Below are 70389 nucleotides of genomic sequence, written 5' to 3'. Positions count from 1 at the left end.
GGGCAGGGCTGAGCCGACTCCCAGGGTTGGTCAAAGTCATGCTGCGTTCACATCTGGTCCTCTCCAAAAACCGGCGGACATTCAACCCACAGCATCCAGGAGCCTCGCGTGTTTCCCAGACAGGCCTCGCTCTGCGGTTCCAACTCCCACTTCCGTCCATCAGCACCGGCCTTGCATCTGAACTCTAGGCTCATTTTTCAGATACATGAAGATTCCTCAGATGCAGCCTGATGGAACCCCATTGCCGTCCTCTCCCTAAACCTACTGTCATCTATGTCCCTGTCCCTGGCCGTCAAGTTCTGGATATGAGTCTACAACACAGTGCAGGTAGGAGGGCACAGGCAGATTGCAGTGGGGCTGCACCTCAGATAGGTGGTCACGAGGCCTCCTTGGGCGGACTCTCAGGAAGTTGGCAGGAGGCTTGGACGCTACCATTCCTGTCCTCACGCAGTCTCAGCTGCCCATATCGAGGGTCAGGTGGCTCAGTGTCAGCAGGTTGTTAGAACCCGGTTCTCCCACAGGTGAATTGGGAACCCCTCTCTCTAAAGGTCACAGGATGACCAACTCTACCAACGTTTGATTGTAGCCCTCAATCCCCAGACCACACACTTTACCTCTCCAGTCAGGTCATCTCCTGGGCCCTGCATGACCCAGACACACATCTGGTGATGCCCTAAGGGTGGAACTCCACACATGGTGCTCAGGGGCACCTGGGTAAATGATCGCACTACCCCACAGCGAGGTAATGCTACCTATCTGAGCAGCCACACCGCAGGCCCCTCCCCAATTCCTCCAAGGAAACAGGCAGCGTGTCCCCTTGGCTCCACGCTGCCTTGTCTTCGCACGGCCTCTTTTACGCTTTTTGTCTAAGTCCTTCTCAAACCTCTGCTCTTCTGAGGGGTCTGCTCTTCCTGGTCCTTGCTAGAAGGAGGGGATGAGGGGACAGCTGCTGGTCAATATCATCTGTGAGTCCAGCGATGGAGTTGGGCAGTCACAGGTATCTCCCCACCTTCCTATCCTGTTCTGCAACCGCCTCAGTTAACTTCATCAAGCACTTGGTTTATCTTCCTCCTCCAGGGTGAGTTTCCATGGCCAGGTGCTGTTTTCACGCACACTTGGTCCTGAGACTGAGGACGCGGGAACTAGAGAGAGGGTGTCCACAGCAGTGGGACGTCTACTTAGCCGGACAGAGCAGGTGGCGGTGGGCAGGAAGGACAGACAACACCCGGGGAAGGGGCCAGACATCGTCACACTTCTGCCCTATGGGATCAGGTCTGGGCAGTGATCACCAGGGATGGGTTGGAGGCCCACGAGCTCAGGACCAGTGCCGAGGCACTACGCCCATGCTCTGAGCCTCAGTTCCCTCACCCACAAGTGGCAGACTGGTAGCCTCCAAGTGTGGCGGATCAAGGGGAGCGCAGAGCCCCCGGCCACCCCTATGGCTGATGCAGGTGCCACTGTGTCTGTGGAGGCATGAGGCATGTGGCCTGGACACCTTCCTGGGATTTGAGCACAGAGGCTGTATCGCGAGACCGGCAGCGAGGCTGTAGGCTGTGAACTCGTATCCTCAGAGGCCTTGCTGGGTGATGGATTATTCTATGCCTTGATTGCGGCCATGGTTATGCAGACATGCATATTTGTCAAAACTGAAAAACTGTGCCCTTCGTGTGGGTGTGTTTCAGTATATTTATATTATATCTCAATACAGGTGATTCAAAAAGAAAACCAACCTTAAAGCTAAGTCGTTTCCTGGCAGTAAACCTGAAATGCAGAACACAGTGTTCAGGGACATCGAGCACATTTCATGTCACAGTCCACTTCTGCTCCTAGAGATGGGCTGTGCCAGGGAACAAATGAGAGGTGGTATGTGTTCTAAGGACAGAATCATTGTTTCTTTACCTGCACGTTAAAATATTCCGTCTGTCACTTCCCCCCCCACCCCCACACCTGATCCCAATGTCACAGTTGATGCCAATTAGATCAAAACGTCTTGGTATTTTTAAGCCTATCCAGCTAATTGCAGTGGACGGCAGAGCTGAGGACATTCTGTAGCTTCAGCCACCACTTCCTGTGGCTTCATTGGGCTCCAGAGTGCCCAGTGCTATGCAGAGAGCAGAGAGGACAGGAGGAGGGACAGTGTGTGACACAGAGTGGCCCTGAGTAAGTTACAGTCTGGTTCAGGCCTGCACAAGAAGTTAAATTACCACTGAGGAAGGGCCCCTGTCACAACTAGAGGGAACCTGTCACTCACACAGTGCTGCCCCCGAGGTCACACACACACACGTGCGAGGCCACGTATGAGAGCCCTCCTGATTCCTCCCCACGGCTTCTGTCACTGCACACGCAGAGACTCAGAGAGAGGCACACAGCATCCCCAGGTCACACAGCTGGGAGGGGAGCAGAGAGGCTGGGCCCAGAGCCCATACACTTGCCACTTGCTGTCAGGTGGCAGGCTGAGGGCTCCCCAGTCTTCTATTCACCAGAGCCAATCAATTGATAAACTGGTAAGTGCGCCCACTGGGGACAGGGGGCCAGAACCTGAGCTGAAGCAGTAGTGTGTGTGTCGCAGGAAACACAGAAGCCTGCTGCCCCTCAGAAGGGGTCCCACATGGCGAGGGGAAGAACCCAGCTCTGGGAGGGAGTGAGGAGGGCGGCCCAGCCCCCTCCTTCTCCAGGGCAACGCAGGCTGGTAGACAACACCGCGAGGCCTCATTACTGGGCCGCTTGGCTGTTGTCCCTGGGACAATGGTCTCTGGCCCTGGCTTTGTGTGGGGTGGCCAGCTGAAGTTATTAACCCCAGGAGCTGCCTTTGAGGGACATCCAGGGAAAGGGTGAAAGGTCACCAGAGCAGGACAGGGAGCGGAAGTGGGAGGGAGAAGCTACACAAAAGCAGGGGTGAGTCCTTTGCACCCTCTCCTCCTGAGGGAATCCCAAACAGGGAGGGGGTCGAGAGGAAGTTCCTGAGGCTGCTGCAGAGCAGAGAAGACCTGGGATGACTTACCATCCTAAGGCCCCAGAGCTGTGCACGTAACTGGACACAGGCCGCGTATGAGGAGGACTGAGTTTCGGGGGAGGACACAGGCGTTGGCGGCAGAGGCTGGGCCTGAGGCTTCTCATTCAGTCCCCAAATTCCTCAAATAGGCATCTGCTACCCAGGACTCCCTCACCATGCCACCTGCCTGTCTCCTGACCCTCCAAAAATCAAACATGACAAGCCAGAATGTGCCGGCCATGGTGGGAAGGGCTGCCAGGGATGACCCATGGGTCAGGACAGTGGAGATGAGAACACCGTGGCTTCGGCTGCCCAAACCTTAGATAGAACTGGAGAGGTTTTATGGGTCACCTGGTGACAGTTGCCTTTAGCAGGACAGGAAGACTGGTGCCAAGGCAAGCAGAGGACTCTGCAGGACACAGTCCAGCAACGAACAGAAAGGAACTTGGTGCACTGTCCACTCCCTGCCCTGGAGAGAGACTAGGCCTCTGACAGCCAGCTGGAGCCTCCGTCCTTGCCTCAGACTCCCTGGTTTCCTGGGTTCCTTCCCACAGGGGTCCCAGCTTCCAAGATAATGCCAAAGGTAGGAGCCCTTAAGATGCCAGGCCCCAGGGGAGCCAGCTTTGTCCTGCCTCTTGAACAACAGAGAGGCAGAGAGAGCTGTTCCCAGAGCTGCTGCCACCCGCACAGGCCCGCCTCCTGCCTGTCTGCCCCGGAGAAGACACCTGACCAGAACCTGCCACCCCGAGCAGAACCGGAAGGTCCAGAGCTCTGGGTCATGAGGCCCAAGGAGGCTGTGGCTTGTCCAGGATCAGAGGGTCAGGGCCAGGGGGCAGCCAGCCAAATCACAGGAGAAGAGTTCATAGCTCTCTGTAAGTTTGCACATGCAGGTGTTTTGACAGGAAAATATGAATTAGTCCACTCAATGTTTACATTTAAGGTTTTACATTTTTAAAACTGAAAAAGATGTTTCAGTTCCATGATATGTTGCTTAGAGGAGAGAAGAAGCAGAAACCGCCTGTGTGAGGGTTGCATGGGGTGGGAAGCCAGCGGGATCCCGTATCCCATCCAGTCCTCACTTCTTCATCCTAGACTCCTGGCACTAGCCACCCAGCCCTCAGCCAGAACACCTTTCCAGACGCCCTCTTGCGCTCTGCTGATCTCTGCCATCTCTCCCCGCTGCCCCAGTCCTGGGGCTCCTCCTGGCCAGGTGAAGGCTGCCTGGTGCATCAGCAGCCAGCACAATTGACCTTAGAGGGGCCATACCAGCCAGGGGATGGCGTTCACCTCAACAAACTCACAGCGAGCAGATTACACTGGTAGGAACTCTCTCTCTCTCTCTCTCTCTCTCTCTCTCTCTCTCTCTCTCTCTCTCTTTCAATCTCTCTCTCTCGCATGCGTGCACACACCTGCACCACAATGCAACAGATATTACCATTTCCCATGGTCATCCTGCCATCCTACTTGTCTCTCCAAAGCCAAGGACACCAGCTTCCTGCTCTCTGCCCCAAATTCCATCCCTAAAACCCCAAAATACCACAGCTCGGACCCAAAACATGCAGCTTTTGCAAACTGCAGCAGAAAATATGATAGGCATTTGTCTTCGTGCCAACGTGCGCCATTCTTCCACAACCTGACCCCACAGACACAAGTGTCACGGGGTGAACTGCCCATCGTGACAGGTCTCAGTCCAGCGAGTGTCCCAGGCCTGCCTTGGCCCCCTCTTCACTAATGCCCAAGAAGACCAAACTTTCCAGAATCTGGTAACAGGTTAAAATCCAAACCAACAAGGAGGTGGGGAGAGAGGAAAGCAAATGAAATGTTAAAAAAAAAAAAAAAAAATTAAGCAATACTTGCATTCTCATTAGCAGGAACATGTGAGATGAAGCACATTATGTTATTAGGGATTCTCGCGATTCAGTAAACACAGCTGAATAAATTTATAAATATCAGCATTAAGTGAGATTTAACGGGAAGCTGTTTATCTTCTGCCTGCCAAGCAGGAGGTAACACTCTGTATGTGTCACTTGCCAGCCGTGCAGTCTTCCCACCCGGCCCAGGTAAGCTAGGCAGAGCCACCAGCCTCTCCGACACCTTCCTCTGCAGAACCTAGCACTGTAGCCTCCACAGGAGGAAGATAGGCAGCAGGCACAAGGGAATGACGAGGCAGCCACCGGGGCCATGGACACAGGAGCCTGGCATGCACCCCGCTGTGCTACAAACAGGCCACATCTCCTCTTATTGTACCCTTATGTCCTTCTGACACCAGAGCTTATGTGACAATAGACCAATGAGGCCATATGCAGACAGCATCAGTGTCAGAGAATAAGGACACTGAGGCAGAGAGACTTTGTGTACTGGGAGAGGCCTGAACATTGGGAAGTGGGATCCCCACCCCTCTGAGTTGCCTGGACCCTTAGCCATGGGCTCCATAAGTTTATAGCAAAGATTCCAAAGGCATCTCTAGAAGCTGTCAGGCCCCTGTGCCTGGACCTTGGGCCATGCTAGGGCATCTCTCTCTGTCTTTCTCTCTCTCTCTCTCTCTCTCTCTCTCTCTCTCTCTCTCTCTCTCTCTGTCTCTCTCTCTCTCTCTCTCTCTCTTTCTCTCTCTCTCTCTCTAAGCTCTCTCTTACACACACACACACACACACTTAGGAATAAAATAAAATACATAGAAAATAAAATAAAACCTGTGCTCCTGGTCTATCTTGCTGCATGTCCACTGCTACATCAATACAGGGCACAGTGCAGGCCTCAATAAAGAGTCACATGAGTACGTGAGTGACACTGATGTGTCACTGCCCAATGAGGCTTCCTTCAGCTGCCCAATGAGGCTTCCTTCACTGAGAGACCATGGGCCCAACAGAACCCTTAAGAACACATACTTGGGCTGCATGTAAACGAGAGGTCCACACAGGGTTCTATCTCCCATCTTCCCTGTGCCAGGCCCTCAAGGCCCCAAGGGCCCATGCAGGACAACACCCTGAAGGCTTCCTGAGGTACTCTGGGCTGGGCAGCGTTCCCATGGTACTGTGGGCGGGTGTTGCGGGACAAAGTGTGCAGTGAGACCATACCCCCAACATACTACTGAGCTTGGAGAGGTCCCTCAGCCCGTCCCAGGAGCAGCCATCTGAGTCCAATGCTAAAGGGAAGGCAAATAGGCAGTAGCACTGTGGATGGCCCCGTGTCTCAGAAGGCTGCTTGGCGATGAATGGGGGCAGGTCACCCCGCAGCCCACCCCAGCCTGGGTCCTGAGCATCAGCAGCACCACGCTCTCTGCCATGCATGGGCAGCAGAGTGACAGGGAAGCGGCCTCACTGCTGGTCCACAGACCCTTGAGGGCAGGTGTGCTGGGTTTTATGGTGTGATGAGCACCAGCCAGTTTCATCACCTGTCCTGAATCCCCCCACATTTACGGGAGGCTAGCTATGTGTGGGGCATTCCATCAGAGGCTGTGAAAGAAACACAGAAAAAGGGTAAGTTATATACCCCAACGCGAACAGCCGGAGAGACAGGAGGGCCCGGGCCTCGCAGGGTCTGAAACCACCTAGACTTCTAAGGTGCCTGCTCCCCACACAGTTGCCGTTGTTGCTGTAAGCATCTCAGCACCAGAAGCAGGTGCAGCTCCACAGCCTGCGTCCAATGGCAGGGAGAATATTCAGGCAGTGTTATGAGTCAAATTGTGTCCCCCAAGAAGACATATCGAAGTCCTGACCCCTAGTACCTGTGAATGTGACCTTATTTAGAAATAAGATCTTTACAGGTGTAATAGCTAGATAAGGTCATAGGCTGGGCCTTTAAGCCAGCAGGACTGATGTCTGTGTAAGAGACAGGACAGTGCCATGTGCAGACATGGCCACCTGAAGAGTAGAGAAAGCCTGGAGCGATGTCACAAGCCAAGGGTCATCTGGCGTGACCAGAAGCTGAATGACACAAAGGAAGGTCCTCCTTCAGAAGCTTCCAAGGGAGGGCTGCCCACCGACTCCTTGATTTCAGACCTCTGGCCTCCAGAACCATGAGAACCATGAGATGGTAAGCTTCCGCTGTCCTGAGCCACCCAGTTTGTGGCACTTTGTCATGACAGCCCTGGGAAAGTAATGTAGGCAGTAAGTTTAACTTTATAAGATGTTTTTCATAAAGAGATGGAATTAAACACTTCTGGTTAAGGGGATGTTGTTTCACTTGAGTCTGTTTATAGACTAAGAAACAGGACTGCACGGTAGACAGGGAGAAGCTGGGGATTCGGAACGATGGAAGAATTTGTGCGTGAATTGCTGACCATGAAGAGTTGTTAATAATCAGGGCGTAGGCAGAAAGAGAACTCAAGTGGCAGAACAGGCCTCAGAAGGAGAGGTCGCTTCGATCCCATAGAAAGCAAGCTTGCGGCAAGGATGGAAGTGCTGGCACCTCGGGTGGGGAAAGGTGCACTCCAAGGGCAGTGGAGGCGGGGGAAAGTGAGGGCAAGGCGGGCAAGAGGAAGCACAGCAATGGGGCGCATGCCGTGCTGCTGTCACTCATGAGAGCGCGTGCCCGCCGCATGGGCCTCACGCCTCAGTCTTCCCTGAAGGGCGTGCTGGCAGCCCCCTCCAGTCTCTCACCTCCTACCCGTCAGGGTTTCTCCACAGCGAGCAGACACCGCACTCCGGGTGCTTCATCCGGTCTTCTCTTTGTCCAGCAAATGCCAGAGCTCACAGGTGGTCAGGTCTAGAGGTGGGAGATGGGCACCCAATGAGAGCGGGGCTCTGAGAAAGCACCCAGAGTATGTATCTGCTCAACCAGGGAAAAGGGCTAATGGATGAGCGGAGATGCAGAGCCGTTTCTGAAACAAAAGCTGAGGGAGTCGCCATAGAACCCTTACTAATGTTAAAGGAGGCAGAGCCCAAGCAAACAGCAGGAAGGGATTGGGGGGTGGGGCGCGGCAAACCCCAAAGCCTCAGGGACTGGGAGTCGGAAGTCAGCAAAGACCAGTGTAGCCAGCCTGTCATGTCCTGGTTGGATGAGGGCAACCTAGAGTTTCAGAGCTGGACCTTGGAAGTCTGACCATTCTCATTAGAGACAAGCAGCAAGCTCTGGGGCGGGTTAGCAGTGAGCAGCTCCCATGAGTTTGCAAGGCCGGCGAGTGGAGAGCCCTTCCTTGTAACTGGAGCTTGTGGTTTGTGTGCGTGTGTTTGGGGGGCAGTGTAAACATAAGGGTTCAACCTCATCTTTTTGGTTATGCTGCCCCCCACTCCCCGCCCCCAAGGAAGCAGTCATGAATGCAAAGCAGACCTCCTCCCCCTGGTGGCACTTACCTGAACTACGTCAGCATCCAGCCAACGACTGTCTTGGGCCACAGAGGGACTGCCCAGGCCTCCTCACGGGCCCAGACCAGCTTCTCTTTGGGGCTGGTCTCTTCCTTTGCCCAAGTCCTCAGGGACTCACAATTTGCTTCCCCCTCACCGCCCCCACATCCCTCTTGGTGATCCCCACTCTCAGCTCCCTTGCCTGTAAAAGGACATAGAAACCAGGATAAAAGTAACAAGCAAAACCTGAAAAGTTGGCCCAGTGCTGGTCCTGGTCTCCAGTTCTTGGAAGACTGGCTGAAAAGACCACCCTACCCGCTCACGCAAGTGCGACACGCAGGGACTCTCTGGCCTCTCTCGCTGCCACCATTCTTCTTATGACCTCTCCCCCAGGGCGATCTCTCGTTTCAGCCAGAATGTGGGCCAAAGCAGAAGAAGGCATTGACTGGACTCTGAGGACCATCCTGCTGTCCCCAGACCACCGCAGGAGAATCCTCTCTGGGAACTGATCACAGTCACATCTAAAGTGCCAAGAATGAATGACACTCACCAAGCCTCAGTCAGTACTACAAGCACTTTAAAGCTCAAAGAAATCAATTTAGGACAAAAAGGGAGAGAAGAAACGCTTCCTTCAGCTCCAGTGATGAAAACGCCGTTTGAGCAGTCTGCTGACAAACAGCCTTATGGCCAAGAGTGGAGTTTCTCAGAGCAGATAGCGAGTCTAATGCCAGCCATCTATAGCTGTGTGACAGACCCCGCACTTAGCTCTTAGAGACACAGATATTTACCGTCTGACCGAGTCCCCAAGGTTCAGAAACCCAGGAGCACACAACTGCATGGCTCAGACTCTGGGTTTCTCACAAGGTGACAGGCCAGCTGTTAGCCAGGCCTGCAGCCAGCTAAAGGCTCAACTGGGCTGAACGAGCCACATCCTAAGTGTCTCTATCACACAGTGGGTGACTGCAGGGCTCAGGTCCTTGTCACATGAGCTTCTCCATGGGGATGCCTGAGTGTCCTCATGATATGACAGCTGGCCTCCCTCAAGACAAGTGACCCAAGAGTGAGCAGGACAGAAGCTTTGTATTATAATCAAGACTCAGAAGAGGCACATCACTTCTGCCGTACTCCAGCAGTCACACAAACCAACCCTGATAGCATACAGGAGGTGATTACACAGGGCATGGATAACAGGAGGCCAGGGACCATCGGGGACCACCTTTGAGACTGACTACATTTTAGGTGGTAAACTGAATGGAATTCGTCTCTCCAATTCGTGAACTCATCAAATCTCTCCTCTAATCAAGTCATGCTGACTCGGATGTGTTAAAACACAAATGTTTTTCCTGGGAAGAATGCAATGATATCAATCTACCACTTATTTGCAAACACTTGGCCACCGGATGGAGGGCGATCCCTGGGAAAGCCTGGGAGATTTAGAGTCTTGTCCAAACGGTCTTCGCCAAACCCTGGTCTCTGAATCAGAGGGTCTGGGCCCAAACTTGGGCCCCAACACTCAGCAGTTAGGCAACCTTGGGTGTGTTATAGAGCCCATCTGAGCCTTGCTTTGCTCATCCGTGAAACAGACCAACACTAACTGCATCGATTGCTCATGAGGATGATAAGATGTGATGCCACCTAACAGCGCGCCTCGCTGGTGTTCGTGGTGGCCACTACCTGTACCTCCCCCCGATTCTGCAGAGCACCCACAGCAAGGGAGATGGAGAAGGAAGGGCACACCCCACTCTGGGCTTATGGCTGAGTAAATGCTAATGACAGACTTCTACCTTCTGCATCACCGCTGGCAGCCAAGGGCATAAGCGCCTACGAACACACACAGCACAAGTCCCAAGCTCACCCACCTTTCCTGGGCCAACATTAGTGTCAACTAACTGTCTGGGCTCCCAAAGGTCCCAGTTCCAGAGACTTCACATAATCAGTGAAGGGCACGAGGCCTGCTTGCCTCTGGGGTTTTGCCGGACATCAGGTAACTCTGGTGTTGCCTCCCAGGAAGACTGCAGGACACAGCCAGCAAGTAAGGGATCTGAAGCCCTTTCAAGCCGAGTCCATGTCTCTTCCCCGCTGTTCTGAGCCCACCCATCATTTGCCCATTCACCCTTTACTGGCTGTCCACTCTGCCTCAGGTGCTGTGTGGAGGGACCGACAATGACCTTAACACCCACCACAGGGTGCCCGTCCTCTAGTCTACCACTGAGCAGAGGTAGAGGAACAATGTCTGCACCTCCTCTTCCCATCTGTGAGACTGGGGCTGTTGACTCTGGCCTCGAGACATCACGGTAGCTGGGCAGGTGGGTATCGGCCTGACAGCAGCAGAAAATTAGCAGGCTGAGAGAAGTCATGGAGAAAACTCCACGTCTGCTAAAAAAGCCAGACCCATGAGGTCCAGGTGCCTCTGGGGTCAGAAGCAAAGACCCCAAGCAGAAGCCTGTGTCTTAGCTTCCTGCCAAAGCGTGAGCATCTGGAAGGGGAGGGGTCCGGTCTCCCTGAGGTGGACACTTCCTCTTCTGCTGAGTGGGACATGGCCTGGCAGGCCAGCCTGCCTGCGTTAGGCCAGCCTGCCTGCGTTAGGCCATGCATCTGACCTTGGTGAATCTGCCTGATTTTTCTAAGCATCAGAACACTAACAAGGAAGGGTCTGCCATGACTGGCAGTTGTGTCCTCCCTTCCTTTGAACCCCAGGGCCCATCAGGTGAATTTTTGCTGCCTTTGAAGTTCTTTGTGGACTCTTCCACAGTTTCTTTCGTCAGGCCTTAGTTTCTTGGACGCAGGAGTCGTGACTCCTGAAATACCACAGGAACTCAGTCCAGTGTCCAGCAAACACTGGTCATCGGAAAACACCAGCTTCCTCACAGATCAGGGGCGCATGGACCCACGGAGAGGAGGCTGTAAGCCTCCTCCCAGAACTGGGTGGGGTTGCGCCAGGCTGGCCAAAGGTCTGGACACAGGCAGCTCTCGTGCAGTGTGGGGCAGGGGGCACATGGATGGACAGGGCATGGAGACGTGGGAACCATAACACAGGACAAGTAACAATGCAGGGGGGTAGGGACGGGATGGGGATGGGGCCAGGGACATAGGCGGGGATTGGGGATGCATGAGGGGGGGACGCAGGGATGAGGACTCGCAGGGACAAGGACGGGCGGGGGTGGCCAGGGATGTGGAGTGAAAGGCAAGACTCAGCGGGGCTGTCCCGGGATACACCACGACGATGCTAGGCTATACTCCTGGTTCGCTGTGCAGCACAAAGGAAAGGACCCCATATAAATGAAGGCTAAACGCCTTTAATTACAGAGAGGCACCTGGAGACCCGATGGGAGAAGAGAGTTGGAGGAGGTTGGCAACTGCTTACTGAAGGGGACAGCTTGCTGGGCTAGGGTCGTTCTTTCCTCTGGCCCCACTCCTTTCTGACAGCACCCCCACCCCACCCCACCCATGCAAAGGAGGAATGGTCCAGCCCCACCCTGCTGGGGAGAGGCAGGCACTGGGAGAAGAGAGGGCCCCTCTGTGCTTTGCAACAGTTCTGACAGAGCCAGGCTGTTCCAGGGCCAGACCAGGAATCCACGCTGGTGGAAGCAATTGGCCCCACATGACCGGGCAAGTAACAAATAACTGGGCTCTCGAGTCCCAAGCAGGAGTGAGGCCCAGGATAACACCTACAGGAGACTTTTAGAGTCCACACCACTTCATCTTATCATCATCACCCCTAAAATTTGTGGAGCCCTTAGCAAGCCCTTCGCCCTGGGCTGTACCTACGCCTTTCATCCAATCACCAGCAGCTCTCGAAATGACCTCCACCTCAGGGGAGGCACCTAAGGCTCCACAGTGACATCTTGTGCAGCTGCAGTAAGTGACAGAGCAGAGCCTCCAGGACCATCCACCTCCAAAGTTCATTCCTCAGCGCTGAGAGCACCCAGGGTGGGGCACGGTGGGAATGGGGTGCATGCAGCACATGGAGCTGGTGCTCCACGGTTGTAATGGCCCTCCTTGCCCGACTTACCTTCACATGGTAGAGTGGGGGGCAGGGGGAGTTTCCCCTGGAGGATGACTCTGGAGAGAAAAATATGGGACTCAGAAATCTCCTGCTGGGCCCCAAGGGCCAGGCTCTGGTCAGGGCCTCTGGGTGCCTGGGCCCCGGCCTCTGGACCAGCTTCATCCCTGCAGGTAAGGTGGAGAAGTGTGAGTGCTCTTCCCGGTCTCCTGCCTCTTCGTGGAAAGGTGTGCTGAGGGCTGCCTAGAGCTGAACTGGGGTATCTGAATGTAAGGAGCCCTCAGGCCCCAGGGGGCCCTGCTTGACCTCAGTCTTCTGACTCATTCACTTCTCGCTCACGCTCACCCCCCAGACACCCAAGAACCTGGCTGTGCACCCAGCTAGGGAGTACCCCTCACTCACCTGCCTATTGAAGTCTAGATTGCCATGGCCACCTCATCACACCGTCTTTCTTAGAGCCACCTATAGTGACAAAATAAGCAGCCGAACAGAGTGGGATCCCACACGGTCATGTGGCATGAGACCCGGCAGCGAGCTTTCCCTGAGGGATGGCAGGTGCAAAGCACTGTGGACCTCTCACTCCTAGAAGGACAGTGACAAACGCTCTCTTGCTCTGCGGGACCCTGTTTCAAGTAAGATCACCTTCACTCAGGTATGACAGACTTGGGCACCCTCACTTTGTAGATGAGGACATGAACACCGAGAAGGAGGATGGCCCAAGCCTGGGTAGGTCTCCCTGCCGGCTCAGCCTGAAGGCACCTCCCCCACCATGCTCTCTGGGTCCCTTGGAGTTCAGTGGCCACCCTCTTGCCAAGTGGCCTGCGAAGGGTCAGCTCTGTACAGGAAGGCCCCTCGGGCTTGCAACAGGAGGAAAACCTTCAGATTTCTAAAGAATCCAGTCAGCAGTGCACAGTCTCCCCAGCCCAAAGCGAAGTGTGGAGGACAATGCTACGTGCCCAGGTGTCACCAAAAGTCAAAGGGCAGTGGTCTTGTCAGTATCTGCTGCTCCTCAGGGGGCTCACTGCCTCCTTCCACCACCTCCTTCTCCCTCAGTCTCAGAGCAACCCCTCCTCCAGGGCTACCAAAACAGCACACTCCCAGTCAGGGTCCCACAAAGGTCTGGCAGTGATGGAGTGGGGCTTGGCTTGGCAAGGGGACCTGCATGTTTAGCACAGTGACCTGATTGTGTGGCTTGCTCCAACCCAGCAGTGTTCAAATGGTCACATGTCCCCTGGCAATAGGTGCTGTGACCTTTGCCCAGAGTTCTGGAGCCTTCCGTGGCAGGGCTAAGTGCCAAAGAGGAGTGTGGTCTGGCTGCCTCCCTCTGCCCCAGGGTCTAGGGGACCTCTCCCCGTTCCCCAGGCAGAGTCTGAGCCCATCCCACCCAGATTCAGCTCAGGGGATGGTCAGCTGCCCGGAACCAGGAAATGCCAGGCCGGCACCATCCCCCCATAAAAGTAAAGGCTACTGAGTTTCTGCTTTGACCACCGGCCACCAAGGACCAGTGAGAGGCATGCATGACCCAGGCTGTGTCTTGTTAAGTGCTGCCTGCCAGGGCCTGGATGCATGTCGTCACAGTGAAATCACCGCATTGTCCCCGCCCTCACATTCCTTCCATCAAACATCACACCAGCGTGAAGGTGTGCCTAGCGCCTCCTGTGTGCCAGGCACTGGTCTAGGCACAGAGTTCTCAGAAGTGAGCAAAACTGCCCCTTACGTGCCTGGGGGAGGCAGGAGGTAAACAAGTAAGTGACACAGCATGTCAGAAGGAGGAGAGAAGCAAGCCAAGTAGCAGGAAGACCGTCTCAACCAGGACTGAAGGTTTGCTGAGAAGGTGAGTGGGCCGAGGCTTAGAGCTGAGGGCCTGCACAGAGCTAATAGAAGGGAGCAGCACAAGTGCATGAAGTGAGCCTGGGGACAGGACAGAGGCGGGTGTGGCTGCAGCAGGATGGAGAAAGGCCAGGTTAGGGGAGGTAGGTGGGAAGGGAGGTGCAGGTGCCTGTGGAGTGGGTCTTGGAGGCCAGTAAGAGAACGTGCCCTGCCCTCTGAGGGTGCCAGGCCGAGAGTGAACTGGGGTGTGCGAGAATCTGTGGCCTCTCTAATACACACGACAACGCCATGCTACACAGAGTGCAGTGCTGTATGACACAGCGGGCACAGCAGCCGTTTGTGGTGACACCAGCACTGACAGCATCTGCTCTGCTCACTGTGAAGAGCTTCGAAGTGCTGTCATAGACGGAGTTCACAGGAGCCAGCCCAGCGAGACTGAGAAGGAAGCTGTCCCTGAGCACGCTGCATGGAAAGGGAGAAACACGACGTGAAGAGACTGAGTGGGGACCACCCCCTGCACAGGGTGCTGTGTACCTGCCACACACTCCTCGTTTATAGAAGCAGGGACACCAAGGCCCAGGCGAGCTGAGTGACCTCCCCCTGGTCCCAAGCCCGGGACCTGACCTCCTGACGCTCAACTGAGGTCCCTCCAGGTCCTGCACAGGCAGACATGCCTTCATCCTGTTCAGCACATCTCTGTCACTCAGCTTCAGAGGTGTGTCCATGTCCAGACTGGGGCGAGATTTGAAACCCAAACCCTGAGCATCTTTAGGCCCAGCCCCTCCAGCCCATCAGCTCCTTTGCTCAGTCTGGGTCCTGGACCAGCCCCTCATCCTGTCAGAAATGTCTCCTGGGCCATGGAGAAAAGAGCTAGGTCAGCCTGCAGTAGCTACAGTTTGGGGCACCAAGCCAGGAGTCCTCCAGAAGACACAGGAAGAGCAAGCAGGGCCCCACTTACATGGGCTCTGGTCTCCACCGGCTACAGCTTTTCACCACCAGCCCAGGACGACAGTGCGAGTCCATGGCTGACTCTGGCAACAGTTCCATCATCCCATCCCCATGGTCTCCTCTCTCCATCCACAGCGTGCCCATCGGTCCTCAGGGAATTGTGGGAACAGGCCTCTGCAGCTGCAACCCATTCTCCACACTGCACCCAGGAAGGGGTCTGGCTGTTCCTTCCTGCTGATAAAATCCCTTCACACGCACCCCTTGCTTTTAGGATGAAGTCTAAATTCCTTAACTTGCCTACAAGGACATTGGGCTCTAACCAGTCCCACAGCCCACCCCCACCACACCTGTGTGTGCACGCACACCCAGGGACACGCACCCCTTAGCCACACTTCACTTCCCACCACCATGAGATCAGTCCCCTAAACGTGCCTGACATCCCCGGCCACTGAGCCTTCACATGTGGCCTTCCCAGCCCCTGCAAGAACATTCCACCTCACTCCCCATCCCTCAGCCCTCCTTTGTCAGCAGCCTCCACCTCTTCCTCTCATCTCTGCTTCGAGGTCCCTTCTAAACAGCCCAGACTGCGAGTTGCCTTGCTCTTGTAACCTCTTCAAGGCCCTGTCTGCTCCACGAGGACCTGGTTCTTATGTGGGTCATCACTGTGCCCCCATGTCCTAGCACTGAGTAGCTGCTCAGTGAGTACTCACACAAGAAGATATGGGGCAAGGAAGAGGGTGGGGGAGGGCTCTCCCTGTGAGGGGACCCTGGTGCCATGTTTACATTATAATTGACCCAAACTCATCATCCCTCACATTGCTCCATTTCTTAACAGTTTAAAAACTATTTTCACACCACCCTGCTGTGTGAGTATTATATGCCTCTTTTTAACCAATATGAGAAACCTGAGAATCAGAGTGAGTGACTTTCCCAAAACCATGCAGCTCAAGGTCGGGCTGTGTCATCCACCCAGGGCTCTCTGACACTTGGTTCACAGCTTCTCAGGTTCCAGAACCGAGAGATGGGTCCCCAACATGGGGTCCAGCTTTCTCTCAATCCTGGAGAGACCATAACGCTGAACCCCGTGACCCAAGCTGAACTACGCAGGTGGCTTCGGGATCTCGGGGGCTGAGGCCACTCTCTCTTTATTCCCTGGCTGGTATGGGCAGTCAAGGGTGCTCTCGGGGTGAGCAGCATTCCCTAGTCAGGGCACCGACTTCTGTGCACCATGGCCTCTGCTTAGGGGACAAGGGAACCACACCGGCATCCCTCCTTACCTGCCCTACCTGCTCACCTTCAACCTTGAGAGGTGCACTTGAGGGCAGAGGGAAGAGGAGGGCTGCGTGAGCAGTGGGAAGCCCACCCTTCCGTTTACAGGCGCCTACCCCGCGCTCCTACAATTCCAGTTCTCACTTCCATCTTCTCCAGGAAAACGTCAACACATGTGCACAGACAGCTCACTGTGGGACAATTCTGAAAAGAAAAAGAGGAGAGAGAAATATCCATCGAAAAGAGACCAGTACCTGGACATGTCACACTTAAACTCAGACTCTGAGGGAGACGCCGAGGAGACAAGATAGCTCCATGTCCTGGCGTGGAGGGCACGAGAGCAGCCCACAGAGCAAGGCGTCCATGCGGCACAGGGCCAGGGTGCAAAATGCACACCCTGAAGACAAAGTCTGCATTCCCACGAGACGGAGGATGGTCCGAGGAAGAAAGGTTCGCAAGGACAAACATCAAATAACAACAGGCTCTGTCCAGCTAAGGACTGACAGAGGAGGACACTTGCCACCGCCGTGCAAGCTATGTTACGTTATGCAGGTGAGCTGAAAGTAAGTAAATACAACCAGAAGAAAACAGAGAAGACTGGCTTCCCAGCGAACCAGAAAGTGGCAGTTGGGTCAGACATTGCCTGGGAGGCTAAGTGCCCATCCGCCCTCCCGGGACAGGTGTCACACTGAGCCCACCTTCCAGAGCCCCAGACTTCCTCCACAGGCCAGTAGTGGCCCCCTTTTCTAGTTTGTGTTCTCATTTGTCCCCGTGGCTGTCTTGGGGCTCTCGCTACACCCTCTGTGCCCCGGAAACACACAAGTGGCAGACAGAACTCTGGCTCAGCATTTAGATCTCGACTCTGCTGTCAACGGGGTGACTCAGAGCAGCCTCTATATCCCTGTTGCCTCAAAATTTGCCTGGATGTCCTGGGAAATAAATAGGGTTACTCGAGAAGTGCTCAACAGTGGCTGGAGGGTAGTGAGACTTAGTGACAAGGGACAAGGCTGCTGTTACTGGGAGGAAGCACCACACCAAGAGTCTCCCTCACACAGGGGTGCACACCACCCAGGAAGGGGCCCAGAAACAGAAGCAGGCTGCAAAGCAATGACACCCCCCACCCCCGCCCGAGGCTGCTCCAGATGCAGGGAGGCAGGGAGGAGGGTCTGTAGCAGAATGCAAGACACCCAACTAGGAGCGGAACGGAGTTCTGGGGACGCTGTGCCCAGATGCCCAGACTTCCTTCCAGGGAGGCGGCCCGTCCACTCACCAGCCCCCAGGGTCCTGGCACTGTCTTCAGGGCCATGGGCTCAGCTGAGGGTTGGGAGGGCCCCGCTCGGTGCCTTCTGCCAACAGCAGGGACCGCTGGTATCCCAAGGCCACAGAGAGCAAAGTTAGTCCTGTGTCTGCTGGACCCCTGGGCCTGGTTTTTTACCTTGGCACCTTCCTGTCAGGAAGGCAGCCCACCTGGGCATGCGAGGGCCCTAGGAGGGTTCCTGGGTCCTGACCCCAGCTGCTCTGGGTTAGACACTGGGGCCTGGCACTAGGACGGCATTCCTGCCAAGTGATCTGCTCCCCTCTCCTGGGGCAGGAAAGTTTTCTAGTCACAGGGCCTGACCTCACCCTAGCAACTCCCTGGGTTCCAGAACCTTCTTCCTGAAGGCAGTGGGTGAGAGCTGGAGAGAGAGGAACCAGGCTGGGGAGAGCAGAAGTCTCAATATCCACAGCAAGGCCAGAGTCACCAGTGATCAGTAGGACACCAAGTCATCCGCCCACCAGCCAAGAACCTTGTGTGTGGGGCACTTACTTTCCTGAGGCTTTGTTTTCTCACCTGCAAAATAGGCTGCAAAAGGGCCCAGCTTAATATTTGTAACTTGAAAAACTCTTATTATTAGGAAGAAGCTGTCCTGTGTTAGCTCTCTCCAACAGCCCTCCCTCTTCTTGTCACCTTCCTCTCTGCCCCCAGCAAGGCTCCACCAAGGGGCTGCAGGCAGGCAGGGAGACACCCTCCAACCCGAAACCAACTGGGCAAACGCCACCAGTGGCTTTTTCCAAACTACTTTCCCCAACCAGTGGGCCTTCCCTCTCACCTGCCAGGACCTGTGTTTCTATTTCTGGGTTTTGAAAGCCTGAGGGGAGGGGAGGAGCACAGGGCAATTAATGATTGATTCTCTGGCACAGCCACCAGGAGGCCCCGGGGCAGGCAGTGGCCATTTCCTGGGGTGGGGACAGGGTAGAAGCCCTGAGTGGTTGCGACACACCTGGGCAGTCTGTGAGGGGAGGGTGCACCCTGACCAATTCTGCCTCTGCAGACTTCCCGGGGCCCCCTCTGCCCTCGCTCTGGGTCCCACAAAGATACCCCTGCATCCTGCGGCCCCCACATCCACCCTACACTCATGGCCCTTTCCTGCCAACAGGAAGTTGCCTGTCCATCACCCAGGGGCTCAGGTGGCTGCTTGAAAAGCTCACAGTGCTTGGGGACAGGATTAAAGGAACCGACCTCTGCAGCAGAATTTCCGAGGAGTTTGACTCTGCCCTCATGGAAGCCCTGCCCTGCCTTTGTTGTCTGATAATTAACTTTGTGCAGAGCTGCCCTTTCAAAGGCTTTCACATCCACAATTCTATTCTCCTCACAACAAAGCTAGGAAGGGCCACCCCTCCCCACGCCCCACCTGCACCCATATCCCACAGAAGGGGAAACTGAGGTTCCAGGAAAGGACAGCACCCACTCTCTTAGCCCACAGAACTGCTTACCTCCTACCTGGAACAGGAGCGGCCGTTTCCTTCCCAAAGGTGCTCTTTAATCCTAGGAGTTGTGGGAGGTGGCAGGGACCTTCCCCCAAGCCTAGTCCCTCCTGGGGCACATGGCAAGGGGGAGAGGCCTGTGGACCAGCTGGAGTTCAAGGAGCCAAGCAGCCTGAGCCCAGGGGTGGGCTTCAGCTGCACAACTAAACACCTGCCAGTGGTCAGTGTGGACTCTGAGCTGCTGGAAAAGACCCCAAGCCACCAGCTTCCCAGCTTCCTCAGCTTGGCCTTGTTTGCCCAGGACGGTTGGGTTCCAGCACCCAAAACTCCACCCCAGAAAAAGGATGCCCTCAGCCTTGTCCCTGACCAGCCCTACCCCCAGCTCAGGGGGTTTCAACTGGGTCCTGGGAAGAAAGATCATCTTTGGAAAGTTCAGCAGATCAACCTAAAATTTAAAAAATCACAGAATACTCACCAGTCTTAGGTAGAGATGTATATTAAATGCCTGAGATGTATGTTAAATCTGAAAGAATACTCATTTCCACAAAGAAACGCTCAGATCTGTGGCCAGATCGGTGCAATTTTTAAAGGCAAGCCAGAGGTATTTTCTCTTCTCTATTTATTTTCATACTGGAAACTAATTAATTTTTTTGGAAAAACACTGAGTTAAAAAATAAATTGTAACTGGGCTTAAACCACAGGTTGCCTGTTGATAATGGCATGAAAGGCTGGCGGGCATCACATCCGAAAAGGGCTGGGGAGGAAGGGGCTCTAAATTTCCCATTGAGCTTACAGTCGGCTCTTAGTCATGACACTAAATTCATTTCAAATTTTCAAGTTACATCAGGGAAGGCTGGAGATTTTTATACTTAACTAAGAGGATCACAGATTTTTTTTTTTTTAAGTTGGAGAAAAAGCCATGATAAAAGGCATTTTGAAATAAACATAAATATATAATTCAACCTCTTTCATTTTGCTGAGGAGGATGCTGGCTCCAAGGGGTGGGGGTCTGTTAACAAATTTTCTTGGCCTTGGGACCCCAAGCCTGCTTCCCACTGACACCGGAATGCAGGCCCAGGCCGGAACAGGAGACCAGCTCTGTGTCCCCCCGCCCTCCCACCCCAGGCCTGAGGGCCCCTTGGCTCCAGAACTTCCCTGCAGAGCCACCAACTGGCCATCTATCTGCTGTGTCACCTGCAGTCTGGGCAAGGGGTGTTCTCAAAGTGCATGGAGGTGTTTTTTGCACACTAGGTTTTCATGTTAAAATGACTTTTAAAAAAATAAGCTCACAAATGTGTCAGGCACATTTTGATGACTTGCCCTTTTGTCCTTTGAGAACTTTTACCAAAATGGGGAGGGGGCAGGGGCTCGTTTTGTGAGCGGGAGACAGCATTGGCAAGAATGGGTGCGTGGCTTTCATAGCTGATGGTTCCTCAGCCCCGTCGAGTGCCCCTCTGAGGTCTGCAGAACTGCTAGGTGAGGGCTGTGGTCCCTGGAGGGAGGGCAGCCTTTCTCAGGCCCAACAGCCCACAGCCCCTCAGGTGATGATGACCCTTATGCTGAGGTCGCTTCACCTGCACACCTCGGAGCTTCTCTCTGGGGTCTGATCAGAGAGGGGGAGTGTCTGCAAATCTGGAAACCACCGAGCAATTGTAAATAACAATTTTAGAGAAACATTTAAAACAATAAAGCAGCTACGGTTTGTTTAGAGACATTCACAAATGCCGAGGATCCACTGGCAGACATACATACTCTTAGCTCTTTTCCCAAAATGAATAATTTCTGCTCAGTTCAAAAACAAGAGTCTAGGGGCAGGGTGGGGGTGGAGGGGAGGAAGTAGATTAACCTGAGAGTTAAAATATTTTTTTAACTAAGAAACATTGTGTGTATTCTCACACACATACACACAGACACACACATCCCTGAACAACCCCAGTATCCTCTGTCCCTTCCCTTTCCACTCACTCCAGCACCTCTGGCCTCTAGTCCAGAGCAGCACACTGTCCTCTCAGCTATAACCCTGAATCCAGGAACCTGGTCTGAAATTGAGGGGATAACTGGGCCTTGCCCTGTACACACAGTCTGCCTCGTACCTTGCTTCCCTCCTGTAAAGAGAGGCAGCTTTGCCACCACTAAGGGCTCCCCAGTCCCACAGAGGAGACCCTCTTACCCACACCCCGACCCCCACATCCTCGAGGCTGTGACCCCTGCAGACAAGGCGGAGGCCAGTTCAGCCCTGTCCCTTTCCAGCCTTCCACGTTGAGGTCCAATGTAGGTCCTCTCTGCCAGTCTTCTGAACTCTCTTCCCAAGTTCGAAATCCTCAAGGAGCAACAAGGAGAGCTGGTGCTGTGTGTATTGGGAGAGAGGGGTCCTGTGCAATGTCATCAGCCTAGTGTGGAGAGTGTGGCCCTTGTCGGGTGATGAGGACAGAGTGGGCTTAGAAGCTGTTCGGGGTGGTGACAAGGTGGGACCTTCGGCCTACAGCTCTGCCAGCAGCCTCTACCTTAAGAGATAGGCATGAAAACAAAAGTCCCTCTGGTAAAAAGAAAGGCCGCTTGCCGAGGGGCAGACCAGGAGTGAGGAGGTGAGGGTGTCATATAGAGACCATGCTTCTCACTTCTGGTAGCAGGGACCCTCATCCCCATGCTCTGAGGCAGTGTCTCCCACCCCCCAACTGTGTCCAGGCCTGCTCAGTTAGGGCTCACTGCCTTCCTCTCTTCTCCCCGCTGGAAACAGAAGCTCCAGCGAATGTTTCTAACTCCTGAGTCCACTCAGCCATGTCCCCCTTGCAAAATCCTCCCCTTCCCACACCCCCCTGCACCAAACCAGCCAATCCGCAGGCTGCGAGCCTCTCCAGACCCTTGTCTCAGGGCCCTGGCGGGATAAAACCGGTCTGTGATGCCGGGTGGATGGGAACAAACTTGGGACGGAGAAGAGACGTAGGCCCAGGGCACCCTCTCAGAGGACCTAGGGCACTGAGGGCCTGCAGCCGTGGGCCAGGTATGCCACCCAGGGGCTGGCTGCAGCAGACTCGGGGAGCGGGGTGACTCCAGAAGGGAGAGGGTCCCAGGAAGCTATCTCCCCACCAAGTTAAACTAGATGAGGCTAGGATGGCAGAGGAAAAGGGCACCAGGGCTGGAGTTGGGGCTTCGTCAGCAGACCGCAAGTCCTGGACCCTCCGGACCTACATATGTGTGCTCAGCCAGGTTCAGATTGGCCACACTTTGCGAAAACCCTCTGACTCCTGCCATGCCATGAAAGCCAGGGGGACAGGGCCTGGGAAGAGCACTAAGGCAGCAGTCATGCGTCTCATGCCCCTTCCTCTGGGTCTGCAGGGCAGCAGCGCGGAGGGCGCGGAGGGGACCTGCGTGAGAACGCCCTGAGCCCCAGCGGGCCGCGAGTGATCCTGGCGATGCCTCACAACTCCATCAGATCCGGTAAGGATGCGCGTGGCCGGACCGAGACCTGCGTCGCCGCGCGTCCGTGCGTGCGCTGCTTGGGTCGGCGAGGCTGGGGGCGTGCGCGCTGGGCTCGCGGGACCCCCCTGCGTGGGGACGCAGCTGGGGAGCCTCGGGCCTGGCTCTCCGCCGCGACCGCCTCGCCGCTCTCTGGTCCTGAGGTCCCCGGCAACCGGCGGAGCCGCCTCCCCAGGCCTTGGTGTCTGTGGGCCACATGGAGCGGTGAGAGGCTTTCTGTGGGGTCAGAAGGGGGCATTCGCGCCCGGCCGCGGCTTTCATGGCCGGGGGAAGCGGGCATCCTGCGCGCTCAGGCCCTGGGCCGCGCCCTGCTGGGCTTGCAGCTCCCCTGCCCCGACCTCTGAGCCCTCAGCCGGGTGCGCTCAGCTCTCGCCCTCCCGTAGTTCCCCGGGAGGGACAGTGCGCCCCGCGCACTTCTCAAACCAAAGGGAAAGGAGTCATTGGTCCGGGCCTGGGAGGCTTGAGTGCGCTCGGTAGCTCCGACCCCTCCTAGCTGAACCTGGGCAGGCGGGGAGTCACGCGGGGGGTCATCCAGCCTGCGAAGACTGCCTGAGGGGCCGAAACCCCTCCCCGCTGGCGCTGGGACTCAGAGCCTTCAGAAGTGTTTGGGGTCCTGGCTGTGGGCGCCTGCTCTCTCCATCTCCTGACCCAGGCCGGGGATGGGGATGGGGTCTGTGTTGGGAAGGAGCCCCAGGGTCCGGCCGATGGGAGCGCTGGGTACAGCTACCGGCGCGCAGCCAGTGTGGACAGCCAGCAGAGGCGCGGCCCGGCCGCGGTGATAGATGGAGCTGGGCCGGCGAGGGGAAGGCGATTTATGAGGCCAGGGCGCAGTGCTATCGATTGAGGCCGGCAAAGTGAGAGGAAATCAATATCTTAGATGAATTCTCGCCAAACATGAAGTCCACTCGGCAAACCGGACATTTGTTATAATAAGGAGGGTCGGGCCGACGCGGCAAGCTGCTGAGATCTCTATTCCGCCAGAGCGCCGCGGTCCAGCTTCGCGCGCAGCTTCGGGTCCGGGGGCGGAGGCGCCACAGTGAGGGGCGCGGGGAGCCCGAGGCGCCAGAGGGTTTGCTCCGGGGCTGAGACGGGCTCAGCAGTCCGCCCCCGACTGCTGGCCCTCTGAGGGCGCGGGGTGGGAACCTTGCGGCCCTTCGCGGAGCCGAGGGACGGAGCGGCGGAGCTGCCCTGCACTCCTTGCCCAGCTGTGCCCGGGCGCCACGGGCGCTCCTGGACCACCGTCTGAGGCCAGGACGAGGGTTTCGCCCGCTCAGTCTGTGGCCAAATCGGGTACAATACCGCCTCAGGAGCAGGGCCGGTCTTCAAGGCCGAGCGCGCTGGGTGCCGGATCTCTACCGGGGCTGGCGGTGCCTTCACTGCAACCCCGGTTGGTCTGTCTCCCCGCTACCTTCCCCTGACCTTTCTAAGGGTAGTAGGAGTGGGTGCTCTCAGGACCCGAATTTACCGCGGTGGACCTGACCCTTTGAGATATAAGCGGAAGTCGCGGTCCCTCCTGCTGGCTTGATTTTGTTTTCTCTACTTATTTTCATTCTAGAAGCGCTCATTATAACAAATGGGAATAAACGAAGGGAAGGATAAAGGACACAATTTATCGTTATTTTTAATCAACAAGAGGCCCAGACTCTGCGTGTTTTCCCGTGGGCTCGGATGCAAACCGCCCTTGGTTTGTGGGGAGCAGTGCACCCCCGCAGCCCAGGACAGAGGCATTTTCAGTCCAGGGGGTCTTTGCCCCTCCCCAAAACAAAGAAAGAAAGGAGGCTGAGCGGAAGGGAGGATGAGACTCTCTCTGGTTTAATTTAATGCTAATGGACAGAAGAGAATCGCCTAGAAGGCAGCTCTGAGGGTTCAAGGCTGCCCCTGTTCCCAGTTAACTTGGTGCTGCTGCCTGTATTCGCACCCTAATCCTTAACCCAGCCCCTCCCGGTTTTGTAATGCCTTTCCTCTCTGAGGTGTTAGCAGCACTTCCATTTCTTAGGGGCTTCGCCTGCAGACCCCACTCCTAGTGTCCTCTGGGGCAGGGAGCAGGCTGTTCGCAGGAGCCGGGTGGGCTGTTTGCAAGACCGAGCTTACTCGGAGTGTTCCCTGCCTCTGCCTGCCGCTGGTCTGCTGCCGGCCCACCAGCGGCTTGCTCTCAGCTGGTCTTGCTCTGCAGAGAGGTCATAACATATACATTTTCTCCATCTTTATTCTGAAGGGATGTGGAGAGCCAATGACGAATTATTCTGGTGTGCGCTGGTTAGCTATGATCTGAGCGGTTTGTAAAACCCACTGAGAATTTTGTAGCATCAGGGGACAGACCTTCTAAAGCAAAAACATGTTTTAAGTATTCAAAGATGCTTGAGGAATGAGAAACGCCACATAAATATGAAAATGTAAACAATACCCTTTCAGTGCAGATGAGTTTAGTAAAGCAAGCAGGGTGTTATTAAAAGTTTGTGCAATAACTTGCCACAAGTCCAGCTCCGGAAAGTCAAAAGTTGGTTATTCAAGTGGTAAAAGGAGACTTCAGATGGCGGGGGGAGAGTGTCTGTAATTTCCCACGTCTGGGAGGTGAGGCCCTGTGCCCCGCTCTGGGTCGCAGAGAGGATGAAAGGGGCCACATGAATTTGCGGCAGGTGCGTTTTCTTCCAGGTTTCTTGCCTAGGTTGAAAATAAGGTCTCTCCGGGATGGTAACCTGTCCAGAGGAAGAGAAAGAGTTATTCGGGTTTCTCAATCCATCTTTGTTTCAAGATGGTCCACCCTCCCCCCTTCTCAGTGCTAGTTAATTAGGAGATAATTTAGCTAGCTTGTGAATTAGTTTTAAGATAAGTATCTTTTCAAGCTTTGTCACTTTAATTGCCCCACTGATTGATAAGAAGTAATTATTTCTAATTGACACTTTTTTGATGTCTATTGGAAGCATTTATTGGGGACTTTTTGGGAGTGGAAGAAAAGTTAATTAATTTTATCCGTCTATACCCAAAACTGACTCTCCCTAATTTTGCTGAAGAGGACAAAGGAAGCGAAGGAACACAGCACAAAAATCAATCTCATGGAATTTTAATTATTAGATATTTTTGTTCAAAAATGAGCATCTCCTAATATATTCATATGACAAAACTCTGTGTTCATGGGCTCAAATCTTGGCTTTTAATGGGGTGCACGGTCTCTAGGTATACACTTCCCATGCATACCCAGGGCTCTCAACTCTTGTAAGCAGACTTCATTTTGGAGGTTACTCTGTTTTGTAACTAATTTTTGTGGAAAGTAAAACTAATAGAACTCAGAATGCCCAGAATAAATGGTATCCCTTTTGTAAAAGCTAACTGTAAGAAAGATTTACTAACAGTCATCCTTGTTCTCTAATTATTGATAGAGTTGGGTATAAAGGTGAAACTTTACTTATGGTGACATGCCTTTTCATACCTAAACTCGGAGTAAACAGTTTAATCATTCACATCCTCCAGAATGAGTTACCAGGAAAGAGAAAGTAGGGGAAGAATACAGAGAAAAAGACGCTGAAAGGAGACAATGTAGGGGTGTCTGGGGCGAAGGTGGCTGGAGAATAAAAATGAAAGAACTTATTTCATAAGCGAAGGTAGCCAGTGCATGGAACTCTGGCCGTTCACTATCAGCACATCGCTCTACTTCAAAACACATCCGTTTGAACGCAATTCCCACCAAGGCCCCCAAGCAATCCCTGACCACCACCAGAACCCCTACTTTTCTGGGCATAAAAGAGGAAAGAAGCAGGCTCTTCGGGAGCCAGCTGGTCTGGAGCTCAGGTGTCTAGATGTCGACATCTTGATTTGTGTCCATGAAACAGGAGCAGGAAACTATGTGCTGAGCTCTGGGGGTTCATAAAAGGATTCGTGTTGTTTATTTTGTCATTAAAGCACCGCCCACCCCTCCCCCCACCCCGGGATCTTCACTCCAGGCTGTGTACCCACAGTCTTTCCACAGATAAACTTGTGACTCGTTGACAGGAAAACATGAGCTCACGAGCCCAGAGTAGAGACACACTCGCACACGCGTGCACGTCTAGAACAAGGGCACAATCAGACAGTGTGCCCACCGGTGGGCTGATCGTGGCCGGTGCCTTTTTAGATCATTTATGTGCAAAGTCTTGCTTGCCTTTAATGGTGTCTCTCCCAGATTACGTGGGGCTGCAAGAATGAGGAAACACTTTAGATAAAGAAATTTAAGACGCACAAACAGCAGATAATATCACATACCAACCTCACTATTAGTGCAAGTGAAAATATATAAATAATGCAAAAAGAAAAATCAGCAAGGGAGAGTTTAGTAATGGAAAATTCCCCTGCAATTAAATGAAACAGTAATTTAGTGGAGATATGCCTGAATGAATTAGCATTTATTAATTGGTTCTCCTAAAAACAATGTGTATGTGTGGCTGGGGGTGTGTGTTTAAAGTATCTATTTTTCATAGGAAAAGTTTCTCAAATATTCATATCGCATTGTGTAGTGATCACACTCTGTTTTGTGAAAAGTCTCAGTTCCCTCCCTGGTAAATTCCACCTGCACACAAACAGCGCAGGGGGTGGGGATGGGGGTTCCCTTAGATGAGATTAAAGCCACCCCTCTCCTCTTGGGACATTTTCAAGTGTGAAACCAGCGGGGGACATGTTGGCAGACTCTGCCATGGTAGGGATACCCAGATGGGGTCTGAGTAGACTCCCTGGTGGCCCATGCCCTCAGGGACACAACTACTGGAGGCAGAGGGGCTGCTTTGCGGCTGCACCCAGCCTGTGCCAGCATTTCGTGGCTGGGCAGCGGCTGCAGTATGTGTTCTCGGGAGGAACTGGCCAGCGTCGCCGTGCACAGACATGCTCTCCATCACCACAGTCAGCTGTATTCAGTCCCCAGCACTTGGAGCTGCCGGGTTTATCAGTCCGGAGGTGCTGAGTTCCCAGATGTGCACAGAAAGCTCTGCCCCTGTGGTTCTGGGTGCATGAGGAGCCAAAGGGTAAAAGAAACGTCTCTCAAGAGGATAAAGCTGATTTTAAAGGGAGAAGGAAGGAGAACGCACCCCGTTCAAGACTGCACCTTGCCTTCGTTTTAGTTGTGACTTGGAGGAAGGCTGAGTCTCAGCCCTCACGACCCCTATTCTCTTCGGAGACAGAACTTGAGGATGTAAACAGAGGAGAATATGCCCCACACTCAGGGCTCTGAGTTCATGCTGGAACACCTTAGCCCAGGTGCTTCTCAAAGGGAGCTGGAAGATGCCTGCCTGGGGATGTGCCCAATGACTCCTCCCAGGAGGGGGACTGGGATTCTTTCTGGGGAAGGGGCACAGACTACCCCAATCCAGTGGACCCTTGTTCCTGACCACTCTCCTGGGCCAGTCCTGGTTTATCTAGCCCAGTGTCAGTGGCCTGGGGTGGAGCCCCTGGGTTGGGATTGAGGGTGGGGATCACCCTTCCTTGTGTATCTGGGGTCACTGCACTTTTAGGTATATCTTTGAGGGTTCATAGCTATTTCCTTGGGGCCAGGGTCGTGGCCCACAGCCCGTCTGGAGTCTGAAAGCCCCTTCAGAATCTCCCCTGGCCAGGTGGCGACATGATGGGAACATCTGTCACACAGGCCACACACCAGGGCAACCTTCACGGGACAGAAGTCAATCACTGAGTCTGGGCTTTGCGGTGACCGCAGCTCTCTCCCCAGGAGTGTCCTTCCCAAGGGGGGCTCCCCCATGAAACTTGGGTCCTGTTTCTGTGTGGATTCCTGAGTACCCTCCCTTAGTCACGAATGCCGCATATGATGACAGATATCACAAAGGCTCCTCACAACCGCTTCAACCCTGCCAGTGCCACCTTTATATCCGGAGAAAGAGCAAGCATGCCTGCACTCATGAGCCCTCAGCCAAGGGATGGTGACTGCTATGCAGGAGGCTGCCTAGGTGTGGGGTCACTAGAGGAGGGACACCGTCGCTGTTCCTCATTCTTGGGACTCCCGAGGCAGGGCTGCTACCTACGCTGGCAGAGAGGAGCGGACCTCTGCACAGAGAGGCTGATCAGCCTGCTGCACCCTTTCCACTGCCCCTGCTCAAAGTCCAGCTCACCACAACCCCTGTGGCATTCCGGACCTGGGGCCAGAGCCCTCGGTGAGAAGGCACAGGCCTGTGCAGACAGGGGACCAGAGTCTCCAGTCCCTCGCTTGTTTTCCTCGTCTGTGTCCCCAGGTCTCCAGCTCAGTAAGAACAGCCCCCTCCAGTGCAGGGCTGAGACTTCTGGGAGAAGTGGTCCCTGACTCACATCGGTCCTAGAGGCCACTGTGAGGAGGACGGACATGAAAGACAGAGAGAGGGCTTTTCTTTGGACACGGTCCCCCAAGGCTGCCATATTCCTGCCTGAACCAAAAAAAGCAGCTCTCGCGGGCACCTTAATGAACCACAGACCACAAAGGGACTTTCTCCTGGGCATCTCGAGGTCACATCTGACCTCCCTGCTGGGCCCAGAGACTGGCCTGTCAGTGGGGCGATGAAATCAGTTTCAGAGTTGCTAGAAGGACCTACCCACGAAGTCAGAGGCCACTGCTGGACCCGTGCCCACCGGAACGCAGGTGCTGGGTCTCAGACCCCCACTGCTCCCTCAGGTCCCTCCACTCAGGTTCAAAGCCCAATCCCACACCCCATCGGGGGCTCTGCCGAGTTTAGCTTGTAACGTTGGCAGCAAAGAGGTTTAATTTTAAGGTCTCACTTTTCTCTGTGGAGAGTGGACTGGTGGCATTTCTCAGAAGAAAATCCTTCATGGTTCAGGCAGAGACTTTGAGGGGAAAAACAGCATTCCTTCCACCTGCTCCCTCCCATCTTCAGCCACAGGCTCGTCGGCTTTGTCTTCCGCACTGCTCTCCTAAGTGGCCTTGGAGTGACCGGAGTACTGAGTGCTGCCTAGACCCTTGGGACACATTGTGGCTGTCAGAGCCGCACAGCAGAGAGGCCAGGGAGCTGGCTGGGTGATGGTCTGAGAATGAAACAGCTTAATCTACTATCATCACGGGAACCACATGTTCGCACAAACTCAGGGCCTCTGTGTGTTCTGATTCCGGGAGGGTGGCACAACTTTTCCTCCAGGGTGCTCTTGGGCTGCGAGGTATCAGGAGGGTGACTTTTGAAGTCACTGTGGAGCAGGGCCTGTGGCAGCCTTCCGTCTCCACAGAGGCAGGAGGGGCTGAGCGTGACCCCGACCTTGCTGATTCTCCCTGTGTGATCTGAGGCCAGTCAGCTGCCTCTCTTGCCTCGAACTTCCTCACCTGTGTGAAATGCCAGGGCCGTGGGGGCTTCCAGGAGGCGCTGACAGTTGGACCAGGATCCTTGCCTGGCAAATGGCAACTGCTCACAAAATTTCTCCTGCTCTAGCAGTGGTCACCAGGGAGACGGTTTTCCCAAATTCACTAAGGCAGACACCCAGATCTTATATTTTCTTAATGTTTCCTGTGAAACATCCTGAGTAACTTGAAACCAAGCCACGAAACTTTGCTCCAGTTGAAACCGAGGACAGACCTTTTAATGTTCCACACACACAAAATCAAAGCGCCTGCCCGGGGCTGTGGGATTAAACAAAAGGACAGGCGGGAGGTGCTGGCCCAGCGCCTGTGGCCATGACCAGGGGCTACCACAGCCCTGCCTGGAAAAACATTCCTTCCTTCATTTCACCAGAAAACCCAGTCGTAGGGGAAGCACCCAGCTGGGCCTGGAACAGGCTGTCAGTGGACTTCCTGTGGGAATCTAGAGCCCTCGTGGGTTTGGGGAGCATCGATCTCGAAGGAGAGATGAGCTGAAGGGGATGCGGCTAAGACAGGAGGATCTGTTCTTGACCAACACAGAACCTCATTCCTATTTTTAAGAAATAAAAATCCACTCATCTTCATTCTTCTCCCCTCCGCCCGCTCAGGTCTTATGTTTTCTAGCTTTGTGTAATGATATCCTGCTTTGGCATGAGAGCAAACCCCAGTTGACATTTAAATCTGTGATTAGCTGAGCAGCGGGTCACCGGCCCCAGCCCTGTTTGGTTCCCCAACACTGAGGTGGCTCTGAGTACTGTCAAACAGAGGTGGCGGGAACGGGTGACCTCTTGACACATCCTCGGTGTCTAGCTATGACTTTGAGTTGGGAACCAGGAGTAGGGGTGAGGCTGGGACAGCTACGGGAGTCAAGCTAGGAGCCAGCTGGATCCAAGCACCAGTGGTTTAATTCAATTTACAGGCCGCCTGCATGTGCAGAGCGCCATGCCAGCGAAGGTGGCAGTCTCTGCCAGTAGTCAAGGTAGATGATGGGTGACACGTTTCTTCAGGGCTGGCAGCTGGGGTCTCATGACTCCCTCTCAAGTGGACCGACCAGCACCAGGAGGGGAAGGAATCAGACCACAGAAGTCAGTGGGGAACAAGGACTGTGAACTAACAACCTGGCTGGCGGGCACACCAAGCCATTTATCTTAGAGTCACCCGGTACACCACGCCGTGAACCACACAGAAACCTCATCCAGCTCACTGCTCCGGACAGGCAGCCGTGAGCCGCAGCCTCAGCCAGTCTCATGGCGGTCCCCGCTGGCTGCGGAGGGCGGTGCCTGGCCAGCTCATGGGAAGTGTGGACAGCTATCGGTGCCAACGTTGTGGGGACATGCCCACCTCTGCCAAATGGAAACGCCTGCTGGACACTTTCACGCTTAAGTCCCAGAGGTTTGCTGATAACAGGATGCCGCTCTGGGCCTCCAGTCTCCTTGACCATATGACAAGGCCTGGGGCTTTCCAGTCTCCATATTCTGTGATGACGTGATAGCATCCATGCCAGGAAGATCCCATGCCTCCATGGCCTCCCTTCCTGGCGGCCACAGAACGTCTGAATCAATGCCTCTAACTGGGTATGGGTACAGCCTGCTGCGTATGGGTACAGCCTGCTGTGAGTAGACCAACTCTCAGGAGCCCGCACTTGCTGTCCTCAGGGCCTGGAAGGTGTCTGTCTCCCTGGAGTATGAGCCAGTAGCGCTTGCGTGGTGCCCCTGCCCACTCCATCCTCGGTCCCCCTCCCTGGAGGTCATTGTCCCCACCGAAGCTTAGGCATAGCCTCCGCGGTTTGAGTGTGTCCATCCCCTTGGATGCCGCTCGCGCCTGCCTTGTCAGGGAGCCGACCTGTCTCCCTTGTTGGCTGGCCCTTCAGGGTCCCACATCCTGGTTTCAAACTCCTTCCAACGGCTTGTACCTGTACGACTACACTAGTAAAGAGACTGGCGGCTCCTGCCCATGCAGGCTTCTGAGGGCCGACTGAACTCACGTTTGAGACACGCCAGGTCGTGGGTTCCCTGCACTCCCTGGCCTCCTCAAGGCTGAGGCCTCCGTGTCCCCCCACCGCTGCCCAAGTTCCCTGCACTTCTCATGACAGCCTGTTCTGCCCTCTGCTGGGGGCACGACCCTTACCTCCGCAGCTCCCTCCTAGACTTCATACTTGAGCACCAGGGAATACGTGCCTCACACTGCACAGCGGCCTCAGGGGATCTCATTACCCTGTGGTCCCCCTGCACCCCAAGCTGGTTGGGCCAGAAGGGACTCCCAGACGAGCACACAGACGCCAGAGCAGCTACAGGCTTTCTATCCGAGTAAGGCTCCATACGAGAGCCAGGGCCATTCCTGACCACCCACCTTCCAGAGCATGGGTGCGGGGCTGAGCCAGGCCTGTCCTGTGCATGGACCTGGGAGCGAGGGGACCTCCGTGCCTGCTGACGTAGACTGGGCAGCCTGTACACAGAGATGCACACACACGCATGCACACGTGCACATACACATGCACACATACTCATGCACACAGAGAAACACCTGCATGCACATGTGCACACACTCATACAGGAAGCACGTGCACACATACACACATGCACATGTGTGTGCAAACACGCACACACAGAGAAGTATATGTATGTACACACATGCACACACACACATGGACAGATGCACAGACACACACAGATTTATGCACATACAGACACGCATGCACACATAGACGCACATGACATGCACATGCACACTCAGATGCACACACATGCATACACACTCACACAGGTGCACACAGATGCACAATGTGTACACACACATTACACACAAACATGATACTCCTCACACATAAGCACACAAGGAAGAAACCTTTACAGTGTGTGTGCGCACGACACCAAACTGCTCGTTACAAACTATGTGGTGTTACCGTGAATGTTTCATGAGAGTGTTTGTGTGACTTTTCATAAAGTGGGGAGCGTAGTGAGCAGAGATACTCATGGGTAAAATGAAACAGTGGTGGCAGGAATAATACTCCGACAAAAGTCCTGTGAGTCACAGATGTTGCTACATAGTGGCCACCACCTCGAGAGCCCACAGATCTGACAGAGTCACACGTATGGCTCCACCACTTGAAGCTGCTGTTCTATGGGCTTCCTTGTGGAACACGGCACATCTCTCAGGTGCCCGGCTCCCAGCCAGGGCGAGGCCAGCTGGTATGAACGTGGGGCTGGCATTGCCTGATGTCCACACAGTGGCTGTAGTGTCCAGTGCTGTGGAATGATGATCCCACACACCTGATCCAGAGATGGCCCAAGCTGCCATCACAGAGAAAGGATACCACCACCTAAGAAGACGCTGTGCCTCTGCTCCCCCTCACTCTTCTTTTGCCCGACAAAACCCCTTCTTTCCAGGCATGTGTGTCGGTCTCTTAAGGCACCCAGTGGTCTTGTGGCATGAGAAGACAAAGGGCCCAGGATCCTGTTACCCAGAGTTCACTCACCCATTACACCTTGTGTTAGCTGCCCGTCCACCCCACTCTCAGCTCCCTGGTGCAAACCCAGAACCAAGACACCTCCCCTTGAAATTGCCTCTGAAATCCTGTCACCCAGAAGAGCCCGCTCCAGCCATCTGTCTTGCCAGCTTGGGCTGCTCCTGCAGAACTCTGCACAATGGGCAGCTTAAATAGCAGGAGCTTTTTCCTCACGGTCTGGAGGCTGGACGTCTGAGGTCAGGGAGTGCCCGGTCAGGACCCCCACCGAGCTGGCAGACGGCTGCCCTGCCATGTCACCATGTCTTCACATGACCTTTTTCTGTGCCTGCACCTGGAGAGGAGTCGCTGTCTCCTCCTCTTCTCGTGTGGGCGCTGACACTCACCGGGACTCACCCTCATGACCCGCTCCAGCCCTGATCGCCTCCTGAAGGCTCCACCTCCACCTGCCTTCGCACTGGGAGTCAGGGCTCCCACCTGCGTGTGGGGCACGAGCATTCAGCCCACAACACCACCCAGAGAACCATGCTTATTCTTCTCCCTATTGGGTGCACAGACTCTGGGGTCCTCTCTCTGAACAGTCCAAATCTCAGCCTTCTGTGTCATGCGACCCCTTCCCCTCCTGGCCAACTTCTCCCCAAGGGCCGCTCAGTGTGGACCCTGTGCCAGGATCACCCCGGTCTCATCATGGCTCCTAATAGACCTCCTGGTGTCCCTCACTCTCAGCCTCTGAGCCCTGGCATGCCCACACCCACCCCAGGGCCCTGCATCACTGCTCACAGCACCAACATCCCATCACCCTAGTTCTTACACTGTGCTGTCACCCAGGAAGGAACCCCTGGACACACAAGCCTTGGGGTCTAACTGCAGATCTCTGCAAAGGGCGTTGTTACCCAAACACTCCGGGCAGCAGGAGAACGTCATGAGCCCTTTGGGATGGCAGGTGTAGTTACAGGCTCCACAAACGGTGCCTCTGCCGTCACCCCAGGTTCAGTGAGGGTGGACACAAAATGCTGAGCACTGGGCTGCGTGTGTGGGGGCGGGAGCCTCTGATTGAGGCCGGGACCCCACCAGATGACCTGACGAGAGGCTGGCAGGAGCTGGGTGTGCGCACTCTGGGAGCATGGACAGCGGAGCTCAGGCCACTGTGGGCTCTGACAACAGAGGGTGCAGGCGCCGATCCCGACCTTCTACTGGGAAGCCCAGGTCATGTGCACGCGGAGCATGAGGCTCCCTCCTCACCTGGCTCCACAGTGCACTCGAGGCATCGATTCCTTGTTCCTTCCAGCTCCTTGTCACAGCCACGCGCCCGCTTGCTCCATCCCACTCAGCTCCGTGCTTTCCTTATTGAGGGGGCAGCCTGGTGGCCATTGCAGGAACTGGAGGATCGCATTGTTGAGATGCTCTGGTTTGTCCCTTTCTCAGCCTGGTGACTTTCCAGAAGAGTCTTAAGCCCTGCTCGTACTCCCTTTCCATCCATTCTTAACCAGCATTTACGGGAAAATCGCGTGCATAGTCCGAGAAGTGCCTTCCTGACACCCTGACCCCACTTCCCACCATCTCCGAGTGCAAACTCACATTCCAGCCAGCTAGTCTTTGCTTGCAAAACGCACGTGTACAGCCCCACCTCCGCGCCTGGTCCAGGGGATGTCTTTCTGTGCATTCATTGTCAGCTGCCTGGACCACCGTCCCCATGCCCCCTGCCCCAACATGCTCAGTCAAGTCCCAGCTCCCTAACCCAGACCCTCTGAAGCCAACACCTGTGGTGGCCATCCTGCTGACATCCCCTTACACCTGCTCTGCCCCTTACTCAGCACTCAGATCGTCCGCAACGTTCAGTGTCATCCACCTCACCACTGAGGCCCAGCCTTGGAGCTGGGCAGAGTGAGAGCTGTGGTCTGTGCTATGGGCCAGTCCCTCACTGTCCTACACGCAGTGAGGGCTTCACGGCATCCACAACAGTGGTTTTCACCTAACTGTGTGATGCTACGCTTTAGTGTGTGGCCGGTGGACCTGATGTGAAGGTTTGGGTTTCGTTAGTGAGGTTTTCCTAACATGAGGTACACCTGGTCTTTTCACAAGATGACACTGTCACCCTGCTACTACTTTCCTTATGATAAGTGGCCACTATGGGGCTGAGGCTCCCTAGAAGGGAACCTGCTGCGGCCATCAGGGCCTGAGCTGCCCCACTGGGACACCTCCCTGGTCCTGGGGATGTCTTTCTGTCCTGGGCTCAGATGCACAGTGGTGAGGCTGGGCAGCAGTGACCACTGAGTAGCAAGTGTTGGCCGTCCTGGACAAGTCTGATCCTAGGAGCTTCCTGGTGGACACTGGATGTTGGCTCAGCAGGGTAGTCCATCAAATTTAGGCAGAGCATCTGTGAGGACCAGCAGTTACACAACTCTGCAGGCTGGTACTAAAACTCCCCAGACGATATCTGGCATATAGCAGATGCATAGTAGGTGCTTAACAAGCATTTGGCAGGATGCTGTCTTTAACTTGCCCTGTATGGGGCTGTTCACTGTGGTCTCCAGTTGAGTGTCAGATGTTCTGGGCTCTGCTAGCAAACCAGCCTGTGAGAAGCAGAGATCCAGGCCAGCCCTTGGGGTCTCTCAATCTCCTAGAGACAGCCTGCTGCCTATATGGCACCCGTCCTCCCAGAGACTCCCAGGAGAGATCAGGTGCTGACGCAGCCTCAGGTCTGCTCTCAGATGGCTGTGCAGAAGCCACTGAACCTCCAAGCTGTTATCCTCACCCATAAAACAGACTCAAAGCACCAGCCACACAGTGTGAGAACCGAACCTGTCCCTGAGGTAGCCAAGGCCCAATTGATATTTACTGTATTGAGTGAAATTTCAGAATGGCTTGCCTGACAGCACTTCGAAGGGGCTTGGCAGGTGTTAGGTGGTTCATCGCCAACTTGTAGACTGAACCCAGAAAGTTCTGGAGGGAAGAGGAGCCTGGTGGCCTCGGGTCCAGGCTGGCAGACAGCATCATTGTGCTGATGGTTGACCCTTGTGCGTCACGGAAGAATCTGCCACATGATGCAGGGTCAGGAGCAGAGACCAGGATGGGGCCCTGTGGGAGGGCCCAGTGAAGAAAGCTTTGCTCTTGGCTGCACTGCCCACTTTGTACAGCAAAGCTACTTGGAAGGGTCACCAGATACTCCAAGAGGAGCCTGAGGCTCCCCAGGCCTGCCATGTCTGCTTCAGAGCCAGAACCCCATTATCTGCGCATTGTTCCCCTGGGCTGCCATGACAAAGTACCACAAACCAAGGGGTTTAAACATCAGAAATGTTTTCTCTCATGGTCCTGGAGGCTGGAAGTGCGAGATCAAGGAGTCCATAAGGCAGGGTCCTGCTGAGACTGGGGGAGGGTCTATTCCATGCTCTCTCGCCTCTCCTGGGGGTTTGCCGGCACCTTTGCCGCTCCTTGGCTTGTGGCAGCATGAGTCCAGTCTTCACATGGCCTCCGTCGCCCTGTGTCTTCTCTATGTCCACACGTCACCTTCATGTAATGACACAGCCACATGGGATTAGAGCCCATCCTGGTGGCCTTATCTTAGCTGGTCCTCTGCAAAGACCCTACTTCCAGATGAGGTTTCATTCCAATGTCCTGGGGGCTCAGCTGTAAGGTATGGGATCTGCGGGCACAGTCCAAACCACAGAAGCATGGGTGTCGCACATTCTTGGCATACCTCAGCCCTCACCTGGCCCCTATCCGGACTCTCAGCAGGTCTGGGTCCAAGTGACACCAGCTGTGAAAGCATAGTGTGGAAGTGACAAAGGGCGGAGAAGGTCACACATTCTCTAGAGTCTTTCCCTTTGTGTCCGTCCAAGCGCTCCCACAAAGAGGGGACGCTGCCCCCAGACCCAGGTCCCACAGGAGAGAGCCTCACGACTTGGTTTTCCACCTGAGAAAATACAGATGACAAGCAAGCCAACTAGAGGACCAGAGAGCTTGCAGGTGTGCCACCATCTGGAACCCATTCTGCCCAGTCCCCAGCACCTCTTCCCTCATTGTCTGCCAGGGCAACCCCAGCCAAGATGGCGCCAGGTCCCAAAGGGCCCCAGGGTGTAGAGCGAACAGGGCTTAGGTCAGGGACTTTGAGTGCTGCCTGGCCCGCCGGGAGGTGAGTCTGTGACATTAGATGGGCCTTCTCCCCTTCATGGCCAGGCACACTCCCAGACGTACCCCCAACTCTGGTGCCTGTTGACCTCAACAGGGTATTAGCCAGAGTGTCTTGCTTGCCACCATGCAGGTCACACTGCCACCATGGCCACTGTGTACTACTGTTCCTCGCTGGCTACGGGAGGGCTCAGGCCACCCCGGGTAGTTGTCTGGGTGGGAGACCGCCCAGATCCCCACAGATCCTAGTGGGAAGGCATCCTGGCACTGCAAATGTTAGCGCTGGGAGACAGCAAAGGCCATCTGCTCCCTTCAAGCCAGACGAGAACACTGAAGTGTGAGCATGCAATTCAGCATGGACACAACTGTCTCCTCATTCTCCAAACACACACACACAGATGCACACACAGACACACACACATGCACACATTGACTGATGGATACACAAATGATGCACACACGAGGCATACATGCACACACAAACACGCATACACATACACACAAACACACAAACACAGATACATACACATACACACACAGACATGCATGCTCACACAGGCATGCGCACACACAGGCATGCACACACACACAGAAATGTACACACACTCATATGCACACACATACACGGGTAGACAGACACACATAGTTAGACACACACACAAACACACACAGGACACACACACAGGTAGATATGGAGATAGACACACAGAGACACACAGATAGATGCACAGACATGCACACACACAGAGACACACAGACATACAGAGACACACACACATAGACATATACACAGACACACACAGATACACAGACACACATATAGGTAGACACACACACACAGATAGACAGACGCACAGACACATGCAGATACACACACAGATACACACACACCGCGGGTGTCCCTGGAGGAGGAAGGGCTGCAGAGCAGTACCCTCTCTGGGTTATGGAAGTTCGTCTTCTACTCCAAAGCCACCTCCCCATTCAGCCCGAATCTTATAGATGCTACGGCTGCTCATTGAGTTGTGATCCAGGGAACTGAAAAGTGCTGCAAGGCAGACTCACTTTGTGGAATCAGCAGTGACATCCTCCGGCCTACAGCCCCAGAGGGAATGGTCTGTGCAGACTCTGGGTTCCCCTGTGCGTGTGCAGCAGGGGCTGGCACACCCACCTCGCGCGCCGCCGCTGTCCCCAAAGGAAGGGGCCCTGGCCCTCACACTGCCGCCAGGTGTGTGGGGCCGAGTCTGGGCATTTAGGAGCTCAGTGGGAAGGAGTGTAAACAGGTGGCCTCTGGGGACCTGTGGTCAGCATTGGGAGGGAGTTCGTGTTTAATCAATTATTTCCTGCTTTCAATATGTCTTTATTAACCATCTGCTGAGTGGATATAAACTCTGGGCAACCACCAGAGGAACTTTTTAAAAATGCAGATTTGGGGACATGCTGAGAGATTCTGGTTGACCCAAGGACGTGGAAAGTATCTAATTGTCCAGAAGGTTGGCCTCGTCCCTGCTGGGCAAGCCAGCGAGGTCAGATAGAACACTGTGCCTGCCCACAAGGAGCCCAGCACCCAGGGCAGGCAGAGTGCTGGCCAGAGAGAGGCCTGGACACTGAGACTCGGTAGATGACTGAGCACAGTGGTCAGTGGGGCATGGTGAGGAGGCAGAGGTTCTGAGGGCCAATCCATGAAGGCTCTTTTCTGGGGGATGTGCAGGGGAGAGTGCAGGGTGAGGACTAGCCACCCCAGAGCCATGTCTAGAGGGGAGGCTTGCCTCTTTAGGAAGGAAGGGGTGTCTCTACTTTGGGAAATGGGGACAGAGGTCTAGTGGCCCATCCTCAGCCACTGACATAACGTATAGGGTTCAAGCAAACTTGCAGAGGCCTCCAGAAGTCTATGAGACAGCCCCAAAGGAGCCCTGGAACCCTTGTCCTTGGTGACCCTTAGGTTTGGGCATCCAGACACGGCAGAGCCTTGCACCCAGCAGCGCTTTGCTTAGGAGGCTTACAGATCTGTGGACATTTGCAGTAGCTCCATCCTGAAAGTCCAGTCCACTGGGCCCGGGCACCCCAGGAGGGAGGGGACAGAGTTAATCTAAGGGCTGGGGGGAGGTGGAGAAGGGCCTTGAAACCACTGGTGAAGCCAACCAGATTAATAGGGGAAGGGGGGCGGGGGGGCGGGTAGACCATTAGGAAGACAAAGAGAAAATCATGCTGGAGCAATAGAAAGGAAATCTAATATCAACTAGGGAAAAATAAATGGAGATTAGGGCAAACAAATTAGCTTTAATGGGTTCGGTGCTAATACAAGAATAACAGCGAGCTGAGAATGCCTTTGAGGGGAAGACGGGTAAGGGACCTGAGCAGTCATGCAGGCAACAAAGACAGTGGGGAGGGGACAGCCCAGCCAGGGAGGAAGGGAAGTCTCTGGGTGAGTGGGTGGGAGGCTGGTGGGAGGCAGATGGAGCAGGGAAGGGGCTGGGAGGAGGTGAGAGGCGGCAGTGGGGAGAGCAGGGACAGAAATAAAAGACAGCAAGGGACCTGAAGAGACAGAGGACAGAGCAGCAAACCGGCAAAGGCCTGGAAAGGGGGTGTGGCGCAGGGGTAAACAGGCTGGGAAGAGCGGGTGAGAAGGAATTAGGTTCGTTCTGACTAAGGAAAATCACAAAAAGGGAAACTTAGGCTCCAACCCTGACGAGGGTTGAAAAGTGAGTTTGAGAAAGTGGCCGAGCTTGGTGGTGACAGGAAGAAGGGTTTGCTCTTAGAGGCAGGGCTGCCCTGGGGCCTGGGCTGCAGCCTAAGGAGCAGCCTCCCCGCAAGGAGCACCAGGCAAGTTCCAAGGGTCTCTGCTTCTCCTGTCTGTCAGGTGGGGATAATGTGCTCCTCCTCAGGGGCGTCATGAGAATTTAACAAAAAGATGTGCTTGGAGCGTCCACCTGCCTCCAGGGTGAGTCTCCCAACACCCGGCTAGGGGTTCCCTCCCCGGAGAGAGGCTAAATACTGCCCAAGCCTAGATCCCTCCTTCCCTCCCCGCTTCCCTCATCTTTCAAGTTGCCCCCACACACACAGAGGCCCACCGCAGGAGCCTCAGTGTCCTCCTCCATCTACCTGCCTCCCCGCTCCCCAACTCTCTCCTGGTGGAGCTGGAAGCACAGTGCTCCCTCCCACCCTCCAGTCTGATCCAGGGAACCAGACTTCTCACCCTATTGTTCTCAGGGCCCCAAGGACTCTCCCATTGGCCAGGACTCCAGAGTGTGGGAGGCTCGGCCTAGAGGAAAGACTCGCCTGTGAACCTTGTGTGGCTTCTCACAACAGCCTGACACATTTAACGTCAATGACAAGGCTTGATGGTAGAGCTGACAAAGTCCTCTGCAGTCGCTCTGCCCCCTGCAGGGGAGCAACCTCTCTGTTTCTGGGGGTGATATCTATACCCTCTCTTTAAACAGCCTATGTCTCAGAGTTCTGCTCAGGGCAGAGAACGTGGGGGCCCCACACATTCTAAGCTCATTTGGGCCTGCCTCTTTCCCTCTGATAATTAACTCAATCAGCATTTATTGAGTACCTATTGTGCATTATACTAGATTTTAAGGTCTCATGGACAGAGCAGCTATGATATCCCTCAGGGGCGCACAGTGTACGCAGCACGATACAGCCAGAACAAACACATACTTACATCCTGCTACGCGTAAGGGGAGAGATTATGCCCTGGCACGTTTAAAACGAAGGATCAGAGACAATAAGCAGGAAGGGCAGGGAGGACTTCCTGTAGGAGGCGGCTTCCTGAACTAATTCAGGTGTGAGAATGAATCAATCAGGAGGAGATAAGGATAGGGCCTTCCGGCACAGAAGACAACATGAATAAGAATACGGTGTGGTGGTGGTGGGTGGGAAGGGATTAGGGATTCGGATGCTGCAGAAGGTAGGCATCTTCCTCCTGATTTAAGCCTGAACTTCGCCCTGCAGATAATGGAGCCATGCCCTGGAAGGCTCCTTGAATATGGGAGTGACGTGCTCAGGCCGAGGGCCTCCTGCGCAAAGCTGGGTGCACGGACCAGTGAGCCAGGCAATGGGCTAAGCCCTGCTCACTTTTGCCCCAGAGCATGTACACACCACTCAGGTTTTCCTTGGTCATCCAGAACTAATTCCATCTCTCGCCCTGCCCTCGTTATTCTTAAATGTCATGCCCTGTGTTGTGTTCTTCTTAGCACATATCCTAGCAATGATTATACATTTATTTGTGTGTTTCCTTATTCCTGGTTTGGAAGCTCCACAAGGCAGGATGAGTTCCATGCCATCAAGTTTGGTTAAGTGCGTGGCAAATGATAGATGCTCAATAAACATGTGTCGAGTGGATACATGAACACAGGAATGTGCGCGTGCTGGGGGCGGCTGGATGGTACTGGCTAGGTAAATATTTAAGAGGTAAAAACGGCGCGGTTTGGCGAGTACTCTGTCAGGGGAGAATGGAAGACACTAGCGGCAGCTAGTTAATTCACGTGGCATATATTTCTTGAACACCTAGCGTAATTCAATGGTGAACAAAACAGACAGGGTCCTGTCCTCATGGGCTTTCAGCCTGGTGAGTGAAGAGAGTCACCACTTGGACAAATGATCATGTGAATGCACATAGAATTAAAACATGATCTATGCCATGCGAGAAAGGTGACAGGTGCTACGTACGAGAACATCTGGACAGGAGCTCTGACCTGCCCTGTGGGATGACACAGAGCCACCTGGGGGTTATGACTGGGCTGAGCTGTACAGGGAGGTGACTAGAGAAGAGGGAATGAGGGTTCCAGGTAGAAGGAACATACAGACAGCACTAGAGGAGGAGCCTCAGCAAAGGGGAGATTTCTGATGAGAGGTTGAAAATAAAAGGGAGCTGGAGGCACCTGGGATACGCAGGATGCCATCAGTACATGAGGCCAGGTAAAACAATGACGGTGGGGCCACTGAGGACAGCCAGGTGGAGTGAACACAGCACCTGGATTTGAGAGAAGCACCCCCCCACACACACAATGGATATAATGGGACAAAGGAGGGCTGAGAACCCATCAAAAAGGAACCACAGCAAGTCTGAAGGCAAAAGGACCAGAAGGCTTATTGCCATGGAAACCTCCACAGGGGTCCTAGCACCTCCACCACAGCCGTCGGTCCGGCATCACCAAGCGTCTGAGCACATGTCCAGCACATGGGAAGGTGACCACTGAGCAGCAAAGGAGGAAATGAAGGAAGTGGAAGAGCAAAGCTTCTTGAAAAATTCAGGCGAAGTCCATAGGAAGCAAACGTTTTGTTGTCAAGGGGAGGGTTTTCTTTACATGCGCACATACATGTGCGTGCATGTGTGTGTGTATGTGTGTGTGTTTGCTGCGATCAGTCTGCGAGGCTGCAGAGATGGATCCAAATATGTCTGCAAGTCCAGGGCAAGGACCTGGTTGAAAGAGAGAGGCAAATGATATCATAGGAATGGAGGGTAGTTGGTGGAGAGGGTTCCAGGACAGGCAGAGGCTGCAGGACCAACGAGAAATGGCTGCCAACTCCTCTGCCTTCAGAGGCAAAGGACAAGCACAGAGACAGCCAGTCAGGGGAAAGCCAGACGCAGCGCCACTCTCAGCCTGCCAGCCCCTTTGTCCTCATCTGAGGGCCTGAGGGCTCGGTCTCCCGCACCCTCATGCCGCAGGAGTGACCCGGGGTGCAGACTCGGGGTGGGAGGTGGAACAAGAGGTTGGAACGCTAGGTTTGTTCCAGAAAGGCGCCGTGCCAAGGGGAGCAGCTGGGAGGTCACAGTGGGAGATCACAGCCTGCAAGTGAGTGTGCTCCAAGACGCCAGAGATGGCTGGCTTGGCATCGGCCCTGCCACGCCTCTGTGCAGAGGGGAGGCATAACCCAAAGTACACCCCACCTCCCACCAGAGTCCTGTCAACACCTACACTTACCACCGTACTCTGGGCTGAAGCAAAGAACCCCAGAATAGCACCTTGGACCATTGGCACTTTAGGGCCAGGCAGAGGTACGGGAGGAAAGCAACTGAGTCTGGACCTGGGGTTCCAGGGTGGGGAGCCCACTCGACAACCATTATGGCACCCCTCATGTTTGTGAAGCATCTGTCAGTCATGTGTGTCTATTTACTGAAGCATTGGTTGGACTTTTGTGACAGACGACACATACAGGAAAGCAAACAGATAAGGTCACGGTTCAGTGTTGCCGCACTGTGACAGAGATGTGTGCAAAGGACTGTGGGGCACGGAAAGCCATCCTCGCACCTCCAGGGCTCAGGTGTCGGTGACTAACACAAATCTGGGCATGGGCCTCTCTTTTCCTCACTCCTTGGAGCCCAGAAGGGGAGAAGAAAACACCAAGAAGGTCCTCAGGCCTCCCCCTCTGCTGAGGACGGCAGGCCTCCCGGCAGCATTGCCGGATGCAGACGCCCTCACTGTGCAGCATCCTCTCTGCCTGGGCACCTGGCACTCCCTCATCCGAGGACCTTCACGCAGAACCCACTGTGTCCAGCCAGGCTTCGTCTTCCTCCTCCACACCTACAAGCCTCTGGACCATGCCAAGGGCTTTTGCCACAGGGTCTGCAAACCCCTTCCTGGTCCACACCTGCCCCCGGCCCCACCAGGGGCTCCCACTCATGCCTGGTTTCCGGCCTCCAACCCCACCTATCTGCTGCTGCAGGAAAGGTGGTCAGCACCGTGGGCGGCCCAGCTCTCCACCATGCAGGAAGGAAGGCTGCACCCACCTCCAGGCATTCACTGAGACTGACCCAAAGGAGTCCACCCACCCACGCCAGACACAGGAGGGACACTAGTCCTTCCATGTCAGGAATACAGCTCCAAGCCTCAACCAGAGGGACTGTCTCCATTTGCAGCCAGCAGGCCCTGTGTGAAAGCTCCCTCCTGCCACTCTCCGGCAGCAGTAAGGCCTCCGGTGTGGACGGCACCAAGGCCTCATGTGTGGACGGCTCCACCTGGCCATCCCCCGGTCATACCACTCTACAGCTCCTCTGACCCCAATGGGCCCCAGCCTCCGGACTCACCTCTGTAGAGAGTGTCCCCTTAACATGGCAATTCCCGATGGTCTGATCACATCCCTCTAGAGATTTAAATTCCTCCAGGGCCTGGCTTCTGTCCTGTTCAAGTTGGAGCCCTTGGGGCTTTTTGCCTGGTTCGCTGTGGGCACTTGGTACATACATGTTGAGAAGAGAACTGTAAGAATTATGATTCCAGAAGAAGATGGGGCCAGAGATAGGGGTGCACAGGTAGTCAGCTATTCTCTTCAATTTACTCCACCAGCTACCGCCCACCCTGAAGCAGTGGCTCTCAGCCCATGGGCCAGGGCCAGCAGCATAGCCCCACCGTGGGACGTCTTAGAGACACAGGTTCTTGGTTCCATCCCAGGCCTGCCGACTCAGAAGCTCACTGGGCTCAGCAGCCTGTGTTTTAAGAAGCCCCCAAGTGATTGGATGTTCGCTCTAGTCTGAGCACCGCTGCCCAGCTTAGGGCCAAGCTTAGGCCATTACATGTGACCACGTGAATATAGAAAATTGGAAAACCTTTACACTTCTAGCAGGATTCTCAGCTAACCAAGCACTCCCCATCCTCACCACCCGCCCCCACACACACATACGCCTCCGTAGCAGATGTCATTGGTCAGCGGCAGACAAAACAAGAGGCTCTGTTTAGCTCCATTCAGTGGATGAAAACACTAAGGCTGAAAAAATCCAACTTTCTCAAATGATAAAATTGAGACAGATCGAGTCAATGCAGGAGCTTACCTCTCCACACAGTCACACGAGTCACTCAAATGCCATTAACATAAAATAAAGACCCAGAAAATTCAAAATTCAAAAGTCCCCACATGCTGAGCTAGTCAATGAGCTCCTGGGAGGTCCTAGTTCCCCGGGTTCTACGAATCAGCCAGCTAGCCTTTCGGAGAAGCGAGAAGCAGCCAATTGTGTTAAAGGCAAAACACCTAGTTCACACCACCCAAAGTGGCATTTAGATCTTTAGCCCTGCTGCCTGTCTGACAAGGAAGATCCCCAGCTGTGGGAGCCTGGCTTCTAGACACGGAGGTCCTGGGCCTGGGTGGGTGGCCTGGGGCCTCTGTTCTGGGCAATGGGGACAAAGCTGGAGTCTCAAGGGCTGACTGGGTTTCAGTGGCTGTCTGGCGCCACCTGGTGTTCAGTGTCTGGACCCCAAAGGGTTGACAGGCCACCAGGAGGGAGAGGTCAAAGGGATGCAGCCATTCTCCAAGACAGGCTACTGCCAGGGAGGGGCCAGTGAGCCACTCCTTGGCCATCTGGGCAGCGCTGATACCCCTCCAGGTACCCCCAGCCCTGGAGGGAAGTACTCCTGGGGACAAGCTGCCCAGGACAGGGAGGAGGAGGGTGTGCCCAAGCTCACCAGGAAGCTGGATCATCGTGTCCCTCCTGCTGAGTGTTTGGCCAGCGGGCTTTTCCTCCTGACTTAGTGCCCAGGCCGGAGGCTTTGGGCCTCTTTAATTTTTTTTTTTAAGGGAAATTGACCCCTGTGCTGAAGACAGCCTGGGCCGGAGGAGGCACTGCACGCAGTTCCGACTGTGCTAAGTCAGTGGGCGGTAATGAGCACGGGGCGCTCAGCGGGGGGCTGCCCAGCCTCGGCCACAAGGGGTCTTTACCAGGCCCACACAGAAGGCCTGGCTCCCCTCGCCTGCCTATTCCCCGAATGCCACCCCCGAGGCTCCACCATCACGACTGCTCGCCACATCCTGCTCTTGTGAGAAAAGACGTCCTCATGTCTGAACCATGGCCTCCTGAGTACAGAGCCACTGCACGCTCCCAGGGTCAGCTTGGGCCGAGGGCAGGGCCCACGCAGCCGGCAGCACGGTGGGGCCCTCAGCCTCAGTTGGGTCCTTGCTCTTCCATGTACACGCAGAGGCACATAAGTGCTATGATCAAGCCACTAACACGCTCCGAGCCCGGTGTCCTATCAGGCTAACAGAGGTCTCCCTTGAAATCTTCCCGACTGGATCCAGGCAGTTGCTCGACTTGACAGACCAGCCCCTCGCTCCCCTGCCCTTCCCCCTTCGCTCAGCCAGCACCTCTTCTCCTCAGTCCCTGCTTGGGCTTCTCCAGGAGCCCTTCTGCTGTCCCCTGAGCCTGGGCTTGGTCTCCTCTGTGGTTCCATACCCCTTGTAGGTCCCTGCCCCACAATGGCCACCTGTTGTGTTCCTGGGCTGCTGGTAGTCTGGACCCTACTTTAATAAACCCCATGAGGTGAGAGCAGGGTAACATCTGCCTTATTCCCCTCGACAGAGCCTGGCACATAGTAGGCCCACAGTACCTGGGTGTAGGACAACAGCGACCCAGGTGGGCACAGCGACCCAGGCTGCCCACCTGGCCCAACCCCTGAGCCGGTCTCTGTCCTCTCAGGCCATGGAGGGCTGAACCAGCTGGGAGGCGCCTTCGTGAATGGCAGGCCACTGCCAGAGGTGGTTCGCCAGCGCATCGTGGACCTGGCGCACCAGGGTGTCAGGCCCTGTGACATCTCACGCCAGCTCCGTGTCAGCCATGGCTGCGTCAGCAAGATCCTCGGCAGGTAAGCATGAACTTCACCCACTTCTCCTGCAGTCTGGCCTCACGGCCACCCTCACCAGCAGGGCCCAGTCCTGGGACGGACAGGGTAGTCTAGCACCTCTGGCCATCAGCTTGTGGCTCTTCCTTCCCTGCCTACCTCTCCTTCCCCGCTCATCTCATTTTTCAGAGGTTTCTCTGCTCCTATAGCAGGAGAGTCTTCCCTAGAGGCTGTTCTCTTGCTAAAACCCAGGGACATGGAGCCACTAGGCAGAGGACATGTGCTCAAAGGTGGCCCCAAGTTCAAACCCCTGCACGCGAGATGTCCGAGTTTGTGCTTTTCAAACTGTAGCTCCCAGAGCACCAGGCTGCTTGGTAAAACACAGACCCCTGGGCCCCCAGACCCACTGCACTGCATCTCCTACAGCCAGGCCTGGTGCTGGGAACCTTATGAGATGGCCAGATAACACTCATGAACACTAACCCAGCGAAGTGGCTCATGGCCCTCTCTGCACGTTACAGTCACCTAAAGAACCTTAGTTTAAAAAATGAATTCAAGGTCTAGGCACCAGCCCACACCCATGAGAGCAGAGCTGGGAGGGCTGCAGGGAGGCGTGCTGTCCCCCGCCCCCATTCTGCTGAGTCTTCTGGGCAAATTGAGAATCTCTGACCAAAGATTTGAGTGAGACCAGAAGCAGCCAGGACCGCAAAGAGTTGGGGCGTCCATCCAAGTCCCCTCAGGAAACCTGTCTCCCTGCCCCACCCACAAGCGAGGAGGGGTGGGAGGCTTCAGCCTGGGATGTCACTGAGCCCTGGGAAGCTCTGGCCTCCTGATGGAAGGTGTTAGGGGAGAGTGGGATCAGGAAAGGGCACCCTGGGGTGAGCCTGTCCTAGAAAGGAGGTAAGGCCTGGAGGGTGGCGACAGGAGAACATTTGAAGAGGAGAAGTTAGTTCATGGCAGAGGAGACCAGAGTTTCCAAAACAAGGTGGGGTGGGCATTCTGACACTGGTTGGTGATCTGCCAAAGCAGCTGGCTGGGTGGACGAAGCAGAGGCTCAGCTTGAGGATGCAGCTGGATATCAAGCGGGGCTGGGATCCCAAAGGCTGGGAGGGGCGGCTTCAGCCTGAACCCCAGAACCTAGAGAAAACCCCGTGTCCAGCAGGGGTGGAGTGAGGGGGAGCAGAGATGAACCAGCAGACGGGCAGAGGCCCAGCCACCCCGGCTGGCCTCCTGGGGAGGGGCAAAACCAGGACAGCCAAAGAGATTGCGAGCCACACTGTGACCAAGAGAAGCTGGATGGAGGAAACCGCCACAATGATCCCATGATTCACAAAGCACTGACGTAAGCACTCCCTTTCTCAGAGGGAGTCTCGTAGGCCCCATAGAGTAGCACCCCCACTGCAGGCACTCACAGCAGGAGGCTGGCAGGAAAGAAGGGAAGGGAAGGGGGGAAACCAGGCATCCGGGTTGAGGTCTGCAGCAGCGCAATCTGGCCGGGCAGCAGCATAGACCTGCCCATGCAGGAAACAGCACTGGACCACCAAGTGTTTGAGGCCAGCCTCGGGGCACAGACCCCAGCCCCTCCCCAGAAGCCTCTGCAGGGACGAGGGCCTCCTGCCTACTAGGCGGTCTCTGGGTGCCTACTGGAGCAGGTACTACGAGACTGGCAGCATCCGGCCTGGGGTGATAGGTGGCTCTAAGCCCAAGGTGGCCACCCCCAAGGTGGTGGAGAAGATCGGGGACTACAAGCGCCAGAACCCCACCATGTTTGCCTGGGAGATCCGGGACCGGCTGCTGGCCGAGGGCGTCTGTGACAATGACACTGTGCCTAGTGTCAGCTCCATCAACAGGTGAGAGATGGGCAGAGGGCAGGGCCCTCGGGGTATGTGAGAGAGAAGGGCCTGGCTTGTGGAGCAAGCTTGGGGGGCCCTCTGCAGAAGAGGAAGCAGGTGTCACCTCTCCCTGCCCCCTGAGGCTGCAGGCACACCCACTCCCCGCCTAGCCGTCCTTCCTGCAGTCTCCTTCCCTGCAACACATGCTCTTTCGTTCCATCAGATCCTTCTGTTTGAATCGATTCTTAGGTCGCATGACCCCAAACCTGGCACTCATTCAGTCACTCATTTGTTTAACCATCTGGTGATTCACTCAGGACCTTAACCAATCACTTGCCCACTAATTTCTTCACACCTACATAATTCACTGCCACGTGCTAGGTGCTGGGAGCACAACCCTTGGCCTGGCAGAGCTTCCAGTCTGGTGGGAAGACAGAGGCTCATCAAGTGCCCACACAAACAGCTGTAAAAACACAGATCGAGTGCTGCCAAGGAGAGAGCCATGAGGGCATGTGAGCCAGCATGGGGCAACTCAGTTTAAAGGAGCAGTAAAGAGATGCCCCTGAGCAAGACACAGTGAATAATGTCAACTAGCTGAAAGAGGGTGACTGAGCACCGAGACAGCACATGCAAAGGTCCTGTGGCTCGGGGGTCCTGAAACAAGAGGCTGGGAGAAAGCCAGCATACAGAGAGACAGGCAGGGGGCAGGCTGAGGAGCAACTGTCAGCAAAGGCCACAGGGTGGTGTCTGTAGGGAAACAGCGGGGGGCCCAGTAACATGGTCTTGTCTCTGACTTTTGAGCAACGAGAAGCTCGTGGCAGTTTTTAAGCAGGAGACTGACTTGCATTTCAGAAAGTCCAGTCTGGCTACAATAGAAAGAAGAAACCAGAAAGGGCAAGATGGATGGGGTGGGCGGTGAGCAACCTGGAAGGAGGCAGTGGGCAGTGGGGCACATTGCAGTGCCTGCAGCCATGTGCAGAGAGGGACCAGGGCTGGAGGGGTCCAAGGTCAAACTGCAGCACCAGAGGGCAATGTGATAGCAGAAGGAGGGGTAGGCAGTGTCGGACCCCGCATCTCTGCCTCAAGTGACTGGGATGTCACCGTGAGATGGGAGTACTGGGGAGGACCAGGTGTGAGCAGGAAGGTCGTGGGTTTGATGGGCATGGGCTGAGTGCCAGGCGCCTCTATGACCCCCAAGCGGAATTTCTAAAGGGCACTTGGGTCTGAGAGGCCCCCTCGCCTAGCCTCCCCATCTGCCCTGCAGAATCATCCGGACCAAAGTGCAGCAGCCCTTCAACCTCCCCATGGACAGCTGCGTGGCCACCAAGTCCCTGAGCCCAGGACATACGCTGAGTGAGTGGTCGAGGGGCTGCAGGAGCACACACGGGGACACGCAGGGGGTTGTACACATGCCCACTGTGCAAATGAGCCCTTCCATGGGAACAAAGCCTTGCTGGGCTCCAGGGTCCAGTCACTGAGGTGTTTAGGGTGGCAAAACCTCAGGCAACCTCAACTCCAGAATCCCTCCCACCAGCGGCCCCAACTCCTCCATGGTGGCAGCAGGGGCTCTCAGGGGTGCTTCCCCCTCCCCCCCCCTGCCATATCCTGACCCTGTCCTTCTCATGCCCTGCAGTCCCCAGCTCGGCCGTGACGCCCCCAGAGTCACCACAGTCTGACTCTCTGGGCTCTACCTACTCCATCAATGGGCTGCTGGGGATTGCACAGCCAGGGGACAGCAAGAGGAAGACTGATGACAGTGAGTGTGGGGCACAGGGGTAGGGGGATGCTGGGGTGGTTTGCTCTGATGGGGACAGAAACCTCTTCAACCTAGGGCTTTGCAGCCTGGCAGCTCCCCACCTGCAGCATGTGGCCTATCTCTGAGCAGCCATGGCCAGAGCCTCCGAGCCTGGCCTGACCCTCTGTCTGCAGCTGAGTCTGCTCCTCCACTCCAGGCTGGGTGGAGATGGGTCCCCTGAGAGCTTTCTCCCTGCCCGGGACACCAGGTGACCAGGACAGCTGCCGCCTGAGCATCGATTCACAGAGCAGCGGTGGGGCCCGCAAGCATCTGCGCACAGAGGCCTTTGGCCAGCACCACCTCGAGCCACTCGAGTGCCCCTTCGAGCGACAGCACTACCCCGAGGCCTACGCATCTCCCAGCCACTCCAAAGGCGAACAGGTGAGAAGCGCCTGGGGTGGGCGTGCAGGCTGGCGATGCACGGTCTCCGACGATCCCGATCTGCCCATGGTCCTGCCACCAGAGCAGCCAGAAATTGTCTTGATAGCTCGGGCTCGAGCTTCACGTGGTTCCAAGCCGGCATGCTGTTCTTCCAGGAACTGGCACTTCCTCCTTGTCCCCCAGCCCTCTCGCCTCCTCTCACCAACCTCTGAGCCGGCCCTTTGAGAGGAGCCACACAGCCACTACCACCTGGTCAGAGACACAGGCCCAGATCCGCCCCCAAAGCTGTAGCCCAAAGTCTCCATGCCATGACTTCAACCAGCACCCCTGCCCCCTCCGGCCACTCACACCCACACACACATGACCCTGGTGACTCACGTTCCAGAGTACGCACTCCGTCCATGCCTCCCTGCCCTGGCACGCCGTGTGCCCTCCCAGCGCTCTGCCCGGAAAAGTACCGCCCGGCCAGTATGACTCAGCTCACGCACCACCTTGCCTGCAAATTCTGCTCCCCAGGCATTTGACCTCTCCCTCCTGTGCTTTTACATGGCGACCTGCTGCTCCTGGTCACCTCTCACACTGGATCGCAGTGGACAGAGGTGTGAGGACACAGGGCAGCATCTTGGAGCATGTTTTACTCTCCAGCCCCAAGCTCTGTGCCCTGTTGAAGTAGGTGCTCAGGAAAGGCAGGGTCAGTGAACACACCGAGATCCAGACAGTTGATTGACAGCCCCAAAGCCATTCTCATTTCCAGCTCAGGACAGGTGACTGTTTGTGGTGGGATGGCTTCTGTGAGGTGGCAGAGATGGCCCAGTGAAGTTGCTCCACTGACAGAACCCCCAGGAGCTGCCTCTGGCCGTACTTGCTGCCAGAAGTCATTGTGACCCCCGCCCTGCCGGTCATCAGCAGGAGAGCTTTAGGTATCTGCCCCTCTTTGCTCACGCTGTCACTGTCCAGCAGTGAGACAGCTCTACGCAGTAAGATCTGAGCAGGACAATGACAATGAGGCTGACAATCTGCTGAACCTTTGCTGGTGACCGTCTGGGCAGCCGGGTCCATGTAGATGACTTTGTCAGCCTGGCTACAGCAGCCACGAGGGCCAGAGAGGAAGCTGCCATCAGCAGCTGAGGACAGGCTGGCTTGCTGAGAGTCGGCACAGGGCTCCGGGGCAGGGGGGCAGCAGTGGGGCCACTCCCCAAAGGGACCAGCATGACCCGAGTACAAGCACTGTGTCCTAGCAGAGGGTAGGAACCCTGCCACAGGGTCCTGAGCACCTGCCCCATTCCACATGGGACCTGCTGGGTCACAAGGAGACCCTAGCACGTGCACAGGAGTCATGCAGTGAGAGTGGCAGGGACCTCAGGACAACTGTCTCCGTGTGTGGAGATGAGCCAGGGCCAAGGAGAGTGCAAACGACTGGTGTCGCTCAGACAGTCCCATGGTCACCTGTGTTCGAGGCCGTACCTCTAGGTCAGTTCTTGTTTGAAGACTGGAAAAGGGATAGTGAAAGCCAGGGACCTGCTGCAGACAGGGGGACGGAAGCCCAGCACGTTCCTCAGTGACCCCCCACCTTATCCCTGTCACGCGTTCGTTGTCATTCACTCCTTTAGCTTCTGGCGAAAGGTCTTTTCAGCCCTCGGTGGCCGACGGTGCTGCCCAAGGAGCGCTGTGTCCCTTCACCTGCAACAGCCGGGCCCTGGGGGCTGGAGGTGGGATAGGGACAGGCCACCTCCTCATGAACCCAACATGGGGAGAGTGTTCGGCAGAAGCACTGGGTGTCACTCCCAGGCGTACCCAAGGTGTGTAGCTCTTGTCCCTCTACTGCCCACTCACACTAGAAGCACATTGACATGACAGAGGTCAAGAGCCCGGCGGCTCCTGACTCCTCATGCGTCTGTGATGACGGATGACTGAGCACGTGTTGTCCCCGTGCCTCGCGCCTGCACACATACATGTGGACACACCTCTGTCCTTGCATCAGCCTCATGAAGCAGGTCCTGTTGCCCCTGTAATACAGGTAACAAAATCGCGGCTCAGAGAGGCAAGGACACTAAAGCTGCTAGGGGTGATGCAGCCCCGCCTCACCCAGCTCAAGTGCAGTCCCACAAGCAATCCAGCCATCCCCAGGGTGTGGAAGCCACTCTGCGCAGTGTCATCAAAATGCTGACCGCATGGATTTGGGTTTTTTGTCCACTGAATTTTCTGGATTTTGGAACAGCCACAGGATTTCAGTAGGTGTTTTGGTATAGAACCAAGACATCCGTAAGATACTTTAAACCTTCCCTACACTCTCTAGAAATTAGGTACTTGTTCAGTCACATTACGCTGGGCTGCAGCACCTCCACCCACCGTGAAGCTGGCCCCTTGGGAGGCATGGGACTAGAGCCCAGTGAGTCATCAATTGCTGCGATATTGGTGCCCTGGTGGCCTCCGGAACTGCCCGCATGCAGCGAAAGCACTATGTCCTTGGAGAGCGGGTGGATTGGAAGTCACTGGAAGCGTCGCCTTCAGTGGAGCACCCCTTCTCTAGTTCTGACAATTTCACATAGCTCATCTGTAACACTTGCAACTCCACATGCTGGGTCACAGTGGGCGTGGTGCATTCCTGCCTTCGATGGAGCAACTTCTTTCTGGAAGGGGCACCAAGGAGCTGGCCCTGCTCATTGCAGAGGCTGGGAGTGGTTGAAGATGGGGTTCGAATGAAAAGAACCCACGTATTGGACAAAGAGCTTCTCCAACACCATCAGCTGAGCGTCATCTCCAAGCCAGAGCTGAACACCAGCATTTGCTTGAACATGGAGGGAGAAAGCCCCGGGGTTAAGGGTCAGGGCGGTATCCTCAGTGCAGCTGCCCAGGATCCTGGCTGCAGGCTCCCCACAGAGAAAGCAGACGTGACGTCACTCGCCCATGTCACAGGGCTGACAGGGATAGATCAGCCAGCAGAAGCAGAGCTCTGCAAATGTAAGAAGTGTGATGATGTCAACCAGCTTGGGCATCAGCACTGGAGCCAGACCCCTTGGGTTTAACCCTGGCCGTCTCCTACGGCAGGGGTCCCCAACCCTTGGGCCACAGACTGGTATCAGTCCGTGGCCTGTTAGGAACTGCGCCGCACAGCAGGAGGTGAGCGGCGGGCAAGCAAACAAAGCTTCATCTAGATTTGCAGCCGCTCCCCAGCACTAGCATCACCACCTCAGCTCCACCTCAGATCATCAGGCATTAGATTCTCATAGGAGCACCGGTCCCTGGTGCCAGAAAGACTGGGGACCAATGCCCTGTGGGACAGTGACAAGTTTCTTGACCTCTCTGCACCTGTGTTTCCTCTCTGGATGGGGGTGAACTATTGAGCTGAGTGAAGCGCTCGGCACAGCTCTATGAGCTGAGTGCTCTACCCTGCACCCTGTCCTCGCCGGGTTCAGACCCTGCGAGCAGATGAGGAACCAGACTGTGTCAGGCCAGGTGACGCCCACAGAAGGAGCTGCCCTCTCCCGTGCCTGCTCGCAGGCCACCAGCTGTGGCAGAGGGGGCAGCCGTGATCTTGGGGTTGAGGAGAACGAGGATGTGAGTCAGAGAATAAAACCAACTGAGCCTGCGAAGCAGACTTAAGAGTGAGTGGAAGAGGGGACAGCGAAGGGTGTTTCCTGGGACCCAGGTGTCTCTGTGCTGCCCCGGGGTCTCTGTGCTGACTTCTCTTTCTCCCCAGGGCCTCTACCCACTGCCCCTGCTCAACAGCACCCTGGACGACGGGAAGGCCACCCTGACCCCATCCAATACACCCTTGGGGCGCAACCTCTCAACTCACCAGACTTACCCTGTGGTGGCAGGTAGGACGCTGGGATCTCCTGGGCCCCGAGGAACTGGCTGGAGGCTGGGCTGGAGGGCAGGGTGTGGCTGGCCTGAGGAGGAGGCATTAGGGCCCGGGGCCTGGAGAGGACAGGGGCTGTGCTAGCAGGGCCTCCTGGTAGGTCATGAGGGTCCGACCCTCTCTGCTCAGCCCCCGCTGCGGGAGAAGCAGGCACACAGCCCTCGGCCACACTGGCAGGGGCACCGCAGGGAGGTAGAGGCTCCCTGCTTCGCCCAGCCTGACGAGCACCCCTCCCGCCTGCCGCCCGCCCCATCTCATAGCCGGTCGTGCATGCCCCCCATGCCATCTCACCCTCTCTCCTTGTCTCCCTCCCCGGCAGATCCTCACTCACCCTTCGCCATAAAGCAGGAAAGCCCCGAGGTGTCCAGTTCTAGCTCCACCCCTTCCTCTTTATCTAGCTCCGCCTTTTTGGACCTGCAGCAAGCCGGCTCTGGGGTCGCAGCCGGCACCTCGGTCCCGCCCTTCAATGCCTTTCCCCACGCTGCCTCCATGTACGGGCAGCTCGCGGGCCAGGCCCTCCTCTCAGGTACGACAGGGAGGTCCGGGCCAGCAGCCTAAGGGGGCGGGAGGGTCCTCAGAGCCAAGCCCCTGGTCCAAGGGGTCCGGCCCCTGCTCTGCCCCCATCAGCCTTCTCTCAAATCCCCAGTAACTGCCGGAGGTGCCAGGATGTGGGTCTCCATGGAGCAAAACGGGCCTTGTGGGGCAGGCACTCTGGAGGTACCTGGGAGTGGGGTGCCCTGCGGGTTTCCAGCACCTGGCTCCAGGGCCAGGAACCAGGCACTGAGAGGCAGTGAACACTTGGTCTTGGGTAAAAACATTTTAAAAGAAGGAGAAAAGGACAACACTTTGGAGGGAAAAAGTCACTGGCTTTTAGAGCCAATTTCTGGATCAGATTTCTAAAGAAGACAGAAAGCCAGTCACAGTTGAGTTCCCACTGTGTGACTCCCTTTGAGCAGGCTCCACAGTGTTCCCCTTAGAGGACACTCAGCGGTGATCCACCCACGAGAGACAGGAGGGCCGCGTCCTCGAGGCCTTCCAAGCTGGAAGCACCTTAGGTACGTCGAGAGCAAATCTCGGCACCCAAGGAGAGGCAGGCAGGGAGAGGGCCTGGCTGGGCCCTGAATGGGCACATGGCTGGTGAGGGCCTGGCCCAGTGCACCCCGTGACGCTGGCGGGGCCTGGGCAGCAGCTGACTAGGCAGGGCATTTACTTGGGCAGAGCAGGCATAGAAACAGGACCCCCCCTGGGGTAGCAGGAGGGGACAGCCCTTGGACCAATGGTTTTCACTGGTCCTGGCCACCCTCTCGAAATGAAAGCTTTTGCTTGAAAATCACTGCCCCTCCGCCCAGAGACCACAGCTACACACCTGAGTTAGTTCATCCTCATCTCATAACTGACTGTACCACAGTCCGCTGGACACGGAGATTCCTCTGTGCGCCCCATGTCTGCTGTGGGAGGCCCTCTGGGAAGAGGGGGCACAGAGATAAAGGGTTAACATGGCAAGCCTGGTGTGTGGGAAGCAATGAAGAAAATGTTGACTCAGAGTCGGGATTTCAAAAGAAGTGAAGTCAGTGGGGACGGGTCACTTGTTTTGACCAAAGCGATGAAAGGAGAAGGTCTGTGAGCTGCGTGGGCTGACGTCAGCAGAGAAAATGGGGGTCGGGCATAGGAGAGGCCGCCTTGTATGAAAGGCAGGCCAGGGCCAGGAGGGCCGGGTAAGGCAGGCTCGGGGTGAGGGTGTAGGCAAGAATGGAGGGTGTGAGGGTGTGGATGGGCGGCAGGACCAGCCAAGCACGGGGAACAACAGAGGGCTGGACAATAGCCTGGTGGTGGCATGGAGTTTAGCTGAAGCAGCCCAGGACAAACTCCCCGCCATAAGGTCCCCATGCTTTCTCACCTCCCCATCTTCCTGTCAGGGCTCCAAGCACCCTTGTCAACATGCAGTCAGGTTAGGGGACACTTCCAACTTCTATCTGCTCCTGACTGAGTGACATGCCGGCTCTCCAGATCAGCTGCAGGGCATGCAATGTGGGACAGAGCAGCTGGTGGCAGGCACCTGGGGTCAGGCAGGCAGCAAAATCACAGCTTTGGGGTGTTCCTCAGGCACGAGGCCATGACAATTGGTGTCCATGCCAAGATCAGAGTGTTGGCCTGGGCTCCTTAAAGACTGTCCACCTGCAGCCCCTGGTTGAGACTGGACCTGGGTACCCTCCATGTGGCCGAGCCAGGGCAAGCAGATAGGAGGCCACAGAGAAAAGGCAGGGGCGTGGGGGGCTGTTACACCTGTTCAGAGAGGAGGAGGTGAATTTAAGAGAGGAAAGGAAGTGGGGACAAGGGGAGAGCAGCGAGGCAGTGAGTGTCCTTTCCATGGCCATCTCGGCCTACCTATGCGCCCCATCCTCCTCCGAGGTTCCTGTGGACCCTTCTGCTACCTCCTGCCACCTTTGCTGCTTGGCAGAGTCTCCAGGTCACTGCCCACCCAGCCCAGGGCTCTGACTGTCCTGCTGGCTCGCAGCTTCTCCCCATCCCACTAGGGACCAGACCGCATCAGGGTTTGGAGGGTGTCAGATTGCTCCCTATTCCTCCCCATTCCCTCCAGACACCCATCCAAGGTCCCAACACACTTGCCAGGAGCAATCTGGAGGAGGCTGGTCTGGACTGACTCCCGCTCCACTGGTCAGAGGCCGTGAGTTTGGTTTTATCATCAAAGAGTCCACTGCCTGCCTCCATCCTTTTGTGCAAAATTATATTTAGTCTTGCCAGGGAGATTGCTGGGTTGCCATAAATTCTCCTTGCTATCGGAACAAGATAAGGGATTGAAAAGGTCATGTAGAGGGCAGACATCAAAGCGGGCAAGTAAAAGGATCTGAAACCATGTCCGCCCACCTCGGGATCCCTCTGCGTCATGGAGTCCTAAGCCCACTCTGTACAATAATCATGACAGCTACCAAGATTTCTGGGGTGCTCACGTCCCCTTGTGAAACCCCACTTCACAGCCAGTCGACATGGGCCTGTGCCTATGCCAGTGTCTTAAAAATAGGACCGTAGCGGAAGCATATTTGCAGAGGAGATGGAGTTACAGACCAAAGAGAAATGTCTGGTGAAGAGCCTTGAAAACGAGTGGACGAAGGCCGCGGCCGGGCCGCCGTGGAGGGGATCTGCCTCGCGGCTTCTGTAGTTTCACTTCTGAGAAGGTGGCAAGGCTCTTGGCTTTGGGGGAAGAGACCATGTATGTAAGGAATTGAAGCAAAGAGTGCTGTGGGACTGGTAGGAAAGTTTATGGCCACAGTCTGAGAGAGGGCGCCCTGAAGAGGGTCTAGCAGCCTGTCCCAGAGGCTAAGGTCATGGGAGGAGGACTTCGGGGTCTGCTCCAGCACCGCTCAGAAATCTCTGCCCTGTGGGAGGAAATTGGACAGCTGAGGGGGACGAAGGTTAAAATCTCAGAATACAGAGGAGTGAGGCTGGCGAGTTCAACTTCCAGGAGCAGTTTGGGGACTGGTTCTCACAGGAGGGGACCCGGGGCTACTGTGCCCTGGCGCTCAGCCCACTGAGCTGCTCAAGAAGCAGTACAGTCAGGAGGTGGAAGGGACAGGACGAGGGCAGGAGGAAACAGCAGCCTGGGGTGCACCTAGGCCTGCCCCACAAATCGGTGGCCCGAGAGCTGAAACTTGCCTCCCAACTCCTGCCCCATCACGGTGGACACAGATGTGACCTCAGAATCTGCCCCACGCAGCGCCCCAGGCAGTCCCTGGCCACTGGTCAAGGGTCAGGTGAGCCCATCTCACCGTCTCTCATCCACTGGCTCCTCATAAGACATGCAGGCAGGAGGGGAGCCTCGGTCCTTTGCTCCTCAGCCACAGCCTGGCCTGGGCCTGGCCCCTCTCTCTGGGGAGGAGGGGGGCAGTGCATCGAGCCCAAGCCAGCTCAACGCCCCCTCTGCCATAGCCTTCCCACTAGGCCGCCTGCCCTCACAGACGTCACATCGCTCCCTCGTGCAGGCTCTTGGCCAGGCTGTTGGCCTGAGAGCCAAGGGCCAAGTCTGAGAGCTGACCGCCTGCGATCTTCTCTGAAGGAAGACCAGCTTGGCCCTGGATCCTCCTTCTGCTTCTGAGCGCTCTGCAGTTCCCTTTCCTCGCCTGCGTTGCCATCCCCTCACTTGCTTGAACCCTGTGTCTAGGTACCTGGATACATCTGTAGATTTTCCAGCAGGGTCTTCTCTGTTTGGTCCAGCACCAGTCACAGCTGGACATTATCCTGACATTCACACAAAATGTTCATGTTGATCAACAAAGTCACCCTGTTTCAAATAATGAACCCTGATGACTCATTTTAAACAGGATTTATTCTGTAAGGACTCCCACAACATGTAATAATTTATAGGATGTGTCCACAGCACTAGGCGGTGTCCACCTATAGTAGGCAGCCCTGGCTCAGGACCACACTGGTGACACCGCAGCGCTAGGGATGAGATAGTAACAGTGATAAAGTACACGAGGCTACTTCTCTTCACGTTCTGTGTGTTCAGAGGCCAAGGCTGGGGGCACGTGGGTGGCTGGCCTATGGCCGCTTGGAAATGATCCTAGAAGCAGGATGAGAGCCCCAGGATCCCAGGGGCAGAAGTCCAGCAAGCCTCCCCGCCTGCTGACCCCTTGTGCTTGGCCCCCAGTGCCCATCCCAATCTGCGTCCTGTCTTTACTTGCTGCCTGGCCTGGCTAGTCCAGCACCCTTGTTCCTGCTGTAACACGAGTGCTCTGAAACATGCTAGCATGTGCTCACAGCGTTTGTGGAAGAGCAGCTATGTTAGGGGACTCCCCAGAAAGAGAGGCAAGGAGAACTTAGCCACTGGTATTGATGGCTTACAGGGTTCCATGGGACGTGCCTTCCCCTTCATCACGGCCAGGCACCCCCCAAAGGGGCCAAGGGAGGAAGGTCCACACCAGGGCTGGTGGGAGGAAAGTTGTATCCCAATGGGGTCCAACAAGGGAATACACTTGAGAATTTGGCTGGCAGGGACTCACGGGGCCACTTGAGTCCTCAGGGGACTTACAGACTGGGGCAGAAGAGCAAAGGGCACTGGGTAATGGTCACAATCTATGCAGTGGTTCCCAACCAGGGAACATATGGCACCATCTGGAGAGAATTTCGGTGTCGCACTGTGTGGGAACTGCTACCGGCACCCACTGCTACCCACCAGTGGGTAGAGGCCAGGAATGGGCCTGAACACCTTGCTGTGCAGGGACGCCCGAACGTCACAGCACTGAGCTCGAGAAACCCTGAGAGGTCACCAAGAGCTTGGATGACCCAATAAGTCACCCTTCAAACTGGCACTTGTCAGTGGAATGGGCATTGTTAACAAATGTGGTGGGACAGAGGCCCTGACCAGGGCAGAGTGAGAGTCCTCGGACAGGGGGCCTGACCTGGGCCTGCACGACGTGAGGAGAGGCCCGGGCGGAGGGGCCTGTGGCCATTGGCACAGGGTGCTGAGGCGAGAAGCCCACCAGGTCAGAAGGCCTCCAGAATGGGGAGGCTGGGCTGCCTGAAGTTGGAGACAAGCATAGCCAAGGAAAGCAGGGCCTCATGGGACACCAGGCGGGTCACCCACAGATACAAATAAACAGGACCGGGCTCTGTTTGGCTGAGAGTAGTTCTTTTCAAGAGTAGAATGGACAGTGTGTGGTTTACAGTCACATGTAAATGCTGAATATTTCTCAGCTATGTCTCCTTTTCAGGTCGGGGATGGCCAGTGGGTTTCATGTCCTTTGTAACTCTGATGGGCGGTTCCCCTGTCAGACCAAGAGGAGGAGACCCCACTGTGGCTCAGTGGAAAAGAGCACAGTGACTAATACGAAGTCTTTTGTGGAGCCAAAAAGGGTAGCAATGGGCCTGCAGGCCATACCTGTGCCACCCTTCGAGGGGCCTTGCTCTTGGTTCTGCTCAGAGTTGGGGTTGAGAAGGCATGAGGTCTCAGGCCTCTAATGTTTTTATTTAGGCCACTGCTGTACTGAGGCTGGGGGTCAGGGTTATGGTTAGGAAGATAGCCCAAGCATCTCCCCAGGACAGTGACGTGTTTGTGGGTGAGTAGGATTCACGTATGTGAGTCATCAAGAACAGGGAGCAATGCAGCCTACAACAGTCAGTGCTCTCTGCATGGTGGAGCCTGTCCTCTGCCAAGGACAGAGGAAGTGGCTTGGGACAGAGTGGGCATGGTGGGTGGGAAGCAAGACAGAAAGTACGTGGGCTCCTGTGGCCCAGCTGATGACTTCTTCCTGTGCTTTTTCAGGGCGAGAGATGGTGGGACCCACGCTGCCTGGATACCCACCCCACATCCCCACCAGCGGACAGGGCAGCTATGCCTCTTCTGCCATTGCAGGCATGGTGGCAGGTAAGGGAGAGGCTGGCTGGAGGGGACTATTGTAAGAGGAAGTGTCAGCTAAAGGTGGAGCGAGAGGGAACAAGAAGGAGGGGTGTCCCATGCACAGACTTCTGGAAGGACACTGGAGGGTAGACGGGAAGGTCCACCTTTGTAATCACCTGGAAAAGAGATTCTAGCGCAGTCCCAGCCACTTAACTGTCCCTAACTTGGCCTCCTTCTTCTCAGATGCTCCCATATCACCTGCCATGGCGACAAAGGGGCGGCTGAGGCAGACAGCTGGTCAAATCCAAGCTCTACCCCTTCCACCCATTCCAGGAGCCCCAGTGGAGTGTGCTTGGGGCTGCAAAACTCTAGGGGCCAAACATAGCCCAGCCTGTAAGCAACCTGTGGTCACCCAGTTACTTAATGCTGGTGACTCTTGGTTCACCTTTCTGTAATCTTTGAATATGGATGGTGTTGGAGATGGTGATAATGATGATGGCTGAAATACAGCCCCCTTCACATCCCACACTCATGGACCCTGTGTGGGCAGAGTCCATTGCAGCTACTCCAGAGGTACTGCAGAGTGTGACATGAACTGGGAGCATTGCTTCATACTCATCCAGGCTATCCTGCAGTCTTGCCTGTCAGTCATTCGGTTTCTTTGTCCACCAGCATGGTCATCACCCAACGGTGACCCATGGTGTCAAGGTCTGGACAAGCAAGGAGGACAAGGAAGTTTTCTTGGGGCGAGTGTCTCTCTTAGGAACCACACAAGAAGGGTGGACAGGGTAGAATCAAGCCATTTCCACCGCCCAGAAGGCCCGAGGACCTGGAGCTTCTAGAAGGGGCTCTGGATCCGGGCATCGGTGACTCCCATACCAGCCCTGGGCCAGCCTCCCAGGCCTGATCCCAGAGACAGTGCCATCACCCAGGCCTGCTCCCTGTCCCACTCCCCACCCTGGACTGTCTCTGCCAGCCACCCACGCTGGTGCCCTGTGCGAGGGGGGCGGGGCTCCTGGGCAAAGGGAAGGGAGGGCTTGGAGGGCTCTGCGCTCCCTGGGAACCTGCTGAGCTGGCACTTGTTGCTGCCTGGTTACCGTGGCAATGTGCTTAATGCAGCGTTGAAAATACAGAATACTGACTCCTCTCTCTCCCTCCTGGCCCCACTCCCTGCCTCCCTCCCTTCCTCTCCTGGAGCGTGAAATGAGATTGGTCAAGATAAAAAAGGAAAAGATTCGGTTATTTTTTTAAGAGTGTGGATAATGGGGCCTCTCAATCAAAATCCCAGGCTCCAGTCAGCTCCCCCACCCCCCTTCCAACCTCTCCACCTTTCCTTGCCGCCTGCTTAGAGGGGAGGAAGAAACATAAAGCCCAGCTCCTCTCTTAATTATGTATCATCCCGGGAGCAGGCCCAGGGCAAGGGGTTCCGGGGGGTCAAAGTCGAAACATGGGGTAGCTGGGAGACGTGGGCCTTTCATCAAAGGCCCCCAGGTTGTTTCCAGAATGACTTCACCCTGAGTGGGTGTCAAGAAAAATGGCACAGCCACACCATCCACTGCAAGTGGGTTGCAAAAGGAAGGGGCCCTGCTTTGTGTGGCGGGTTGGCTCTCGATAAGTTACATACAAATTTGTCTTCAGAAAATGTAGTACTACTGAAGTGTTTCACCCAGTTCCTAGGAACTCCATGGTGCAGAAGAATTCTTAAGGAGTTTTTTTCATAGAAAAATTATTTGTCCATCTCTTGCCAGTGGCACAATCTTCCGGTTGACTGAATGGGGATTCTTTCCACTAGATCAATAAACCTTCATTGAGCACCTATTATGTGCTACGTACATAATAAATGCTCCAAGCAACGTATGCCAATGACAGTCTTTAGTCAGTCACGGAAGGAAGGAAGAGATCATTTATTAAGACCTTTTGTGTTCCTGGCTATCCACAGATGTAACTTTATTTCTTATTTACCATTCCCATGTGCTTGGGGAGCTAGTATTATCCTAGTTTTATAAAGATAAGGAAACAAGCTTAGGAAAGCAGAGTTGTGTGCTCAGGGCCATAGCCGCACTACCTGGCTGAGTTAGTATATTGATTTCACACCTAGGGCTCTTTCTGCCACCCACCACACCGGACACAAAGACGCCAGCTCTAGGAGAGCAGCCCGGAACAGGACAGGACACAGACTTCTGCTTTGCCTTCTAATTATTGTTGTTGTTGTTCCTGCCCCGCTAACACTCTCACACCTGTTCTGGAGCTGAACCAACAGCTCCAGATAGCTTGATCCATCCACCCACCCATCCATCCACCCACCACCCACCCATCTATCCATCCATCCACCCACCGACCCACCCATCCACTCATCCATCCATTCATCTATCTTTACACACATTTTCATACATCCATACATATCATCCATCCTTCCATCCATCCATTTATCCATCCACCTATCATCCACCAATCCATTCATCCTTCTATCCATTGCCAACAACACTTGCTGGTGAATTGGCTATAGGCATTCAAAAAAAGAGGAACGAGGATGACACCTGGGTTTGGGGCTTGGGAAAATGCATGGGTGGTGGTGGCAAGTGCAAGTGGGGGAGACTAGGAGAGAGAGAGGTAGAGTGTGTGGAAGGTAGAAATCAAGAGTCGTTTTGGGCCAGGTTAGGCTTGAGACACCTCCTCTGTACCCAGTTTAGTAAGTCAGCAGGCATGGCATGTGTCCCAAGTCAGGAGACCATCCTGGTGAGGGCACACATTTCAGCCTGTTCAGAGCTGTTATTGAATGTGAAGAGTTAGACAAGATCGGCAAAAAGAATGTGGGTGAGAATCACAGAAAGCTCACACACCACAGCCAGGCTCTTTAGCACTTGGAATTCTCGCAGGGAAGCAGCCAGAAGGAGAGTGAGGAGGAGAGGCCAGCGGGTCGGGATGCGGTCCTGGAGAGGGCATGGTGGGCAAGTCAAAGTCACTAAGAGATTCAGGGTGGTGGACACAGAAGTGGCCACTGGAATGACCGGGTAGAGGCTATGGGGATTTGGGCCATCAGCCTGACACAGGGGCATGAGGAGGTGAAGGCAGCAACCATGCAGCAGAGATAGATGCTGGCAGCTGAGAGGGGTGGGGGCTTAGGGAGAGGGTTTTTTAATGTGGGGATAACAGGAGGCGTTTGCTGGCTGAAGGGAGTGATGGGCTAGAAAGGGAGAGACAGAGTTAACGGAGAGGAGCAGGGATCCAGGCTCAGAGCCAAGTTCTTGGAACGGAGCAGCAAGGGCATGCCTTTCCTGTGTATGGGGACACCCACAGGACAGGTGTGGGAAGGTGCTATACTGCCTATCAAGTCCCGCCCGCCCCTACCCCAGCTTCTCTGTGACTGAAGCAGACGTGTGTTCATGTGTTCGAGAGTGAGTGAATAAGTGGCAAAACCAGAGGGCACGCACACTCCATTTCTGCCTCTCTTCCTTGTCCCTTAGAGCAAGTGGCATTGGCTCTGGGTGGGGCGTAGGCATGCGGCACAGGGCAGACTGGTTTCCTCCATGGATGTAGTAAACCAGGGAGGTCTGGGCTACATGGGGCAGTTCGCATTGTGGGGAAAGAGCTGGAGTAGGAGCTGGGGTGTTTTGGCTGGCTCTCAGTGCAGACGTGGCCTTGGGCTGTCATTCCCTCTGTGCTTAGCAGGCTCTTCATTTGGGAAACCAGTGGTTGGGTCAGATCATTTCTTTCTTTCTTTGCTTTTTCCTCCCTCCCTCCTCTCTTTTGCACATTTGTTTTGTGAGCCCAAGTTGAGTTCAGGGACCTGCTCTGTTCCTGCCCTGACGTCCTCCCCTCCCCCTCCCCCTCCTCACTCCCACCCACTCCTGCACAAATGCCTCCTTCCCAGGTCAGGAAGCAGCCCCTCCAACCCCAACCCAGGCTTTAACATTGTATTCTGGCACCTGCTTAATGGGAAAAGAAGAAAGGCCAGCACTCCTTGACTGTTTCTTGCACAGCAAGCATGGTGCCAAATATTTAATGTGCATCATCTAACTCAGCCCTCACGAACCATTTGTCCCTTCCTACAGATGAGGAAACCAAGGCTCAGAGGAGTGAAGTGACTTGCCCAATGTGACACAGCCAGGAAGTGGCCAGGCAGTTTCAGGCCACAGTGCCACAGGGGCACTCAGCTCCCAAGAGCATGAGTTTCTGAAAGGCAGCATGGACACTGGTGGAACCAGGGTCAGCAGGAACCTGGAACTCAGAGCCAAGAGGCTTAAGGTGGCTCTGCTCTGCTGCCTACGGTGTGACCTGGTCCACCTGGACGTGCTCTGCCCGCCCCTCTCTGTACGCTTCACGGGAGGGCTGCGACAGCAGGGGCACAGTGGTCATGCCTACCTGACCCCGTGGCTATTTAAGGGCATTCTTAAGTCATTTCTTTGGAAAATAATTCTTCGGTGATGCCAGAATCCAGTCACGGAAAGAAGCGATCTGACTTGTTTTGTGTAAATTCACACACTGAGTTTGCTTGAAGTGGCAGAGTTGGGACGGGACAACAAAGCCCTCAGCCAAGTCCCAGGACAGGTTCCCGGCAGCCCCCACCCCCAGCACCTCCCCACTCCTCCCTAACAGACATGGGGGTGGGGGCAGGGTGGGTGAAGAGACTGCACACTGAGTGGTTCCTTCCACAGAGTCCCCTGGCCCTGGCCCCTCTGCAGAAGGCCCAGGCCACAGTAGCAGTGCTTAAGGCATGGGCCCTGGGGTCACAGAATCCACAGGTCCCCAGCCTATCCTTTACCTGGGGAATACAGTGACATCCACCTCTGGGTTCCTCTGGGTTCCTGAGGACAGGGCTTGCAGTACCTGGCAGGAAGGGCACTGCCCAAGGTGTGCTGATGAAGGGCCTGAGGGCTGCGGGGGCCTTCTGAGCTCCCATCAGGCTGCCTTGGCTCCTCGGGTGTTATTTGCTTGACTCGTCAGCCCCGCACAGCCCTGTCCTCTACCCAGGCACCATTTCGACGCCCACCTCACCTCTCGCCCTTGTGTCCCCAACAGGAAGCGACTATTCTGGCAACGCCTACGGCCACACCCCCTACTCCACCTACGGGGAGGCCTGGCGCTTCCCCAACTCCAGCCTGCTGAGTAAGTCCTGGGGTGGCCCTCTGCTATGCAGGGCGCTGGGGTATGAGGCTGGGCGGCCAGTTAGGCGAGGGTCTGGGAGACAGGGTCACGAGTGGGGTCACCTGGCCAGAAGGTGGTGCACCAGATCAGGTCGTCCTGTTCAGGGAAAGAGGGCGGGAGAGAGACGTCCCTGCACCTTCTCCCTCCTGCTGCCACGTCTACAAGATCTTGTTCTGAGATGGACCAGGGCTCAGGCCTCCGGAGGCCCAGGTAGATAGGAAATCTCAGGGTGGATGCCTTGCCTTCAGGGGCTGGCAGTCCAGCAGCAGCAGACATCTGCGGGTGCCCTCTGTCCCCTGCCTGGGAGTGTGCCATGTGCACACATGGGCCACCTAAGGAGTGATAAGTGCTCGTGATGCAGCAGAAGACCCCGGTTCCACCACCACCCTGAGGGTTGGCTTGGAGGCAGACAAGCTTCAGGGTCCTCCTACGTCCACGGGGCCCTCAAACCCTGGCCCCTTGACCATCAGATGCCAAATCCTTTGGCTCTGGGAAGGAAGATTCTGTGACCTTGCACCATTCAGGGAAAGCTGGGAGACCCCCAACGGTCCCCCAGTGTGCATGGTTATGGGGGTCACAGCAATCGTGGAGGAGGGGCAAGAGCCCCTTTCTCATTCAGGCCAGAAGTTCAAAGGGGAGGCAGCAGAAGAACCGGGGCCAGGAGCCGATCAGATGGGCCGGGTGGATGAATAACCTGCACTGTCCCAAGGTCTGCGGAGCCAGGCGGCTGTGCTGCAACCCTCCTCTGACCAGCAATGCTGTTATTTTTTGGTGTGTCCAGGTTCCCCCTACTATTACAGTCCCACGCCAAGGCCAAGCGCACCACCCACCACCGCCACAGCCTTTGACCACCTGTAGTGGCCACGGGGCAGCTGGAGGACCCGGCCGGGGACGGGCCCCAGAGAGTCGCAGAAAGGAATCTTTATTTATTACACAGAGACCATGCAGGTCCAGCCTCACGGTCACTCCCTGTGTGGTTGGCTTCAAGACCCATGAAACGCAGGACAACTCTGCAGAGGCCCCGTCCTCCAAGATTCCTTTGTGGGAGAAAGAGTCTCACCCGAGAGATGCAGACAAGGGACGTGCAGACAAGGGGAGACCAAGTGCTTGAGAGGGATGGCAACCTGGCCCAGGGTGCCTCCCTGGCTCCACCAACAATGCGCCATAGCGGTCCCAGGCTGTCAGCACTCTGTACAACCCACGCGCCACGGCCACTGAGGGTCCCTTCCTCGGCTGAAGCCCCTCCTGCACCCCCGTCTTGGCCATGGGCTGAGCTCTGGGTCCCATCAATCTGAAGCTCCAGTCTCCGTCAAGGGGCCTTCCAGCTGTTGCCATGCACCAGCATGCCCTGCCTGTCATCCCACGGCTCGTCTCAGAAACCAGACCCTCACAGCTGCAGACAGACTCTTCAAAGGGCCCAGCACAGAGCAGGCCGAGTTGCTGGGGATCTGTGTCCCTCCAATAGCCTTGCCACAGTCCCAGACCCCAACCCCTAAACCCAAGGATACCTGCAGCCACCCACCAGCCATGCCAGCTCCCTCTCAGCCCACAGCTCCTGCCCTAGGCCTGACTATAAATACTGCAGATGCAGCTCTGCTGGGCCCGGCTCCCCTCTGTCCACATCTACTTGAGCATCTCACCAAATTGTCCGCGTTGGGCTTCTCTCCTTAATCCTTCTTTCTTTATTAAGGACCACTCACCATTGCCACTCGATTCAATAAACCATTACTCTGTCTCAGGCCTTGGGCTTGTCTGGGAAGGGGTGAGGCACTGGGCTCTCACTTTGGGGCCAGGGTGGACAGGCCATCTAATGCCCAGAAGCCCTCTGCCCCAACACACTGAACACAAGCGCACCAACGACTCCACGCTTGGACGCCTCCATCTCCTAGTAGATGCAAGGATAACATAAGCACAGGGCGCAGCCCCGGGCCAATCATGGCCACCCAAGTGGTCACTATTAAGAGAGCTGTAGGGAGGCTGGTGAAGGCGGGGATGGTGTTGCACAGAAACAGTCATGACCTGCGGTGTGATGGGGGAGGGAGAAGATGTTTACTGGGCTCTATTGTGCCAGGTGCAGTGTGCAGGCCTCATACCAGTTTAGGTGGGGTTGGTCCCCATTTTACATGTAGAAAGACTGAGGCTCAGAAACAATGAAGTCGCTTGCCCAAGGGGTAGCTTGGGCTCAGTCACATCCTGCTACCATAAGTCTAGCACCTCAACCCCACAGCACAGGGCCCTGGCCAGGCAGCTGGAGGGGAACTGTGGAGAGGCACCAGGTGGCAGTGCCCAGATCGGAGAGGGAGCCCATAGGAACAACCTCTTCCTTAGAAATTTCAGAGAACAAGGGGACATGTACCGAGGTGTTTGGCTCCCAGGGGCTATGTGATGTCTGTGTGGAATCTATGTGGGACTCCAGTAACAAGGGGCCAGGCTCTATAGCTGGATAGAGTCAGAAGAGGAGTCCTCACCCCAGCATACCCAGCATCCAGTGGCTCCAACACTGGAGGCAAGAGAGGCCAGGGGCACTTACCACAGATGGCATAGAGCCACAGGGTGAGGTTCCCTCCCACAAGGGAGCCAGTACCTGTGTCTCCAGGGCAACCTGAAATGAGGCTTGCCCTTCAACAACAGGCTGCCCTCTGCCACAAACCGGGAGGGAGACTGGCCCCCATTGTACCTAAGGCCCCCAAGACAGCCCATCTGGCTCTGGGCCACAGTGAACCCCACCTGAGAGTCACCTTTATGGAGATGCAGGGCACCCAGGGAGCCCACAGAGCAACGTCGGAATGCTGGTGCCCCTGGCCAGCTCTCTCCAACCCCCGAATGACAAAGAGACTTGGGCTGTGCTGCGGGTGACATGGTTCAGAACTCCCCTTCCTGCCCATCCTGTACCAGGGACACACTCAGCCCTGGGACAACTGAGGCAGGGGGGTTAGTGCCACAGCCAACAGATGGGCCTGCTGAGGGCTCCCCTCTCTTCTTCCTCCACGCACGCACACACGTACATATATGCAAACACATGCACATATGTAAATACAGAAAGACACATACACACATCCACATGCATACATATGCACACATGTGTGTACGTACAAGCACACAGGCATGCATGCACACACATGTGCACATACACATATGTGTGCGTGCGTGCATATACAGAGACACATATGCACACACATGCATGCATACATGCACACACACGCAGGCCATCTCTGGCATCCCTGTCCTGTAGGAGGAGGGGTATGGCTCCCTCCCAGCCTTCCTCATCCCCAGGAGCATGACGGCCCTTCAGGTAGCCTCAGTGTCTTTCCGTGGTAAAGCTTGTCCACACCCATTTTCCTCTTTGGACATTGGCCCCATTTTGCACCCGGGGAAACTGACAGTGAGAGGCAACTTTCAAGGTCATTCAGAGGATCTGGGACCACAGCCTGAGTACCGTCATCTAAGGCCTCCAGTACCTGGAGGCGGCCATGCTTCTGCAGAGGCCTCAGGCCCTTGTGGGGAGGGACAGAGTTACTGGCCACCTAGGGTGCTTTCACCAGCTCCCAGCAGCAAGTTGTCCTGGGTGAGGTCTACAGGTCAGCGTAGGTCCAGGAGGAGTGCCGGGTGACCCTGTTTCCCACCATCCTTGCCTCTGAGTCCCCCAAGTTGTCTTTACAGTCGAGAGGCACTGCCATCTGATGTTGTGCCCAGGTTGCCTGTCGCCTTCTGCAGCACTGACCAAGCCAGGCTGATAGTGGCTAATTCTGGTGAAAGCATGGTCCCTGTCCCACAGAGTATCCACCAGCCCACCTCCCACCTTCCTGATTTCACCTCTGTTGGTTTATCCCAGTCCCTCTTCTGTTGTGTCCCAAGCAATCATGCCCTCGACCACCTTCCTAGAGGCCTTAGTGCCTACAGGGTGCACCCTCCCTCCATCCCCTTCTCTCTGGCTGCTAGTCCTATTACCTTCTTCCCTCCCCTGGGTCCCTGGGAGACTGGGGACACCGCACTGGGGATGTCATCTCCTGGTGGCAGAAACCCACCTCTCC

General features: G+C 55.6%; 1 protein-coding gene across 7 annotated transcripts; it reads left to right on the top strand.

The window, feature by feature from the left end:
• Nucleotides 1–21918: 21918 nt before the first annotated feature.
• PAX8 (paired box 8) lies at nucleotides 21919–67358 on the top strand. Of its 7 annotated transcripts, none has more exons than XM_039851747.1 (12): nucleotides 21919–22070; nucleotides 22406–22507; nucleotides 46847–47012; nucleotides 48512–48838; nucleotides 50085–50173; nucleotides 50454–50576; nucleotides 50824–50996; nucleotides 54697–54817; nucleotides 55257–55384; nucleotides 61139–61240; nucleotides 66233–66319; nucleotides 67140–67347. In XM_039851747.1, exons 1-11 carry the CDS (start codon nucleotides 21980–21982, stop codon nucleotides 66317–66319), a joined length of 1509 nt encoding a protein of 502 aa, XP_039707681.1. In that variant the 5' UTR covers nucleotides 21919–21979; the 3' UTR covers nucleotides 67140–67347. The 7 variants fall into 7 exon arrangements, with proteins under 7 accessions (XP_039707681.1, XP_039707682.1, XP_039707680.1 ...); XM_039851746.1 differs by having other exon boundaries at nucleotides 21920–22070; nucleotides 48641–48838; nucleotides 55178–55384; nucleotides 67140–67358; XM_039851745.1 differs by having other exon boundaries at nucleotides 21920–22070; nucleotides 48638–48838; nucleotides 55178–55384; nucleotides 67140–67358.
• The last annotated feature ends 3031 nt before the right edge of the window (nucleotides 67359–70389 follow it).

The sequence above is a fragment of the Pteropus medius genome, unplaced genomic scaffold, assembly GCF_902729225.1.
Source record: "Pteropus medius unplaced genomic scaffold, Ma_sr-lr_union100, whole genome shotgun sequence".
In the NCBI taxonomy this organism is placed as follows: Eukaryota; Metazoa; Chordata; class Mammalia; order Chiroptera; family Pteropodidae; genus Pteropus; species Pteropus medius.
Note: the sequence above shows the minus strand (reverse complement) of the source record. Positions and strands in the feature narration are given on the sequence as shown.

Coding starts and splice junctions, on each gene's coding strand:
- PAX8 (XM_039851745.1), top strand. CDS start 21,980: ATGGGAACAAACTTGGGACGGAGAAGAGACGTAGGCCCAGGGCACCCT. Junction 22,508..46,846: donor TCACAACTCCATCAGATCCG/GTAAGGATGCGC, acceptor CTGTCCTCTCAG/GCCATGGAGGGCTGAACCAG. Junction 48,839..50,084: donor AGTGTCAGCTCCATCAACAG/GTGAGAGATGGG, acceptor TCTGCCCTGCAG/AATCATCCGGACCAAAGTGC.